This window comes from Carettochelys insculpta, chromosome 1 (assembly GCF_033958435.1).
Source record: "Carettochelys insculpta isolate YL-2023 chromosome 1, ASM3395843v1, whole genome shotgun sequence".
NCBI classification, from domain to species: Eukaryota; Metazoa; Chordata; order Testudines; family Carettochelyidae; genus Carettochelys; species Carettochelys insculpta.
The window spans coordinates 5,211,566-5,272,413 of NC_134137.1; the positions used below are offsets into that span (position 1 = coordinate 5,211,566).

At 49.8% G+C, this 60,848-nt stretch overlaps 3 protein-coding genes across 3 annotated transcripts; 2 read left to right on the forward strand and 1 right to left on the reverse strand.

Moving 5' to 3' along the window:
• Nucleotides 1-2,014: 2,014 nt before the first annotated feature.
• Nucleotides 2,015-3,004, reverse strand: LOC142007598 (olfactory receptor 52Z1P-like). Its single transcript, XM_074984286.1, has one exon. The coding sequence runs from the start codon at nt 3,002-3,004 to the stop codon at nt 2,015-2,017; it is 990 nt and encodes a 329-aa protein (XP_074840387.1).
• Nucleotides 3,005-23,165: 20,161 nt separating this feature from the next.
• Nucleotides 23,166-24,155, forward strand: LOC142007599 (olfactory receptor 52B2-like). Its single transcript, XM_074984287.1, has one exon. The coding sequence runs from the start codon at nt 23,166-23,168 to the stop codon at nt 24,153-24,155; it is 990 nt and encodes a 329-aa protein (XP_074840388.1).
• Nucleotides 24,156-55,947: 31,792 nt separating this feature from the next.
• On the forward strand, nt 55,948-56,916 carry LOC142002441 (olfactory receptor 52B2-like). Its single transcript, XM_074978568.1, has one exon. The coding sequence runs from the start codon at nt 55,948-55,950 to the stop codon at nt 56,914-56,916; it is 969 nt and encodes a 322-aa protein (XP_074834669.1).
• The last annotated feature ends 3,932 nt before the right edge of the window (nt 56,917-60,848 follow it).

Consider the following 60,848-nt stretch of genomic DNA (forward strand, 5'->3'; position numbering starts at 1 on the left):
ATGGCATTCACCCAAGGGTTCTGAAAGAACTCAAATGTGAAATTGCGGAGTTATTAACAGTGGTTTGTAACCTATCCTTTAAATCCACTTTGGTACCAAATGACTGGAAGACGGCCAATATAACACCAATATTTAAAAAAGGCTCTAGAGGAGATCCTGGCAATTATAGACCGATAAGTTTAACATCAGTACCAGGTAAATTAGTAGAAACACTAGTAAAGAGTAAAATTGCAAGGCACATAGAAGAGCACGAATTGTTGGGCAAAAGTCAGCATGGTTTCTGCAGAGGGAAGTCGTGTCTGTCTAATCTATTAGAATTCTTTGAAGGGGTTAATAAACATGCGGACAAGGGGCACCCAGTGGACATAATATACCTAGATTTCCAGAAAGCCTTTGACACGGTCCCACACCAAAGGCTTTTATGTAAATTAGGTGGTCATGGGATAGGAGGAAAGGTCCTTTCATGGATCGGGAATTGGTTAAAAGACAGAAAACAAAGGGTTGGAATAAATGGTAAATTTTCACAATGGAGGGGGGTAACTAGTGGTGTTCCCCAGGGCTCAGTCCTGGGACCGATCCTGTTCAACTTGTTCATCAATGATCTAGAAAATGAGGTAAGCAGTGAGGTGGCAAAGTTTGCAGATGACACCAAGTTGTTCAGGACAGTCAAAAGCAAAAGGGATTGTGAAGAACTACAAAAAGATCTCAGCAAACTGAGTGATTGGGCAGCAAAATGGCAAATGAAATTTAATGTGGGTAAGTGTAAGGTAATGCATGTTGGAACAAATAACCCAAATTACACGTACTACATGATGGGGTCAAATTTAGCTACGACAGATCAGGAAAGGGATCTTGGAGTTATAGTGGATAGTTCTCTGAAGACATCCACACAGTGTGCAGCGGCAGTTAGTAAGGCAAATAGGATGTTAGGAATTATTAAAAAAGGGATCGATAATAAGACAAAAGATATCATACTTCCCCTATATAAAACTATGGTACGCCCACATCTCGAGTACTGCGTGCAGATGTGGTCTCCTCACCTCAAAAAAGATATATTGGCATTAGAAAAGGTTCAGAAAAGGGCGACTAAGATGATTAGGGGCTTGGAAAGGGTCCCATATGGGGAGAGGCTAGAGAGACTGGGACTTTTCAGTTTGGAAAAGAGGCGATTGAGGGGCGATATGATAGAGGTATATAAAATCATGAATGGTGTGGAGAAAGTGAATATAGAAAAATTATTTACCTTTTCCCATAATACAAGAACTAGGGGACACCAAATGAAATTGATGGGTAGTAGGTTCAAAACTAATAAAAGGAAATTTTTCTTCACACAGCGCACAGTCAACCTGTGGAACTCCTTGCCCGAGGAGGCTGTGAAGGCCAGGACTCTATTAGGGTTTAAAAAAGAGCTTGATAAATTTTTGCAGGTCAGGTCCATAAATGGCTATTAGCCAGGGATAAAGTATGGTGCCCTAGCCTTCATAACAAGGGCAGGAGATGGATGGCAGGAGATAAATCACTTGTCTTCTGTTCTCCTCTCTGGGGCACCTGGCATTGGCAGATGGGATGCTGGGCTTGATGGACCTTTGGTCTGACCCAGTATGGCCATTCTTATGTTCTTATGTTCTTATGCTGAAGCACACATAAAAAAGCACAGCATGGGTGTCAACGCTCAGGAGAACCTTTCCCAGCACCATTCCCAGTGGAGATCAGTAATCCATGAGGGGCTGGCACAATTTGGGAGGCGCTGCCACAGTGCAGAAGAGGAGAAGAAAAGAAGAATAAAAGATTGGCAAAAACTGCCCTGCTCCCCTCCAACAGCTACCAACACCTTCCTCCTCTGTGATAATATCTGCAGTGCCAGGATAGGGCTAGCCAGCCATCAACGGACTCACAAATAGGAGTGTGATATGAGGACGTCCTACTCCTTATTGAGTGATTGCCGAGAGAGTGAACATCCAGAATAAAAGCACCCCTAGACTACAAAGGAAAACCTGGCTTTAATTTGCAAGACTCAAGACATTTTCTGCATCATTCTTTCACTCAGAACAAAGCGTCTGCTGCAGCAAAGATAAAATACGTTGATCACCCGTTTCAGGATCTCATTTGTTGTCACCCCATAAATGATGGGGTTGAACATGGGTGGGATGAGCACATAGAAATTGGCCAATAAGTTGAGAATATAACTAGGCACGATATGCCCATATTGATATGCAAAAGAGGAGAAAAAGGCTGGTGTGTAGAACATCAGTATGACACAGATGTGGGAGCTGCAAGTGCTCAGAGCCTTGAGCCGGGCGTTGTTAGAAGAGAGTTGGAAGACAGCCCTGAGGATGAGCAGGTAAGACACAGCAATGAGCACAGCATCCAAGCCAATTGCTAAAATAGCCATCATTAAACCATACAACAAGTTTGCTCCAATATTGTCACAGGCCAGCCGGGCAATGGCCATGTAGTCACAGTAGGTGTGTGGTAGAAGATTGGTTCTACAGAATTTCAGCCGCATTACGAGAAAAATAGAAGGGAAATTTAAACAAAAACTTCTTGTGACAACCGCCAGCCCTATCTTCCTAATCACAGGATTGGTTAGCACAGTGCTGTATCTGAGGGGGTGGCAGATGGCAACGTACCGATCAAACGCCATGGCCAGCAGGATGGCTGACTCTGCGAGAAAACTGGCATCATTGAAAAACATCTGGGTGAGGCAGGCAGCAAAAGAAATTTCCCCTGCTCTGAACCAGAAGAGAGCCAGCATCTTGGGCACTGTGGTGGTTGATAGCAGGAGATCAGCAGCTGCCAGCATGGAGAGGAAAAGGTACATGGGCTCATGGAGGCTTCGTTCTGTCACTATGATGAATAGGAGGAGAGAGTTCCCAAGAAGCGCCGCCATGTACATCAGGCAGAAGGGGATGGAGATCCAGACTTGAGACCCCTCTGTGCCCTGGATGCCAGTCAGGATGAAGTTTACAGGGACAAAAAAGGTCTGATTGTCGGCTGCCATCATCTACTGACCCTTGGAGCATCTATTCCGTTTCAAAGATCTAACAGCAAAAGAGAAGGTCAGTGAGAACAGGAGTGTCAGCCAGGACTGGAATGGATTTGGTGAGAGGACCAGAGATACCAGCAAAACCTTCCTCTTGTGACAGCTGCCTGCTGGGTGGGACCATCAGCCCAGACACACTCTCCTGTTACAGAATCTCCCCCTTCCCACAGAAGGAAGGTGGCTGTGAGGGCTCTTGTGAGGGTTAACTAGGGCACTGTCCCCGTATTGGTGTCCACGGTGAAATTGCCAGCATGTGCTTACACTCAATGCACACATCTGCCACCAGCCTGTGGGGCGGTGCTCAGACATGCATCGTTCATTCCATGAACGTGGACAACCCCCACTCTGTCGTTGGGCTGCTGGCTGCATTCTCTCTGTCCTCAGGGAGTTCCTCCCTTTCCTGGTGTGTAGTTGTTACCACTGGGTTGCGGTTTAAAGGAATTTAAAGACAATTAAGTGTATCTCGTCTCCCCACCACACTCCAACTGTCCACCCAAAACTCCCCTCAGCCACTAGCACAGGGGTCAAGTGTCGGCTCTGAAAGTCAGGGAAAGCAGCCACAGAACTTGTTCTACTCACTCTCAGTACACGGCAGGGTCTGAGCCAGGTGATGATGGTGTGAGAGCAGAACCTCTCCTTCACACTCCTTCTCCTGGCTCCTTCAGGTTCTGCAGCCATAGCCCGATACACAGAGCATCCCACAAGTGAAGACAGTCACAAAACGCCACCACCACCGATATGAGAATACTTGGGTGGATGTATACATTTGTAGTCCCCTACTTCCTTCTGTGTAGCATAAAGGAAAATAATATATTAACTAAACCAAAACAACGGCCGGGTGTTACATTGGTAGGAAATGTTGTTGTCTTTGGGAGCAAAGTTGGCACTGAGATCTTTAATAAATTTCACTGTCATCTCAACTGCTGTCTCTCTGAAGGGTTAATACTATTCATTTACTGGGTCAATTGAGAGTGAAATTCTCTGTATTTGTTTATTGTTTTTTTGTTTTTCCCTGAGTTCAGTAACTTTATCTCCAGAAGGTTTCTTTAAAAAGCATAATTTGCAACTTTCAAAGCACAATGAGAGCGAGAGTGAGAGCGAGCAGGGAGAGGTGGGTTAAAAACAACCTTTGAAGGTAGCAAATCCTGAGCCAAGAGCGATTAGCTCTTTAATGTTATTTTAAGGCCCAGGCAGAGGCACTGAGTTTAGCAAAGGAAGAAAGGCCGTGAAGGACATCGGAGCCGGACTGTAGAACCACTGGAGAAAGCCGTTATTCACTTAGTTGTGAGCATAGGGTGGATTTGCTGGTCAGGAGCAGTTGAGAACCTGCTCCCAGGCTGCTGCTCTGGCTCTGAGAGGAGAGCAAGGGCTTGGTACCTGCTCTTGCAAAACCTCAATTTGTCACCCTAATCTGTTGCGTTAGCATGCACCCTGAATGGATTGCAGCAACACCAGTCTTTGTTCCATTCACCTTCTATCGGTCAGTTGAATGAATGAATGCTGGGGGGTAACCTCCTTAATGCAGGTCTTTCACTTTGACATACTTTTGTATTCTCGCCCCTGTGACTGACTCACTGATTCTGTCTCCTACTTGCTCCAGGGAGTGTTCCATTTCTTCCTTCCTCTGATGTACCAAGGCTGCTTCTTCCTTCTCTGATTGTCCCGTCCTGACAGGCACCAACCTTGGTCCCAGTTTAGGTTTAACTGAAACCTGGTTTTTATCCTGTGGCAGCAGTTACAATGCAGGGGACCTTTCTCATCCTTTAATTACCCGACAGCTACATTTTCCCATTTCTTCAGGCACAGGATATTCCCCTGAGCCTGCTGTTAACACAGATACTAACAACAAGGGATGGAACATCTATTCTTGTAAGTTCTGACGGCCACCACCTACGTTCTGCCCTGTTCCTGTGCTCGCTGTGTCTGTTAGTGGAGCAGGATTGCTCCAGGGCCCTGTTGTGTCTTCGGTTTCTTTCAACTGTTTCTTTATTTCTGTCACTTGCCCTGCCAATATTGTGACAGGCTGTGTGAAGCATTTCACAGCCGTGCGTATTGTCTGCAGTAATCTACAATACAAGGCTGCAGTCGCTGCCCCAATCTTGCAAATCCCATGACTAACGTCTTCCAACTTTATTTTTTAATATAATATGCAACCTCTGTTGCTTGCGAAAGGTCGTGTCCCTTCTCTACTAAGGCCTGAGAGGATTCTTAGAGGAGGGCTCTGGCGGATCCTAGATACTTAATTTTCTGCCATAGTAGATTGAGATTTGTACATTAAACTGAAGTCCTTAGTCAAACCCCAGGACCTGACATTCCCCAGCCCACCAAACAACAGAATCACAGAATCACAGAATGATAGGGCTGGAAGGGACCTCAGGAGGTCATCTAGTCCAGCCACCTGCTTCAAGCAGGATCAACCTCCACTAAGTCATCCCAGCCAGGACCTTGTCCAGCCAGGACTTAAAAACCTCAAGGGATGGAGAATCCACCACCTCTCTAGACAACGCATTCCAATGCTCCACCACCCACCTGGTGAAGTAGTTTTTCCTAATATCTAACCTACACCTTTCCCTCTTCAACTTCTGACCTTTACTCCTTGTTCTGCCATCTGACACCACTGAGAGCAGTTTCTCACCATCCTTTTTAGAGATCCGCTTCAGGAAGTTGAAGCTGCTATTAAATCACCTCTAAGTCTTCTCTTCTGTGAACTAAACAAGCCCAAATCCCTCAGCCTCTCCTCATAGGTCTTGTGCTCCAGACCCTTAATCATTTTTATTGCCCTTCGCTGAACCTGTTCCAGCAAATCCACATCCTTTTTATACTGGGGGACCCAAAACTGGACACACTATTCCAGATATGGCCTCACCAGTGCCAAATAAAGAGGAAGAACTGCTTCTCTAGATCTGCTTGAAATGCTCCTCCTAATGCACCCCGATATGCCGTTAGCCTTCTTGGCTACGAGGGCACATGTCACACAACGGGAAAATAAAATGCGCCCATCTGTTCTATAAGGAAATGAGCAGACTGAGATACAGATGGGGCATGGACGGAGTCACAACAAGTCGTGTGACCACATAACAGTGTTTCACCCAATGGGCCATCCGTAGCCCTTGAGTTCTTTCTGCCCTGAGGTGATAGGACAATAGCCCCAACCACGAAAGGACAAAAAATGGGTGAAGTTCATTTAGTCACCACTTTGGTGAAGCTCTGCTCATGTAGCATGAGAAGCCCAGCTGTGCCTGTAGCCTTGCTGCAGAGAACTACAGCTACAGGAGGGGGAACATCAGGCACACAACAGCCCTAAGAATCAGCTGCTCCTGGGCTCCTCAGTTTGCACAGTCACAGCTCTGCTCCTGGGCACAGCCAATTTCTGCGACCGCACTGGACCCAGCCCTGAGCCCCTTGTGGATCTGAGGGAAGTTTCCCTGAGTGCAGCCTGGGGATTTGGGGTGAGGATGTGACAGGACTGGGGGAGATTTCAAAGGAGGTTTCATCTGAACTGCCCCTCTAACCAACAACGGCCCAGCCCAGAGCCACTGAGTTCAACAGCCAGAGCCCCAGTGCGTGCGTGGGTGAGGGTCAGTGTAACCCGGCGCTCTCGTCCTGACACGGCCCCTCAGCGCAGGGCCGGGGGCATTGGCTCAGTGCCAGGGGCTGCCGTCCTGCCCCTGCAGTCAGAGTGAGGCAGCCCCAGTCTAGCTCACCCCCTTCCAACACTGCCTCGGTGTCAGGTGTGTGCGGCCGCCCCGGACAGATTCATTCCCTGCCAAGGACTCACCAGGCTCCTGCCCCAGCCGGGGATGAGCAGTCGCTGCCTGGGACTCGGTCGGGAGCTGCAGGTGGTGGAGAATCTGCACTGAGCGGGGCTGAGGTTCAGGGATGTTTATACAGCTGCCCTGGGAATCCCAGGGGGCTCAGAGCCAGCAGGGAGCCCCAGGGACCTGGCCTGTGGGACTGGCGCAGGTGGGGAAGAGCAGCAGTAAATTAACCCTTTCCTCTCCCTTGTCATAGCTGACCTTTTCTACTTTTGTACATTATTCAGACAGGCCGTTGTGACACTGAAACTCCTGACAACATTTTTCCTGCTCTTTGTGAACAACTCTCCACTGAGATCTGAAAAATACTGTACAACGCACACAGGTATTGTGGAATATTTTCCTGCAAAGTGCCTCTTGTAAACTGAGTGCACACAACTCATCACTCATTAATATCCCTAATAACTGCAAAATACATGGCCAGGCAGCTGTTAATGAGATGGTTCACGAGGAATTTTATGCCACACTCACCCGTCCAACCTTCCCCCATCCCAAAGAGATGAATGGAAAAGCCCTACAGGCACTTGCAACCAAAAAATACAAATTGCAGGTAACTGCAGGAACTTGACTGCACACAGCATGGCCTTGCCTGCAACACAGATAAAAGGCTGTGTCAGAGCATCAGAGAGAGAGGAGGGTGACCTCTCCCTTCTTCTCAAACCAACCCATGTGTGTTTCATTCTTAGGGCTCCCCAGTGCTGTGTGCAATGCAGGAGAGGGGACTGAAGTCACGACGGGACAAGCTGTGCGTTTTGAGGTGGGGAACAAGTAGCCAGTGCCAGGGACTGGATACCACAGGTCACCAGTTCAAGGGACAGAAAGACTGTGGTGCATCCACAGTGAATGCACAAGTGGAAGACAAAGCTGGCCAACTTCTGATTAATCATCTCTTTAGCCTTCTATTTGCCTATGAGACTCTAGCTACATCTACACATGTATGCTATATCGAAATAGCTTATTTTGATGTAGCGAAATCGAAATACGCTATTTCGATGAATAGCGTCTACACGTCCTCCAGGGCTTTTGCCGTCGACGTTCAACATCGACGTTGGGCAGCACCACATCGAAGTAGGCGCTGCAGGGGAGCGTCTACACGCCAAAGTGGCCCACATCGAAGTAAGGGTGCCAGGAACAGCTGCAGACAGGGTCACAGGGAGGACTAGCACTTCCAGGGCAACAGCTAGCCGCTCCCTTAAAGGGCCCCTCCCAGACACACTCAGCCTGCACAACACGCAGTTTGCAGAGCCATAGGCACGCACACCCGTCGAAGCAGTATGGACCCCCAGGAGCAGCAGCCAGAGGTCCACACAGCCGCCCCTGCAGGAGCAGTTCTCGCCCTGCTCCCTGCTATGCAGGAGGCAGTTGACCACCTTTTATTCACAGAAGAGAAGCTGCCCCCAGGGGAGGAGGAAGCAGCCCCAGACCTTGGTGCCCTCCCACCCCCCCCCCGCCGCACACGCCACTGGCTGTGGAGCTACCCCACGAGCACGGACTGGTGGGAGCGGCTGGTGCTCAGAGAGTGGGACAACGACCGCTGGCTCCAGAACTTCCGCATGAGCCGGCAGACTTTCCTGGAGCTCTGTCAGTGGCTCACCCCCGCACTGAGGCACCAGGACACCGCCATGCGACGTGCACTCACGGTGGAGAAATGGTTTGGCATCGCTGTCTGGAAGCTGGCGACTCCAGACAGCTACTGATCCGTAGGGCAGCAATTTGGCGTGGGCAAGGCAACCGTTGGGGCTGTCCTTATGGAGGTAAGGGGACCCGGGGGCAGGCAGCCCTGGGGGTGGAGGGAGCCCTGGTGGGGGAGGGCCAGACACACCCTGCACACCCCTCACTGGTGCTCTCTCATGTCCTTCCCCTGCAGGTCGTCCGCACCATCAATGCCCTGCTCCCCCACAGGCTCGTGCGGCTTGGGGACCCGGATGCCGCCATCACGGGGTTTGCCAGCCTGGGCTTCCCAAATTGCTTTGGGGCTCTGGATGGGACCCATATCCCCATCCGTGCTCCAGAGCACAGCGGAGGACGCTTCCTCAATAGGAAGGGATACCATTCCGTGGTCCTCCAGGCCTTGGTGGACAGCCGGGGCCGCTTCCTGGACATTTATGTTGGCTGGCCTGGCAGCACCCATGACACCCGGGTGTTCAGGAATTCAGGCCTGTGCCACCGGCTGGAGTCAGGGACCTACATCCCCCAGCGGGAGATCCCTGTGGGGGACACCACCATGCCCCTCTGTGTCATCGCAGACCCGGCGTACCCCCTCCGGCCCTGGCTCGCGTACCCCCTCCGGCCCTGGCTCATGCACCCTTACACCGTCCCTCTCTCAGCCAGCCAGGAGCGCTTCAACATGCACTTGAACCATGAGCGTCAGGTGGTGGAGCGCACTTTTGACTGCCTCAAAGGGCACTGGAGGTGTCTCCTCACCCGCCTTGATGTAGACCCCACCAACATCCCCCAGGTTGTGGGTGCGTGCAGCGCACTCCACAACCTAGTTGAGAGCAAGGGAGAGGCCTTCTTCCAGGGCTGGGTTGTGGAGGCTGGCAGGGCTGATGTGCAGCAGCCCACTGCCCCCAGTTGCCAGGTGGACCCCGAGGGGATCTGGGTCCGGGAGGCCCTGTGGGCCCATTTCGACCAGGCCATGGAGTGAACGCTGGCAGGCCCCCCACTGCACCCCCCCATCCTCCACAACACTCCCTGCCCCCAAATCCCACACCACAGAGCTCCCAAGAGCACCCCCCCACTTTTCTTGCAAATAAAAATGGACCTGTTGTTTTTGAAACCAAAAATAGTGAATTCTCTTATATTATAATGCTAATAAAATATATATAGAGAGAGCAGAACAAAAGGGGGGAACTATTTACATGGGGGGCAGGTACCATAAAAGAACAGGTGTAACACAAACTATATACAAATATACATGGGGGGATATGTACACGGGGGGTGGGGGGCCAAGTCCTGGGCTCCGCACCCCTCTACTGTCCGGCACCCGGGGTTGGCGGGTGCGACCCTCACCTTGGCCTGAGCCCTGGCCGAGGCTGGCTGGGGGCCGGGCGAACCGGCAGGTATGGTCGGCGGGTGTCAGCAGGCCCCAGGTCCCCCTCGGTGGAAGGCCCCAGGGTGGCGGACGGCGGTCGAAGCGGCAGTCGGAGCAATGGGTGGAGCAGCGGTCAGGGCGGGCAGAGCGGCAGGCGGTGCAGCATGGGGGGCCAGGTATTCCTCTATGCACTCGAAAGTGCGCATGAAGGCCCCCCATGCCTCCTGGCGCCAGGCCAGCACCTGCTCTTGTAGTTCCAGCCACCACTTGTCCACCCACAGGCACCGCTCCGACACCTCCAGCTGACGCCGGAGGCTCTCGAGCAGCTGGGGGTCCATGGCCGTCCTCTGGTGGTGGTGGCTCTGCCGTCGGCCCCGTCCTGGGGCTGGTTGGTGCTCCGCTGAGGGGCTGGCCTGCTGGGATGGCCCCTGTGGGCTCTCCGGGACCACGGACACCTCGCCGGTGCTCTCCGGGCCCTCCAATGGTGCTGCTGCGGAACACAGGGGGAAGAAGAGTGGAGACAGCCGTTAGTGTGGGCCCTGAGCCGTGGCCCTTGTCCCCCCACCCCTCTGCTGCTGGTTCCCCATCCCCGTCCCCCAGAGATGCTGCAGCTGTAGATGGGTGTCCCACCCCCTCCCGCCCGGGGGACCCTAGGTTCCGCTCCCCCCATCCCCTGGGATGGGGCATGGCGCTGTCCTGCTGAGGGCAGGGGCTGATGCACTCTTCTGAGGGACATGCCACTGCTGTCCTTCGGGCCATGGTCATCTGGGCATGTGGAGGGCCCTGGTCATGTCTCTTGTCCCTGCCCTTCACCCCCGGGGGTGTGCACCGGGGGGGGTACATACTTGACGGTCCGCTCCCGCGGTCGGGGGACACCCTCTGGGCAGACGCCCTGCTGGAGCTGCAGGACGGCAGGACGATCTGCAGCCCCCCATCGCTGGAGGAGGATTCCCCCTCCTCCTCCTCTGGTGTCCAGGGGTGGGCTCCTGGGGGGGGGCCCTGGGGTGGGGGGCTTGCCTCCAGGGCGGACTCCGCCTACCAGGCCTCCTGGGGCTTGACAGCCGAGGTGTCAAGCGTGGCCGGTGGGCAGGAGGTGTGCGCGGGGCCCAGGATGGCCCTGAGCTCCCTGTAAAAGGGGCAAGTGGCGGGGGTGGCCTCAGATCGGCTGGCCGCATCCCGGGCCTGGGCGTAACCCTGCCGCAGCTCTTTGACCTTACTCCTGACATGGTCAGGAGTGTGGGCAGGGTGACCCCAGGGGGCCAGGCCCTCGAGCGAACGCATTTGTGTTTCACCTCTTGCTCTCCATTACCTGGAGAACCTCCTCGCTCCAGAGCCCCAGCAGGTCCCGCAGCTCAGCCTCCGTCCAGGAGGGGCCCCGCTGCCTTTTCCCAGGCTGGCTGAATGCCTGGGAGCCCTGACTCCCCTTGGGGGGGTGCCCTGCGGGCGCTTGGGGTGCTGGCAGACAGCCATCGCAGCGGGGGGGTGGCTTGGGGCAGCAGAGGTGTGTGCAGGCTAGCCAAGTGGCAATGCTGCTGCCTGCATGCACTCTCAGCTTCCTGCACAGGAACGCAGGGGGCAGGGAGCTTTAAGGGGCTGCTGCACATGGTGACCATAGATCTCAGGGGTTGGAGAGAGCGTCTCTCAATCCCTCAGCTGATGGCCACCATGGCGGACTGTGCTATTTCGATGTTGCGAGATGCGGATCGGCTACACTTGCCCTACTTCGATGTTCAACATCGAAGTAGGGTGCTATTCTCATCTCCTGATGGGGATAGCGACTTCAACGTCTCGCTGCCTAACCTCGATTTCAACTTCGAAATAGCGCTCGCCCCGTGTAGACGTGGTGGGCACTATTTCGAAGTTGGAGTGGCTGCTTCAAAGTAGCCGGCACGTGTAGATGTGGCTTCTAAGTGGCAAATGAAATTTAATGTGGGTAAGTGTAAGGTAATGCACATTGGGAAAGATAACCCCAATTATACATCCAATATGATGGGGGCAAATTTAGCTACAACAGAGCAGGAAAGGGATCTTGGAATTATACTGGATAGTTCTCTGAAAACATCCCCACAGTGTGCAGTGGCAGCCAGTAAAGCAAATAGGATGTTAGGAATAATTAAAAAAGGGATAGAAAATAAGACAAAGAATATCTTACTTCCCCTATATAAAACTATGGTACGTCCACATCTTGAGTACTGCGTGCAGATGTGGTCTCCTCACCTCAAAAAAGATATATTGGCGTTAGAAAAGGTTTAGAAAAGGGCAAATAAAATGATTAGGGGTTTGGAACGGGTCCCATATGAGGAGACGCTAGAGAGACTGGGACTTTTCAGTCTGGAAGAGAGGAGACTGAGGGGCGATATGATAGAGGTGTATAAAATCATGAATGGTGTGAAGAAAGTGAATGCAGAAAAGTTATTTACTTGTTCCCATAATATAAGAACTAGAGGACACCAACTGAAATTAATGGGTAGCAGGTTCAAAACTAATAAAAGGAAGTTTTTCTTCACACAGCGCACAGTCAATCTGTAGAACTCCTTACCAGAGGATGCTGTGAAGGCCAGGACTTTAACAGAGTTTAAAAAAGAGCTAGATAAATGTTTGGAGGTTCGGTCCATAGATGGCTATTAGCAAGGGGTAAGGAATGGTGCCTAGCCTTTTGTCGAAGGCGGGAGATGGATGGTAGGAGACAAATTGCTTGATCATTGTCTTCAGTTCACCTCCTCTGGGGCACCAGGCATTGGCTACTGTCGGCAAATAGGATACTGGGCTAGATGGACCTTTGGTCTGACCCAGTATGGCCGTTCTTATGTTCTTATGAGTGCCTCTTGCAGACTGGAGGAAGTGTCTGTGGAGCTGCAAAGCTCATCTGTCTCACTAACATAACAGACCTGAAGCTGGTCCAATAAAAATATCTCCTCCCCTGTTTCTCGGCATGTGTATGTGTAAGACAGGGGGTGCAGAATCAGAGCTATTCTTCCTCTCCTAACACAAAGGCTGCGTCCACACTAGTAGCCAGCACAACATTGAAATAGCGCGCGTTGAAATCGACGTTAGGCAGCGAGATGTCAAAATCGCTGTTGCTAGCAGAAGATGGGAATAGTGCACTATGTCGATGTTAAACATTGAAGTAGGGTGTGTGTAGGTGATCCACAACCCGCTACTTCGAAATAGCGGGGTCCTCCATGGCGGCAATAAGCTGAGGGGTTGAGACGCTCTGCCCAGGCCCGTCGCAGCTCTATGATCGTCGTGCACAGCAGCCCTGAAAGCACCATGGACCTGTAATTCCTGAGGCAGGAAGCTGAGAGTCTGCAGGCAGCAGCACACGCATGTGCCAGCCCTGCACGACCTCCAGATGCCCCAAACGTCCCAACCAGCACCATGACATCCATCCAGGCCCCTGAGTGCCCCCAGGGCTCCTCCCCAAGGGGACCCAGGGCCCCAGCAGCAGCCAAACAGGGGGCCAAAAAGCAGCAGGGCCCCTCCTGGATGGAGGCTGAGCTGCGAGGCCTGCTGGGGTTTTGGGGTGAGGAGGAGGTGCTCCAGGTAATGGGGAGCAAGCAGCGGAATGCAGAAGTATTTGCACAACTGGCCAAGGGCCTGGCAGCCTGGGGTCACACTGCCCACACTCCAGCTCATGTCTGGAGCAAGGTGAAAGAGCTGCGGCAGGGTTACACCTGGGCCCAGGACTCTGCCAGCCAGTCTGGGGCCACCCTCACCACTTGCCCCTATTGCAGAAAGCTCAGGGCCATCCTGGGACCCCGGGAGACCTCCTCCCCCCGGCCACATTGGACACCGCAGCTGAGGAGTCCCAGCAGGCCTCAGATCCAGCGTCCGGCCCGGATGCCAGCCCTGCACCCTGGGGCCCACCCGAGGAGCCAGCCCTCCGGACGGTGGAGGAGGGGTCCAGCAGCGAGGAAAGTGGGCTCCTCATTGACCTCCCCTCCCAGACCACCAGCTGGGCATCCGCCCCCTGGGGTTCCCCCAACCACAGAAGTGGACAGTGAAGTATGTACCTCACAGGTCACACACCCCTGGGCCATGGGGCCGGGGCACCAGTCATGACCAGGGGCCCCACACACGCCCAGTGGACCCCGGCCTGCAACTGCCCATCCACAGCATGGTCCCAGGATGGCAGCATGGTCATCAGCACCTGTCAGAACCCGCACCCATGGACAGCGCCTTGCCCTAACCTCAGGGGCGGGCCACGCAATGGGGCCACCGACAGGGACACCACACCCACAGCTGGGAGATGGAGACCCAGCACCCAAGGGGGAAAGGGAGAATGGGCCACGGGCCAGGGCACGGTACTAACAGCCTTCCCCTCCCTCTCTCCCTCTCTGCAGCTGCACCATCCAACGCCCCCGGCAGCCAGGCACCCTCCCTTGTCCACGAGAGCCTGCCGGAGGTCAGGCACCGCCATAGCCTGAGGACACCGTTGAGGCCAGGATGGGTGCGCCACCACCGGACACAGGGGAAGGCCCCCTTGGACGCCCAGCTCCTGGCGCCTCTCCAGCGGCAGGCAGACGTGGTCGAGGAGAGGCTGCGCTTTCAAAGGGAGGAGTCCACCTGGTGCAGGGAAGTGTGGCAGGAGTTCACGGGGGTCTTCCGGGACATAGTTGCGTCATTCCGGGAGGCCGTGGCCTGGTTCCTGTCTCCCACTGACCCCCGCTGCCGCCCTGCCTGCTGCTCCACCCGATGCCCCACCTGCCTCGACTGCCGCCCCACCTGCTGCCCCACCTGTCCTGCCTGCCACCCCGCTTGCCAGACCCCCAGGACTGGAGCCCACTGGGGCTGAAGACCTGCCAGTGGAGGCATCCTGGCCCTACCTGCTGGTCCTCCTGGCTCCCAGCCTGCCATGCTGGGGACTGCAGACAAGGGGGGGGGCACAATCCAAACCCACTGGTGTGTGCAGGGGCTGGGGGTGAAGAGGGGGAACAGAACTGGAAGCAATGCTCCAGGTGTTTCCTCACCAATCAACCCAATATACCATTAGCCTTCTTCACTACCAGGGCACACTGATGGCTGCTATCCAGCTTCTCATCCACTGTAATCCCCAAGTCCTTTTCTGCAGAAAAGCTCCTTAACCAGTTGGTCTCCAGCCTGTAGCAGTGCTTGGGACTCCTCCATCCCGGGCACAGAGGAATTGTCTGACTTGGGTCCTGGCTGACAGAAGCAATCAGGGCCCTGCCTCACTCAGGACTTTGATGGGACAGTCCCGGGGAGAATCCTAGATGGGTTGAACCGAAGGGACTTTTTCCCAATAAATTACGTTATCCATGTGCCTGATAGTTCTGTTGTCTTTTTCAGTTTCAGATAATTTTCCTGGTACTGAAGTTAGACTTAGTTAAGTTAAACCCGTGAACCCCAAGTGGGGCATAGGTCATCCACAAGGCTCCTCCACCTGGTTCTATCTTGGGCAAGGGCTTCAATCTGGCCCCATGAATATCCCAGTTCTTGTGCTTCCATGACTGTAGATCTCCTCCATGTTATTCGGGGTCTTCCTTGGCTGCGTTTCCCCTGAGGATTCCATTTTAGGGCATGTCGAACAATGCTGGATGGGGATTTCCTCAAAGTATGTCCCAGCCATCCCCATTTTCTCCTTTTTATTTGGATCCCTTCTGGCTCTTGGCCTGTTCGTGTCCACAGATGTTCATTCGTGACTTTGTCTTGCCATCTTATTTGTAATATGTACCTCAGGCATTTATTCAAAAACATCTGCAGTTTGTGTGTTGAGGACTTTGTGGTGAGCCATGATTCACAGGCATACAGCAGGATGGACTTTACATTTGAATTGAAGTTTCTCAGCTTTGTTTCAACAGAGATGTTGTATTATCTCCATACTCAAGTTACACTTACTGTTCTGTAATTGCCAGGATCATCTCCAGAGCCATTTAAGTTTGGCATCGCGTTACCTCTTTTCCAGTCATTTCATACAAAAGATGATTTAAAGGATAGGTTAAGAACCACAATTAGTAGCTCTGCAATTTCACATTTGAGTTCTTTCAGAACTTTGGGTGAATGCTGTTTGGTACTGGTGACTTATTACTGTTCAGTTTTTCAATTTGTTTCAAAAACTTCTCCAATGTTTCTTCAGATTGGTCATCTAAAAAGAATGGCTCAGGTTTGTGAATCTACTAACACGCTCATCCATGAAGACCGATGGAAAGAATTCATTTAGTTGCTCCACAATGACCTTATTGTCCTTGAGTTGTCCCTTAGCGTCACAATCATCCATTGGCCCCATTTTTAGTAGGTTTCTGTTTCTCATGTACTTAAAAAAAATTGCCATTGGTCTTTGAGGTTTTGGCTGACTGTTCTTCAGAGTCCTTTGTGGGCTTCCAAATGCTAATTAGCTTATAACTCAATTAGCTTATAATCAACTGTGTGCAAGTGAATGGAGCCATAAGTTCTTAGCACCTGTGCAAATCATGGCTGAGGCATTTCCCAGGATGGGTTTATAGAGAAAAGGCATCATAAATTTAGCAAGGGACTGTTGAAAAGGGCCAGGTCTGTTATGGTTAATCGTCAGAGCTTACAGGGTGTAGGAGCTGGGCAGTCAGAGGCTTCAGAAGAACCTGTGAGAATCTCTCATTGGTGGGATTTGTAATCTTCCTCATACACACTGAGACCATCTTAAACGGTGAGTCATGCGACTCATTTACCCTTCCAAAAGGTTTGTTGTGATTAACTCCAGGTCTGATAACAAAAATCTTCAGCCACTATTCAGGCTGTTTATGTGTTGGGTGGGAGAGTTTTTCTTGGCACATTTTATGCTCCTTGTCTGACCTTTCTTGTGTTTGGAGAGGAAGAGCAGAGCCTGGTGTACTTTCTCCATGCCACCTCCTGCCTCACATGCACGCATCTAGAGAGGCAGGGTGGGAGAGGGAACACTTTTTATTGGACCAACTTCTCTCAGTGAGGCAGACTAACTTTGGAGCCACACAGGGGCACTTCTTCTGGTCTGCACAGGGCACTCGTTGTGCCCCAGCAAAATCCCAGGCTCACGAGATAGGTCAGCAGAAGTAGGCCAGTCCTGTCTTCCCCTGGAAGTTAATAGGTGCACCACTGTCTCAGCCCCTGAATCGGTGCCCTGTGGTATCCAGCCCCTCACCCTGGAGTAGCTGCTGACAGAGCTCCAGGTTCTTGCCCCTAAGTGAGCAGGGTGTCCCTCTTTACCAGGGCTGCGTCCGGTCCCCTCTCCTGCACCGCACCCCCGGCAGCGGGGAGCCCTGAGAGAACTGCAGATGTTGGCTGGCTTGAGAAGAATGGAGACTCCATCTCCACTCTCTGTGTCACAGCCTTGGTGCTTGTTGGCAGGCAGGGCTGTTCAGCGGCACAGCTGGGGGCAAGCGGGACATACCGTGTATGCAGCCCCCAGCCACAGGGGCCCAATGGGCGCTCAGCCGCTGCTGCTTCCAGGCGTGTTCCCAGGGCTACCTTGCTCAGAAGCAATATCTCTCCAGCTTGGCCCTGGATGAGCCTGTGCTCTGTGGCTCCAGGCTGGGAGCAGCAGAGGCCTCTGGGGGGCCCGGTGCCAGCTAGCAGTGGGTCCCCAAGAGGGCTGTGGGAGACTGTGTGGAGAGGGTGGGTGCCAGGGCTGTAAGGGCAGAGGTTGGAGGGGCCCATGGGTGGGGCATGGCGGAGGAGGGCCTGGATGTTCAGCTGGCTCCCTGCACACAGCGGCGGTTGCCAGCCCAGTCGGTGGCAGCAATGCCTCTGGCGGAGGCAGGGCTGTGTAGCTTGCTGCTGCCTTGGCCCCGCTGCCTGCTGTTCAGGGACTCCCCCACCCAGGCACCTGGGCTGGTTGCCTCCCCCACCAGTCGTGCTGCAGCATATGAGGGGCTGGCCAGAGCTTGGGGTGCCAGGCCTGGTTCTGTGCAGGATCCCATGGCACTGACAAGCCCCAAGGGAGCTGGTGTCCCCCATGCCAGGTACTGCCCTGTGATCTTCAGGGCACACATGTCACTCACATCCTACCTGTCTCGGCACACGCATAGGCCCAGTAGAGCCGGTGCCCTGTGTCCTGTAACCCCACACCCAGGCTGCACCTGGCGTCTGTGTCCGTCCCCCCCGCCACACACCTCAGCATCTGCCCTTATTCCTGAGCACCGCACACCTCAAACCCCCTGCCCTGACCCCATCCCAAAACCTCTGCTCTTGTTCCCAAATCCCCCAAACCCCCTGTCCTGACCCCATAACCAGCCCTCTGCCTTTATTCCTGAATTCCCCAAACCACCCCCGGCCTTGGTTCCTGCACCCCTACATCCCTTTGCCCTGAGCCTCCCCAGCCCCAGCCCCAGCCCCAACCCCCTTTCCTCATTCCTGAGCTACCCCACCCATGTACCCTGAGCCCCCCACACTTAAATTTCTTAGTGGTACTGGCGCATCACATGCACCAACCCCCACCCTGAGTTCCCCCAGGGGATGCGAGACGAGGGTACCTGTAAGAAACTTGTTACCTTAACCCCTGCAAATTCAGCACTGTTACAACGAAGGAAGAGTATTTATTCCCTCTTTGGTGCACGGAGAGGAGGGAGGAAAAGAATTCATGCCAGCGGAGCAGGAATGTTCAAGAGGTGAGCAGGGGACGTGGGGCACAGAGACCAGTCCCCCCCCACCGCCAGTCTCTCTAGTCATTTGTCGTGTTCCTGCAGTTAGCTCCCAGTGCTGTTGACTGGTTGCAACCCTCCAAGGGTTCTCCATCCATCCATCGTATTGGGGTGCAGCGAGGTTGGGAAATTGACTGGCATTATCCCCATGCCTAACCATGTCCTGAGCTACTGCCTGGACATGCACGGCCAATTATGTGACTCTTAACAAGACACGAACTGTCGGCGCACACACGATATGAGATGTATTATGAGAAAATACTGTGTACGATGTGTTGTGTGTGATGTAGAGAGTTTGTCAGGTCTCAGTTAAGAGCTGTTTGCAAGGTACAGGAATCGCTTTATTGGAAGTTTCAGTGTCACAATGGCCTGCCTGAATAACGAAAAAAAGGAGCAAGGATCAGATACGACAAGGGAGATGAAAGGGTTAATTCTCTGCTGCTCTTCCTCACCTGCGCCAGTCCCACAGGCCAGGTCCCTGGGGCTCCCTGCTGGCTCTGAGCCCCCCTGGGATTCCCAGGGCAGCTGTATAAACATCCCTGAACCTCAGCCCCGCTCAGTGCGGATTTTCCACCACCAGCAGCTCCCGGCTGAGTCCCAGGCAGCGACTGCTCATCCCCGGCTGGGGCAGGAGCCTGGTGAGTCCTTGGCAGGGAATGAATCTGTCTGAGGCGGCCGCACACACCTGACACCGAGGCAGTGTTGGAAGGGGGTGAGCTAGACTGGGGCTGCCTCACTCTGACTGCAGGGGCAGGACGGGAGCGTGTTCCTGCTCTCCTGCGGCAGGTGCTGCTATGGGGATGCTCTGGCACTGCCCTGCAGGAAGGTGTATGTGTGAGTGCTCTGTGCCGAGCGCCTCTCAGCAACGTGTGTGTCTGCGATAGCCGCCCTCCTCCTGCCCGGTTCAGGGAGCAGGGCTGGTCTCTTGGGCACTGCCTGATTTCCCTTTGTATGAGCCACGCTGGGATGGCTGCGTTAGCCAGACCTCAGGCCTCCTGCCAGGCCTGACACCAGCAGTGATGGGCCAGCCCCTCTTCCCACTCCATCCCCCACTTTTTGGCCTTTCTCGGGTAGGGATATTGACATATCATCTCAGGAAAGTGGAACTGAAGAGGGCAATTGAGTGAAACACTGTCTATCCCTCGGTCTGCACATTTCCTCATAGTACTGATGGGCAGCGTTTATTTCCAAGAGATCATTTTCCTAGTATTGCAGCACAACTGTATAATTGACATACTGCTTCGTTATTGCTGTGCATATTTAGAACATGCCTAAGACGGCGAAAGTGTTTAACCAGCATGTGGGTAGAAACCACTACATGAAAGGCAGCAAAACACTTGAAGACAAGTTAAAAGCAGAGTGGATAAAATACATATTCATAGTAATTGCAAATGTGGGTGAGTTCTCTGTTAGTACAGTCACTACTTGGGGAGTGGCAGTGCATCCTCGCAGGGACACAAGTTTATTGAAACAGTCTTGGGTTGGGGTCTGGGATCCAATAGTCCATCCTGGCCCACTCATGTTTGGGAAAGCAGATTCCAATTCTGATTCCATGGGGAGGCAGTAGTTGGAGGGTGAAGGACAAAGGAGCTGTGGGCCTGGTGGGCCAGTAAGGGATAAACAGGGATTCCTTCATGTGGATTCTGCGTCTGGGACTCACAAAACAACTCTCAGAAAGCAGTTTGGTTTGCAAATTTCCAGACTGGCTGGAAGGGGGCCGTCTCCCTGAGATCATCAATGGCCCAGCTCTTGTTAGGAGGGAGGGCACAGCCAGAGAGATCAGATTTCTACCCCGGGGGCAAGAGAGACGATTAGAACTTGATGGTGCTAAGAAAGGCCTCAGCCACTTAGCCCCAAAATACCAGATTCTCAAGGAGGTTACACAAAAGTTGTGGTCTACCAAAGAGCAACGTAAATGTACAGTTGCAATGGGTTTGTTCTGTTACTCACGCTGACTGCTGTAACCAAGGGGTGCTGCTACCAAAAGCTGTAGAATTGTACCATGCACTGAATGTTTGGAAAGAGCCATGTGACATGATGACATTGATGTAGAAGCATGAATTGTATGTTGAAGGAGTCTGTAACTCTGAAATGTCACCATTGTTCCCTGTAACTAGTCTTGCAACCTCTGACATGAGAAGGAACATTCCAATCCTATTGTGTGGCATGGAAGGGGAAACTGAGGCACACAGCCATTGTGGTGGTCTGGCTAAATGCCAAGGATGGAAGCATTTGTACCTTCCGTTACCGGACTGTAACTGAATTCCAGACATTGGCTGGAGCAGCTGTATGGATTGGTGGTCAGATGGGGCAGGACCCAGACCACAAAAGACCTGTTTGATCTGTTGGTGCTGCAGCATCTGTATGGGCTCTGCCTGCCCGACTTGAGAACGTGGCTGACGGACCGGGGCCGAAGCAGGGAGACCGACCAACCCAAGGGAACTAAAGGGACTTGCCCGGCTGCATCACATGAAAAGGGCCAAGACCAAGCTCCTGACTTGGAGCCTCCCCCAGCAGGACTATGACGTGGAGGTGGTGCACATCGAGGGGAGAACAGAGGGTACAGCCGATGCCCTGTCACAAGGGGAGAGCCCCGAACTTCCCCAGGTCACCAGTTGAGTGACCCCGCTCAGTTCGGTCTGGAAGGGGGGAGAGGTGTGATGGAGTGGGGGATACCTGTGTGTGTGTGTGTGGCTCACAGAGGGTGTGGGGCTCCTGCTGAGGGTAACCCTGACGACCAGATAACACCTTTGTACTGCAGAGAAAGGAGGAGGTGGAGCCTGAGGGGTTTGAATTGGAACTGGGAGTTGGAAGCAGTTAGTCTGGGCTGAGGGAGAGAGAGACAAAGGAGGGGGCCAGGCCCCGGCTCTGGGGGCCCCTCGGGGCCTCCTCTCCCCAACATGGATTGGACTGGCTGTCTCTGCCTGCTGCACTGACTCCTCTGTACGATGCTGTGTCCTGTCGGCTAATAAACCCGCTGTTCTCCTGCTAAGTGAGAGACTCTCCTGCCTGCGGACGGAGTGCAGAGCTTGGGGGACCCCAGAACCCCATCACAGGAGGAGCTTGTTGCTACCTGCAGCACCCAAGTAAACGACTCAGAAACCGTTGTTACATCTGGGTGTAAAACTAGAGTGCAGACCTGTGCTCACCTGAGATGGACCCTCCCGTTTAGGGGTTCGCTGTGACTGTGTTGACTCGTGCTGAAGGCCTGCACAGGGCAAACCCCCAGAGCACGAAGGAGCCAGGAGGAGGAGCGTGAATGAAAGTGGCTTTGCACTCAGCCATTATAACCTGGGGGTGCAATGCAGGCAGTGTAAGACAGGGGTATGGGCAGCAGGAGCCGTCTCGTAGCTGCTTTACTCACATTCTGATTCACTACTTGAGCACTGAGCTAACGACCAGGAGTGGCTCAGAGGGGAGATTTGGGAGGGGAGTTGGGTGAGGGGGAAGGGCGATTAAGAGGGAATAAATCTCATTAAGGCTGCGTCTACACGTGCACGCTACTTCGAAGTAGCGGCAGTAACTTCGAAATAGCGCCCGTCACGTCTACACGTGTTGGGTGCTATTTCGAAGTTGAAATCGACGTTAGGCGGCGAGACGTCGAAGTCGCTAACCCCATGAGCAGATGGGAATAGCGCCCTACTTCGACGTTCAACATCGAAGTAGGGACGTGTAGACGATCCGCGTCCCGCAACATCGAAATAGCGGGGTCCTCCATGGCGGCCATCAGCTGGGGGGTTGAGAGATACTCTCTCTCCAGCCCTTGCGGGGCTCTGTGGTCACCGTGGGCAGCAGCCCTTAGCCCAGGGCTTCTGGCTGCTGCTGCTGCAGCTGGGGGTCCGTGCTGCATATACAGGGTCTGCAACTAGTTGTTGGCTCTGTGTATCTTGCACTGTTTAATGAAAGTGTGTCTGGGAGGGGCCCTTTAAGGGAGCGACTTGCTGTTGAGTCCGCCCCGTGACCCTGTCTGCAGCTGTGCCTGGCTCCCTTATTTCGATGTGTGCTACTTTGCCGTGTAGACGTTCCCTCGCTGTGCCTATTTCGATGTTGGGCTGAGCAACGTCGAAGTTGAACATCGACGTTGCCAGCCCTGGAGGACGTGTAGACGTTATTCATCGAAATAGCCTATTTCGATGTCGCAACATCGAAATAAGCTATTTCGAAGTTGGGTGCACGTGTAGACGTAGCCTAAGTGTCATTAAACTTCACACCAACACCACCCTGTGATAACAACTACACACCAGCGAAGGAAGCAGCTCCCTGAGAGCAGAGAGGATGCAGCCGGCAGCCCAGCAATGGGAGCTGTCCAGGTGATTGCACCAACACAGCCTGTCTGAGTACCTGCCCTACAGGCTGGTGGCAGGTGTGTGCATTGGGTGCAGGGAGCACCTGGCGACTGAGCTGTGGATGGTTCCCTGCTTAACCCCGACAAGAGCCATCACAGCCACCGTCCCTCTGTGGGAACGTAGATGTTCCATAGCAGAAGAGTGTGTCTGGGTTCACAGTCCCACCCCACAACCAGCTGTGCATCAAGGAAATATTTTCCAGTATCTCTGATTATCTCACCAAATACATTCCAGTCCTGGCTGGCACTCGAGTTCTCATTTATTTTCTCTTTTCCTATTAGTTTCCAGAAACTAAGTAGAAGCTCCAAGGGATGGTACATGATTCCAGCCAACAATCATACGGGTTTTCTTCCTATAACCTTCGTCCTGACTGGCATTCCTGGCACGGAGGAGTCTCAAGTCTGGATCTCCATCCCCTTCTGTCTGATGTACATTGTGGGTCTTTTTGGGAACTCTCTCCTCCTGCTCATCATAATAACAGAACGAAGCCTCCATGAGCCCATGTACCTTTTCCTCTCCATGCTGGCCACAGCTGATCTACTGTTATCGACCACAGCCGTGCCCAAGATGCTGGATCTATTCTGGTTCAAAGCAGGGGAAATTTCTTTTTCTGCTTGCCTCACCCAGATGCTCTTCATCCATGTCAGTCTTACCTCTGAGTCAGCCATCCTGCTGGCCATGGCGTTTGATCGCTACATGGCCATCTGTGACCCTCTGAGATACAGCACAGTGCTAACCAACCCTGTGATCAAGAAAATAGGGCTGGCAGTTGTCACAAGAAGTTTCAGTGTCTTTTTTCCTTATATTGTTCTCCTGAAACGGCTGAAGTTCTGCAGAACCAACCTCCTGCCTCACACTTATTGTCAGGAATGGGCCATCACCCAGCTGGCCTGTGGCAACATCACCATCAATTTCTGGTACGGTGTTGCTGTGTCTATTTTAGCAAGTGGTTTGGATGCTGTGCTCATTGTTGTGTCTTACGTACTGATCCTGAGGGCTGTCTTTCGTCTCCCCATCAAGGACGCTCGGTTCAAGGCTCTGCGCACCTGTGGGTCACACATTTGTGTCATACTAATATTCTACACTTCATTTTTTTTCTCCTATTTTGCACAACAATATGGGCACATCATCCCCAGTTATATTCTCAACCTACTGGCGAACAACCACGTGCTCATTCCCCCTACATTAAATGCCATCATTTATGGGGTGACAACAAAAGAGATCCTGAAGTGGGTGATGAAATTGTTTTATCAATGCTGCAGCAGAAGCTTCCTCCAGAACTCATGGTGCAGCCAAAAGTGTCTTTGAGCAGAGAAAGAAAAGGCAGGTTTTTATTTGAATTGCAGTATTGTGGTAACCGTGGACTTCCACTGTGTTGGTTTGAAAGCTTCTCTTACTCACCAACAGAAGATGGTTCTATAAAAGAGATTTCTTCTCCATCCTGTCTTTTTCTTCATCTTTGCAGATATTGTTTTTGATCTCCATATGGGATGAAGAGTCTTGAATGCAGCCATTGCTTTTCCTATCCTGGCTTAGATATATTTGTCAGTTCCTCCATCTCTGCCTATAATAATCCCCAAGTAGGTGAATTGCTCCACATCTTCCCGGTCATCCCCTCCCAGTGTGATGGTATTGTTGCTGATCCTCATTGTTTTGGTCTTTTCCTTGTTAATGATCAGTCCGGTCATTGAGGCAAATGTGAAAAGTGTGCCCTTGTATGGATGCGAGATGTGGCATATTAAAAAGTTTGCAAATGACAAGCCACAGACATTCGTAAACAGATGTTTGAGGTAAATCCTTCAAAGCAAATGTCAAGACTTGGTCACAAATGAAGAGCTTTGGAACAGAGCAGGACAAGAACCACTTGACATTCAAATGATGTGATGGGGTTGTGGGGTCCCCCAAGCTCTGCACCCTGTCCGCAGGCAGGAGAGTCTCTCACTCAGCAGGAAAACAGCAGGTTTATTAGCCGACAGGACACAGCATCGTACAGAGGAGTCAGTACAGCAGGCAGAGACAGCCAGTCCAATCCATGTTGGGGAGAGGAGGCCCCGAGGGGCCCCCAGAGCTGGGGCCTAGCCCCCTCCTTTGTCTCTCTCTCCCAGCCCAGACTAACTGCTTCCCAAATCCCAGTTCCAATTCAAACCCCTCAGGCTCCACCTCCTCCTTTGTCTGCAGTACAAAGGTGTTACCTGGTCATCAAGATTACCCTCAGCAGGAGCCCCACACCCTCTGTGAGCCACTCACATACACACAGGTATCCCCCACTCCATCACATCTCTCCCCCCTTCCATACCGAACTGAGCGGGGTCACTCAACTGGTGACCTGGGGAAGTTCGGGGCTCTCCCCTTGTGACAGGGCATCGGCTGTACCCTCTGTTCTTCCCTCGATGTGCACCACCTCCACGTCATAGTCCTGCTGGGGGAGGCTCCAAGTCAGGAGCTTGGTCTTGGCCCTTTTCATGTGATGCAGCCGGGCAAGTCCCTTTAGTTCCCTTGGGTTGGTCGGTCTCGCTGCTTCGACCCCAGTCCGTCAGCCACGTTCTCAAGTCGGGCAGGCAGAGCCCATACAGATGCTGCAGCACCAACAGATCAAACAGGTCTTTTGTGGTCTGGGTCCTGCCCCATCTGACCACCAGTCCATACAGCTGCTCCAGCCAATGTCTGGAATTCAGTAACAGTCCAGTAACGGAAGGTACAAATGCTTCCATCCTTGGCATTTAGCCAGACCACCACAATGGCTGTGTGCCTCAGTTTCCCCTTCCATGCCACACAATAGGTTTGGAATGTTCCTTCTCATGTCAGAGGTTGCAAGACTAGTTACAGGGAACAATGGTGACATTTCAGAGTTACAGACTCCTTCAACATACAATTTATGCTTCTACATCAATGTCATCATGTCACATGGCTCTTTTCAAACATTCAGTGCATGGTACAATTCTACAGCTTTTGGTAGCAGCACCCCTTGGTTACAGCAGTGAGCGTGAGTAACAGAACAAACCCATTGCAACTGCACATTTACGTTGCTCTTTGGTAGACCACAACTTTTCTGTAACCTCCTTGAGAATCTGGTATTTTGGGGATAAATGGCTGAGGCCTTTCTTAGCACCATCAAGTTCTAATCTTCTCTCTTGCCCCCTGGGGTGGAAATCTGATCTCTCTGGCTGTGCCCTCCCTTCTAACAAGAGCTGGGCCATTGATGATCTCAGGGAGACGGCCCCTTTCCTGCCAGTCTGGAAATTTGCAAACCAAACTGCTTTCTGAGAGTTGTTTTGTGAGTCCCAGACGCAGAATCCACATGAAGGAATCCCTGTTTATCCCTTACTGGCCCACCAGGACCACAGCTTCTTTGTCCTTCCACCTCCAACTACTGCCTCCCCATGGAATCAGAAGTCGAATCCAGTATGAGAATATAAGTGTTTCCACCATCTGGAGATGGGGAATTGCTGGCGCTCTCCTGCATCCTACAGAGATTGGCTGTGCCGCTGTTTTACTTGGTTCTCACAGGGCTGCTCACATTCCCTGATAGTTTTTACTTTACTTGCACCAGCTTCCAATGCCTGAGAAACTTTTACCCTGCCTGCTTTGGACCCTTGCAGAGCACAGCCAGTGGTTTCACACTCAGGCAGGTCCTGGCCATCAGGAGCTGAAACAAACTTCTCCCCTGGCAAAGGGCTGCTCTGGTGCTTACAGACAAGCACCTTTCCTGTTCACTCTCCTTCACCTCACTCCCATTTTCTGCAGTCCCCACAGATGGGTCAGGAAAAGTTTCAGGGAAATTCTCTTCCTCAAGAGCTCCCCCAAACAGCAACTCACCCCTGTCTGGCTCCACAGGGGCACTGCTCCCTTGAGGCACAACCAGCTCCTGGGTTTCACCTACACCCAGGATCACTTCTGGCCCATCAGACAGATTCCCACGTAATCCCCCTCCAGGCAGACAGCCAGTACCACCGGACAGAAGGTTAGGATCCCATTCCTCCCTTCTGCTACCAGCTTCTTCATCTTCATCAGTCAGCGTAACTCCATTGCCCGTCTGTTCTTGTGTCCTGGCAAGAGGATGACTCTGGTAGGACAGAGTCCTCTCACCCCCTCCCAGTAACACCTCAGCATCAGGCAAAGAACAAGTACCAGAATCGTCTGGTCTCTGGGATTCCCTGATGATACTAACTGGATTAGACCGAGTTAAAGCATCATCCCCCCTGAGAGACACAGAGGTAGGCCCACTTCCCATCTGGGCTTCAGCTGCCCTCAGATCCAGCTCTGGGATCTTGGCTCCATCTCGAGCCCCCACAGGCTCAGGCAAAGGATTCACTTCCCCAGAAGCAGAAGCACTTTTCTTGCACCAAGGACCAGTGTCCTGAGCAGTGACACCACTGCCCATCCCAGAGCCATTCCCTCTGCTCCAGCCCCCATGGCTGGATTCAGAGTCACACCTGGAATGCTCTTTCCTGGTGGTTCCTTCTCCAGCCACCCCAGGCTGGTGAATCTTCCTCAGACAATGGGCTAGTTTCCTCATTGGCACCTTTTCCAAATGCAGGCTCTGCTCTCTCCCCAGGCTGCTGCTGCTGCTGTTCAACACAGACAGACAATGGGAGACACTCTCTCCTTTGTCCCAGCCCCCCAGCTGGTCTCCACACACACACAGAAGGTGAAGCAGCTTCTCTCACAGACAACTTGCCATTCCCAGTGGACAAGCTGCTTTCCTGCACAGACACACAGGCACCTTCCTCGGCCCAGGCCTGGAAAACTCTTCGTAGGTCTGTCTTGGCCACTAGTAGATGATGGGCTGGAATCGCTCCTTCCCTCCTTGAGCTGTGGCAGGCCACTCGGTTCAGAGCTCCATGCAGTCCAGGGTTCCCTGCCCCGATCCGGGCTCACCTCTGCAGGATTTTCCTTAACCCTCAGCTCTGCCACTGCACATCCACGCTGCCTTGTCCAGCTTCTTTAATCTCGATTTGGTTTCCAGGTGCTGCCACTTCACAGCGGAGTTGCTCAGCGTGGTTGCAGGCTCTCAGGCTGATGCCCTCTGCACCCCACGCTTCCTGGAAGAATCCCTTCAGTGTGCCAGGCTCCTTGCGGGTCACAAGCTCCCCGGGGTTAGGCCGTAGGCCCCTCTGCCCTCTGGGACCGACTCCAACAGACTCTCAGAGGAACCCCCTCTTCAGTGTGACACCCGCTTTCGAGAACCACGACCACAGTTGCTTGGGTTCGGCTGCAGGCCCCTCCGCCTTGGGGAGCTGCACCTCACTGCCCTTCAGCACACCTGGGTCTCGCAGGCCCTACTTCTTCCGGGGCCCCGGTCACTTACTGCTGGATGCTCCATCCTCAGGGTGCAGAACATCCCACTTCTGACACCAGTGTGATGGGGTTGTGGGGTCCCCCAAGCTCTGCACCCTGTCCGCAGGCAGGAGAGTCTCTCACTCAGCAGGAAAACAGCAGGTTTATTAGCCGACAGGACACAGCATCGTACAGAGGAGTCAGTACAGCAGGCAGAGACAGCCAGTCCAATCCATGTTGGGGAGAGGAGGCCCCGAGGGGCCCCCAGAGCTGGGGCCTAGCCCCCTCCTTTGTCTCTCTCTCCCAGCCCAGACTAACTGCTTCCCAAATCCCAGTTCCAATTCAAACCCCTCAGGGTCCACCTCTTCCTTTGTCTGCAGTACAAAGGTGTTACCTGGTCATCAAGGTTACCCTCAGCAGGAGCCCCACACCCTCTGTGAGCCCCTCACATACACACAGGTATCCCCCACTCCATCACATTGGTCACAAATGAAGAGCTTTGGAACAGAGCAGGACAAGAACCACTTGACATTCAAATGAAAAGAAGAAAGTGGGGATGGTTAAGCCACCCTCTCAGAAATCATCATCCAGCATAGCCCATCAAGCTGTCAAATGGAACCTCCAAGAAAAACACGAAAGAGGGAGACCTCGGAAATGTGGAGGAGATCTACTGAGACTGAAGGACAACAACTGGGGTGCTTCTGGGGTCATCCGGAAGCTTTTTCCAAACACAGAGTGAAGTGGAGACTTGTTGATGACCTATGATCCACTCAGAGCACAAGTGTTTAAGTCAAGTCAAGTAAGTCATCCTGTCTCTCCTATGTACCAGGTCTGACGTAGCTACAACATGGCACATGCAACAAAATGGAGCTAGACTGAATGAGTCTTATTCAAAGTGGAGCGGGAAAAAGTAAAGGAAGAAAGGTCAGAGGCGAAGTCAGTATGAGAGAGCACAGTGCGTGCATGCCGTCTGTGAGAAGCTGTACTGGAGCTGGAACTAAATGGCAGCAAAACTCAGCAATCAAGGGGGCAGTGCCTTGGGCCTGTGGGGTGTGCACTGGAATGCAAGCTGGGGAAGAAGAGCTCTCGTCTTTTCTCAGCCACTGACTTGTTGCGTCTCTTTCCGTGAGTTTGTGCACTCCTTAGTTTCCTGAATGGCAAAGTGAGCATAGTGTGGAGCCAGCATGGAGGGCCTGAGTAAATCTCCTCAGGGGACAACACAAGGACTACATGGTCCTTCTCCCCCACCCCAGCATGAGAACTGGGGGTGCCTTTGACTGTGCCATTAGAGGCCTCTTTCTCCTGGAGTCTCCTGGAGACCCAACACAAGGGGACATTAGACTTTCCCAGGGACACGGCCCTTCACTTTAGCCCCTCTCAGCCCCCATTCTATAGCCATGAACTGTGTCCCACAGACCTTCCCGTGGCTGCCTTACACGCATGTTACATAGATGTGTCTGGCTTACCCAGGGTGTTCTCACTCTCTACCCTACACGGGTGGCTTCACGGGAGTGACAGGCCAAGGGCACTGTGCCCTGGTGCAGCAGGTGAGGGGCTCATTTGCACATGCTCCCCACTCTCCCCAACCATGGGAGAGGGAGAACAGCAACGTCTCTGTGGAATGTCTCTTTTTTATTCTGCGTTAGAAAATATTTTGCCACTGGGGATAAGAAGCTGATTTCTCTGGGGGCTTGCAGGCTCTTCAACCTTCTGCTAATGTCACAAAAATACTGCAGGAATCAGTGCTTTTTTTTTTTTAATCTTTTTATCCCCAGCTTCCACTCCTGCAGCTGTGGAGAAGAAATGCATCAGGATGCTGAAACGGTGTGCCCACTATTTTGGAAAAAATATTTCAAAACAATGGGTGTGTTTGAAAGACACGGAGTAGTTATTGCAGGATATTGAGGTATCCTGAAAAAGCTCTGCCACGTAGAAATAGCCTAGGAGCATGGGGCTGCATTCCCGATCCTCTTGGGTAACCGTCGTTGATTGAACTCTGTTCCATCAAGTTACTGAATTATTTTTTTGATCCAAGTTATCTGTTTATCTAGTTCTTCTGTGAACTTGCTGGTACTTGTGGCCATCACAGTATCCCCTGGCATTGAGTTCCCCAGATTAACTTGTGCTGAATGGCACCTTATAGCTTAACAGATATTTTGGAGCATAAGCTTTCGTGGGCAAAGACCTGCTTCATCAGATGCGTGAGATCTCATGCATCCGATGAAGTGGGTCTTTGCCCACGAAAGCTTATGCTCCAAAATATCTGTTAAGCTATTAGGTGACACAAGACTTCTTCTTGTTGTCGAAGCTACAGACTAACATGGCTGCCTCTCTGATACTTGTGCTGAATGAGAAACAAAATCCTCTTGTTTTCTTATTGTATCCTCTGCCTACTGATTACACCATCTAACACCTGGGTTTGTGCTGTGTCAGGAAGGAAACAGCATTCCTCTATCCATTTTCTCCACACCATTGAGAACTGAATAAACCTCTCTCATTTCCCACCTTAGCTGTCTCTCTCCTTAGCTGAGCCATGCGAATCTGTTAAGTTTCTCCCTATATGGAAGCCATTCCATACCTTTAGTCATGATAGTTGGCCTTCTCTGAAACATTATACCATACGATTTTAGGGGTGAGGCAACCAGAACTGGACATGGTAGTCCCAGTGGTGGAGCACCACAGATTTCTGTAGTGCCCATATGATATTTTCTATCCCTTTTCTAACAGAGCTTAAGAATTAGCCTTTTGGACCACAGCTGTTCATAGAGCAGAATTCACAGAGAAATATCCACCAGGACTCCAACATATCTGTACTGGATGATTCTGAGACAGCAGCCCACATTCCTTACAATGATACTGAAATTACTAAGAAATAGTTAAGAAATTACTAGCAAATGTACTGGTTGTTCCTTGGGGCCTTAATTATGGATCATTTTCTTTTTGGAAAACAAAAGAAAAATGTACATACTTTATGTAAATTAGTGTATTTTTCAAAAATACAGTATTATTTTAATAAAGTAAGGTTTTTTTAATTTCTGATGTCTTAATAAAAGGGGGTGTTATTCTTTCCATTTAATGCTTTAGTAAATATTGTTAAAATGGGACTTCTGTCAAGTGTGTCTTTTCTTCATCCCAATAAACTCTTATCATTTACTATGATGCAACACAAGAGAGCCAATTTGATTTCCAATAAAATTTTCTTCTACATTTCAAACTTTAAACATTGATGCAGTCATTCAAAAACCAGAGCACTGCTCCAAATACCTCTATTTTATCTCTTTTCTGTAAGGTTTATTTTGAAGTAATCCTGTTCCAGCTTTATCCTGTTTTTCTGGTTCAATCTTGATTCAGTCCAGGGGTTTCTTACATGTGTTATCTTATGGACTCAGGGCAGGAGATTGGAGACAGGGTTGTGATACAACAGGACTTACAAGAAATATAGCTTTGGAGCGGACTGCAAGGGGCTTACATCAGGAAAGTGGAGAGTGTTGGGGTTGGGAGCTGAGAGATTCCGGGCACATCTGAGAGAACCAATCCTGGGCAAATTACTTAAAATTGAGCTACTTACAGCTCAAGCTGGAGCTTCCTTCTCAGTAAGGTAAACCAAGTCAGCCACACACGTATCTCTGCCAACCCCATCGGCCAGCCAGAAGCTACCCAAGGAAACCCACAGAGTTTCCAGCTGCTCCTAATGCCCAGACCAGCAACCCTCCTACTCAGGTGAGAAGTTATGAAAATCTATTTCACCAAATCCACACAGATGCTTCCAGGCCCCAAAGGGCCCAGCCACATTCCCACATTAACATATACTTAGCTCTTAACCAAACCAGCACGCTGGGCCAATCCTTTAGAATAGAAAATCTAAGGGTTATTATCAAAGAAAGAAAGAACAAAGTGAGAGAGAAAAAGATTGTTAAAACGGGACATCATATACCTCACTTACAGTTATTGTTGCAGGATACAGTGATGTTATGTACTCTTGAGAGTCTCTGAAAATACATCCCATGTGAGATGGGGGTTCCCAGTTCACATAGGCTTAGTTCATGAGGATTGAAGTCCCACTACCAGAGTTATCATTATAGACTTCTCTGTGGGAGCAGGGGAACCCCTTTCTTCTTTACGTAGGCAATGGAAGACCACCTGATCAGGTGCCTGGCATGACATTCTGCTATTGGCAGCTGGGTTAGAAAGCATGTATCAGACAATTCCCATATGATGTGGAATCAACATCTAAGCACCTGGTCCTTTGTTTAGTCCACCATCCTGGTTGGGAGGAGACAATGCCCCCCCCTTGTGAATGCTTAGCTCTAAAACATTTCTAATACAGATATAGAGCCAGTGTCTATAACTTTACAGACAAAGATGGTACAGATGTACAAGTAGCATAAACAGATTCAGGGCATTGCCAGTTTTTGTTAGACACCTCACTTGGCCCACCTGGCACAAGATCAAAACAAAACGCAGTCAAGTATCACTTTAAAGACTAGCAAAATAGTTTATTAGGTGAGCTTTCGTGGGACAGACCCACTTCTTCAGACCACAGCCAGACCAGAACAGACTCAATATTTAAGGCACAGAGAACCAAAAACAGTAAGCAAGGAGGACAAAGCAGAAAAAGATAATCAAGGTGAGCAAATCAGAGAGTGGAGGGGTGGGGGGGAAGGTCAAGAATTAGATTGAGCCAGGTATGCAGACGAGCCCCTATAGTGACTCAGAAAGTTCCCATCACGATTTAAACCATGTGTTAATGTGCCGAATTTGAATATAAAAGCCAGCTCAGAAAGGGAAGCAGCCTTCTTCAGTGTAACCCTCCCTTGTGCTTGTTCTTTCATTAGAGTTTAAGAAAAGGATTTTTTTTCTCCATCTCCTTTCAGCAAACTTTTATGTGCTTGATACTGTTATAATGTCCCTTCTCAGTCTTCCTTCTTCCAAACTAAGCAAACCCACTGTTTTCAAACTTCACTCATAGGCCCATTTTTCCTAGACATTTAATCATTTTGTTTCTCTTCACTAGACTTTACATTTTTTCACATCTTTTCTGAAACAGGGCACCCAGAGCTGGACACAATACTCCAGCCGAGGCCTAATCTGCCCAGAGTAGAGCAGAAGAATTATTTGCTAAATTTCTGACCTCAACAAAATCCTGCAGCAGAGTTCCACAGTTTGGTTATGTGTTGAGTGGAATGTATTTCACAGAATTATGGAATACTAAGGCTGGAAGAAGGCTTAGGAGGTCATCAAGTCCAGCCCTCTACCTGAAGCAGAAACAACCCTAACTAAATCATCCCCGCCAGGGCTTTGTCAAGTCGGGATTCAAAAACCTCTAGGGATGAAGATTTCACCACCTGTCTGGTAGTGCATTCCAGTGCTTCACCACCCTCCTGGTGAAATAGTTTTTCCTAATATCCAACCTTCACCTCTCCTTGTGTAATTTCAGACCATTGCTCCTTGTTCTGCCTCTCTCCATCTTCTTTGGAGCCATTCTTCAGGATGTTGAAGGCTGCTATCATATTGCCCCTCGCCCTTCTCTTCTGCAAACCAAATTAAGTCCAAGTCCCTCAGCTTCTCCTCACAGGTCATGTTCTTCATCCCCCTAACAATTTCCATTGCTCTCCGCTGGATGTGCTCCAACACAGCCACATCCATTCTATACTGGGGTCCAGAACGGGACACAATACATCTCACCAGTGCTGAATAGAAGAGAAAAATAACTTCTCTAGATCTGCCGGAAATGCTTCTCCTAATGCACCCCCAATATGAGATTAGCCTTCTTGGCTATGAGGGCACACTATTGATTCATCTCCCAGCCTTTTATCTGCAAGAATCCCCAGGTCCTTTTCTGTTGCACTGCTACTTAGCCAGTTGGTCCGCAGCCTGTAACAATGCTTGGGATTCTTCCGTCACTAGTGCAGGACTCTGCATTTGTCATTGTTGAACGTTATCAGATTTCTTTTGGCCCAATCCTCCAATTTATCTAGATTACTCTGGACCCTATCCCTACCCTCCAACGTATTTACCTGCCCCCCTACCTTGGTGTCATCTGCAAATTTGCTGAAGGTACAATCCATCCCCTCACCCAGGTCATTAATAAAGATATTGAACAATACTGGCCCTAGAACTAATCCTTGGGGCACTCCACTTGAAACCGACCACGAATCAGACATTGAGCCATTGATCGTCACCTGTTGGGGCTCACCATCTAGCCAAATTTCTATCCATATTACAGTCCATGTATCCAATCCAAACTTCCTTCATCTTCCTTATTTTTATACCTTTTACTTTTCTTCCCTATCCCTTCTGCATGAGTGGAAAGAGGAAGAGCAGCTCTGATTCACCTTCTCTGCACCACCTCCTGCATTTCACATACAGATGCAGAGAGACAAGGTATAGGAGTGAATATTTTTTAATCAACCAAATTCTGTTGGCAAGTCAGACATACTTTGGAGCTACACAGGTACTTTCTTGGGTCTGCAAAAGACACTCAGTGCCACAGATACATATAAATCTTAACAGAGGATTAATCAGAAGGAGCTGAGCTCTGTGTTCCCCTTGCAAGCTCACCATAGTGGCACCACAGTTGCTCTGTCCATTGAATCACTGCCTGGTGTTAGTCATCCCTACACAGCGGCTGCTCACAGAGCTCCTAGTTCCCTGCCCCAGGATGTGCATTGTGTCCTATCGCGTCTTCACTCCCCTCTCCTGCATGGTGCAAAGCACTGGGGAGGCCCTGAGAATGGAACAGAGGTGGATTCATTTGAGAAGAATGGAGAAGTCACCCTCTACTCTCTCTGATGCTCTGACCCAGCTTTTGTCCGTGTTGTAGGCAGGGCCATGCAGTGTGTGGCCAAGTTCCTTCAGTTACCTGGTTGCAGGTGCCTCTCCTGATTTTCTAATGGTCACTTTATGATGGGTCAGGTCTGGATAACTGAGACTGGCATAACATCCTGGTTAGCCATCTCATTAACTACTGCCTGGGTGTGTAGTTGTATTTCGCAATTATTGTAGATATTAATGAGTTACAAGCTGTCTGCACACACCTTAACCAGGGCACTTTATGGAAAAATATTCTGTAAGGAGTGTCTGTGGTGTACGGTATTTTTCTGGTCTCAGTGGAGAGTTGTTTGCAAAGAATGTGAGGGGGGGGAAACAAACAAAAAACCCCTTTGTCTGGAGTTTCAGTGTCACAAAGATCTCAGTGAATAATGTACAAAAGGAGAAAGGATCAGATGCAACAAGGGAGAGGAAAAGATTAATTCTTTGCTGCTCTTCCCCACCTGAGCCAGTCCCACAGGCCAGGTCCTTGGGGCTCCCTGCTGGCTCTGAGCCCCACTGGGATACCCAGGGCAGCTGTATAAAAATCCCTGAACCTCAGCCCCGCTCAGTGCAGATTCCCCACCACCTGCAGCTCCTGACAGAGTCCCAAGCAGAGATTGCCCATCCCTGGCTGGTGCAGGAGCCTGGTGAGTCCTTTGAATCATAGAATCCTAGCGCTGGAAGGAAACTCAGAAGTTCATTGAGTCCAGCCCCCTGCTTAAAGCAGGATCAGCCCCAACTAAATCATCCCAGCCAGGACTTTGTCAAGCAGGGACTTAAAAACCTCTACGATGGAGATTCCACCACCTCTCTAGGAATGAATCGGTCCAGGGCAGATGGACACACCTGACACCGAGGCAGTGTTGGAAGGGGGTGAGCTAGACTGGGGCTGCCTCACTCTGACTGCAGGGGCAGGACGGCAGCCCCTGGCACTGAGCCAATGCCCCCGGCCCTGCCCTGAGGGGCCTTGTCAGGACGAGGGCGCCGGGTTACGCTGACCCTCACCCGCGCACGTCACTGGGGCTCTGGCTGTTGAACTCAGCGGCTCTGGGCTGGGCTGTTGTTGGTTAAAGGGACAATTCAGAGGAAACCTCCTTTGAAATCTCCCCCAGTCCTGTCAGATTCTCACCCCAAATCCCCAGGCTGCACTTAGGGAAACTTCCCTCAGATCCACAAGGGGCTCAGGGCTGGGTCCAGCGCGGTCGCAGAAATTGGCTGGTGCCCAGGAGCAGAGCTGTGACTGGGCGAACTGTGGAGCCCGGGAACAACCGAAAACCAGGGCTCGTGTGAGCTTGCAGCCCCTCCTGCTGCAGCTGTAATTCTGTGTTCCAGGCAACGGGCACAGCTGGGCTTCGTGCGCTACCTTGGCACTCTGCACTGCTGTGGTGAGTGAAGGAACAGGTCAGAGAGCTTTCCGGACAGTGCACTTAATCCTCCTGTCCCAGAGGCTGTGGCTGTGTAATCAGGCTGCTGTGGAAAGTGGAATTTACATACCCCTGAGCCACGTCGCTATCCCAGCGCAGCTCTGTCGTGTGTGTGGTGAATGTTGATGGATGTTCAGCTCTGTGTGCTGCCCAGCCTAGCACAGATACCTTGAGCAAGGGCTGTTAAGGTACAAAGGTGCTTGGCCAAGATAACTGGTGATGAAGCAGGGCACTACCTACACAATGTCCCTCTGACCGAGCACTGGACACCCATTGCCTGAGCAAAACATCTCCATGTAGCATGGTCTCCCTCTGACCCTTCCTGGGGGCAGGCTCAGCGTGTCCCTGCTCTCCTGGGGCAGGCGCTGCTATGGAGATGCTCTGAGACCACCCTGCAGGAAGGTGTATGTGTGAGTGCTCTGTGCCGAGCGCCTCTCAGCAATGTGTGTGTCTGCGATAGCCGCCCTCCTCCTGCCCGGTTCGGGGAGCAAGGCAAGTCTCTTGGGCACTGCCTGATTTCCCTTTGTATTAAGCACTTTGGAATGAATGGCTGCGTTAGCCTGGTCTTAGGCCTCCTGCCAGGCCTCTGACACAAGGGTTTATGTTCCATCCCCTCTTCCTACTCCATTTCCTGCTTTTTGTCCTTTCCTGGGTGGACATATTGACCTATCATCCCAGGCAAGCAGAATTCAAAGACTGCAGATGGCCCAATGGGCGAAACACCATTATGTGGTCACATCATTGTGCTGTGAATCCATCCATACCCTGGCAGTACCCTGGCCTAATCATTCCCTTGGGGAACTGGTGGACAGACTTTATTTTCCAGTTATGTTTCATCCCTCATGGTGGGCTGGGGAATGTCAGGCCCTGGACTTGGATTCAGGAATGCATTTAAGTACAGGAATCTTGATCTAACTGGGCAGAAAATGAAGTTTTTGGGAACCCCCTGAGCTCGTCTCTAAAAATCACCTCAGAGCTTAACATAGAAGTGGACTGACTTGTTTCTAGCCAACGTGGTTGAAGATGACATTGAAAATAAAGTCACAAGGAACTTTTCCTGGGATTTGCAAGGCTGAGGCAGTGACTGTAGCCTTGTACTATAGATTAAAGCAGATGATAACCACAGCTGTGAAATGGTCCACACCGCCTGGAAAAATATTGGCACAACAAGTGACAGAAATAAAGAAACAGTTGAAAGACACAGCAGGGCCCCAGAACACTCCTGCTCCACTAACAGACAGCGAGCACAGGAACACAACAGAAGGTAGGGTAGCAGCTGTCAGAACTCCTGGGACGAGATGGTCCATCCCTTCTTATTAGTATTTATGGTTAACAGCAGGTTCAAGGTCTACCCCGCTTCTGAAGAAGTGGTAAAGTGTGGCTGTAGAGAAATTGAAAGCTGAAGCTGAGTCCTCTGCACGTCAGCTGCCACAATAGGCTAAAAACCAGGTTTCAGTTAAACCTAAAGTGGGACCTAGATTGGTGCTCATCAGAGAAGGAAAAAGAGAGGACAACTTGGTATGTCAGAAGAAGGAATGAATGGAACATTGACTGGATCTTTGTAGGAGACAGGACCAGTGACTCAGTCAGAGAAGAATGAATAAAAAAAATATGTGAAAGCGAAAAAACCCTGGGAAAAGTTATTTAGTATTTTGCAAGGGTGGGGATAACAAGGTTAGCTCAGTCAGCAAGGGTGAGGCTTACTACCAGCAGTTGATCTGGAGGTGTGAACACCAAGGGAGGGGAAGCTGCTTTCGCAAAATACTAAATACAAAATACTAAATAACTTTTCCCAGGGTCACCTGGGAAAACTCGGGAAATGGTTACAGGGTTTGGGAAAGGAGCCACCCACACCCTCGGGAACTGAAGGCTCCCCTAGAAGAGACAGACCCACAGCTTTCCCACGAGGACTAATAGGACCTAGAGCAGAAGTCAATGTGAAAATAGAAGGGGTGGAATGTACAGCCGTACTTGATACAGGGTCTCAAGTGACGATCGTATTCCAGTCATTCTATCAACAAAGGCTTGGGCACCTGACTATCCAGCCATTGACAGGTCTCGGCCTGTGTGGACTCAGCCTGAATGAATACCCCTATGCGGGGTATATCATCGTGCACCTAGAGTTCCCAGAAGAAGTGGCAGGGGTAAGAGAGGAGGTGGACACAGTTGCCTTAATATGCCCTGACCCCAAGGGGATCTCTGACATGTCGGTGCTAATAGGGACCAACTCCAGTCTCTTTAAAGTACTGGCAGAATACTGCATATGACAGGCTGGGGACCAATACCTGACCACCCTGATGATTCATGCACTTTGTGCTGAAGCCTACAAGAAAATTGAGGATGCTAAACAGGAGTCACCTGAACTACCAATGGGTGCCCTGAAGTACGCGGGCACAACTCCCGTAGTAGTACCTGCAAGGACAGAGCAAGAGGTGCTCACCAGGAGTACCTGGCTAAGGAGCAGTGGAGGCACTCTAGCTATGGTAGAGCAACCAGCTGACGGAGGCCTTCCTGACAGGATGCTGGTTCCCAGTGGAGTTCTAGCCTTACCCACTGAAGCCCAGGAAGAGGTGACTATACTAATCGCTAATGAGACGAGTCGTGATATTGTTGTAAAGCGAGGGCAAAAGATAGCGGACCTTTTTGAGCCCGAAGCAGTGGTAGGGCCCCAAGGTGGCACTCCGGCCCCAATGATAGATCCAGAAAAATAGGACTTTGGAGATTCACCACTGTCTGAGGAATGGAAAACGCAGTTAAGGGAAAAGCTTTGCAAGAGAACAAAGGTATTCTCACTGCATGAGTGGGATGTGGGATGTGCAAAAGTGGTTGAGGATAACATCAGACTGCATGATTCTCGACCCTTCCGGGAGAGATTTAGGAAGATTGACCTTTCTGAGATGGAAGATGTGAGACAGCATCTTCAAGAGCTGGCAGAGAATGGCATCATTACAGAGTCCCGCAGCCCATATGCTTCACCCATTGCTGTGGTCTGTAAAAAGAAAGGAAAAATCCAGATGTGTATTGACTAACCGCACCCTAAACAGCCGTACGGCGACTGACCAGTACTCTATGCCTTGGATCCAAGATGCCTTAGACTGCCTGCTAGGAAGCCAGTGGTTCTCAGTTTTAGACGTTCAAAGTGGATATTATGAGATTCCTCTGGGAGCAGAAGGTAAAGAGAAGACAACCTTCACCTGCCCATTAGGGTTCTAGCAGCTTCCCCTCCCTTGGTGTTCACACCTCCAGATCAACTGCTGGTAGTAAGCCTCACCCTTGTTGACTGAGCGAACCTTGTTATCCCCACCCTTGCTCTGGCTTATTTATACCTGGCCCTGCAGATTTCCAAGACCAGCATCTGATGAAGTGAGTCTGTGCTCACGAAAGCTCATGCTCAAAACTTTTCTGTTAGTCTATAAGGTGCCACAGGACCCTTCGTTGCTATTTGAAGAAAAAGTTACTGAAACACAGATAAATCAAGGTAAAAATTTCACTGTCAATCAATCCAGTAAATGAATAATGTTATCCCTTCAGATATATAGCAGTTGGGATGACTGCTAAATTTATTAAACATCTCAGTGTCAAGCAAGAAAAATGCAGAGTTTTCTCACAAAGAAAACAAATTTCATACAAATGTAACACCCTGCAATTGTTTTGGATTAATTATTATATCATTATCTTTTGTGTTACACAGAGGGAAGTAGTGGACTTCATATATACTCATCATCTCAAGAATGTTCATGAGCCTGTTGGTGGTATTTTGTGACTGCATTTACTCGTGTGCTGGACTGCTCATCAGACCAAGGTCACAGACCCTGAAGGAGTGTGAAGGAGAGGTTCTGCTCTCACACCCTTATCACCTGGGACAGACCCTGCAGGAGTACAAGGTAGGAGGAACCAGCCTGCAGCTGCTTTCGCTGAAGTTCAGACTCACTGCTTGAGAACTGAGCTGGCAACCAGGAGTGGTTGATGGGAGCTTTGGGAGCAGAGTTAGATTGTGGTGGGGAGATGAGACCCACTTAACTGTCTTTACACTCCTTTACACCACCACCATCTGGTACCCACTAAACATCAGCGAAGGAAGGAGCTTCCTGAGGGCAGAGAGAATGCAGCCAGCAGACTAAAAACAGAGCAGAGGCTGTCCAGGTCATTTCACCAGTGACACATGTCTCAGTAGCTGCCCCACAAGTCGGTGGCAGATGAATGCATTGGGTGCAAGGAGCACCTGGAGATTGTTTGTGGACAATAACTCAAGGAGGATGCCCTGCTTAACCCCCTTTCCAAAAGCCATCACAGCCACCTTCTCTCTGTGGGAATGCAGCTGTCCCATAGCAGAAGAGTGTGTCTGGATTTATAGTCCCATCTGATAGGTAGCTGTCACACAAGAAAGTGTTTGCTGATATCTCTTGTTCCCTCACCAAATATGTTCCAGTCCTGGCTGAAACTCCAGTTCTTGCTTTTTTTTCTTTTCCTGTTAGCTCCAGGAGACTGAATAGAAGCCCCAAGGGATGGTACATGATGCCAGCTGACAATCAGACCTTCTATGTCCCTCAAACCTTCATCCTGACTGGCATCGCTGGCACAGAGGAGTCCCAGTCTGGATCTCCATCCCTTTCTGTCTGATGTACGTTGCATCACTTTTTGGGAACTCTCTCCTCCTGTTCATCATAGTAAAAGAACGAAGCTTCCATGAGCCCATGTACCTTTTCCTTTCCATGCTGGCCACCGCGGATCTAGTGTTATCAACCACAACAGTGCCCAAGATGTTGGCTATATTCTGGTTCAGAGCAGGGGAAATTTCTTTTTCTGCCTGTCTGACCCAGATGTTCTTCACCGATGCCAGTTTTCTTGCTGAATCAGCTATCCTCGTGGCCATGGCATTTGATCGGTACGTTGCCCTCTGCAACCCGCTTAGATACAGCACTGTGCTAACTAATCATGTGATTGGGAAGATAGGGCTGGTGGTTGTCACAAGAAGCTTTTGTTTCAATTTCCCATCCGTTGTTCTCATAATGCGGCTGAAATTCTGCAGTGGTAACCTCCTCCAACACACTTACTGTGACTACATGGCCATTGCCCGGTTGGCCTGTGACAATATCAGAGCGAACCTCTGTTATGGCATAGCCATGGCTATTTTAGCAATTGGCTTGGACGCTGTGCTCATTACTGTGTCTTACGTTCTCATCCTCAGGGCTGTTTTCCGGCTCCACTCAAATGATGCACAGCTTAAGTCTCTGAGAACCTGCGGCTCCCACATCTGTGTCATACTGATGTTCTATTCACCGGCCTTTTTCGCCTCTTTCTCATACCAATATGCACACATCACCCCTGGCTATATTCTCAATTTACTTGCCAACCTGTCCCTCCTCATCCCACCAATGTTCAACCCCATCATTTATGAGGTGACAACAAAAGAGATCTTGAAACAGGTGATCAACATTTTTTTTCATTGCTGCAGCAGACGGCTTGTGTTGAGCTAAAGACTAATGCAGAAAATGTCTTGGGGCTTGGAAATGAAAGCCAGGTTTTCATTTGTAGTCTATGAGTGTTTTTATTCTGGAATTTCACTACTGCTTGAACTTGTATGCTCCCACAAACGGAAGCCCAACCAAGCGCATCTTCTTCTAAGGCGAATGGAAGTGAACAAGGAAGAGAGAACAAACGAAAATGACCATGAGAGAGAGAGAGCACATGATGAACATCTCTTCTGTGACAAGTTGCATCTGAGGTGTTTTCCTAATGGCAACGAAGGAAAAATTAAAAAGTACATAGAACTGGAAGAGACCTCAGGAGGTCATCAAGTCCAGGCCCCTGCTCTCTTGGCAGGCCCAATCAACATCCATTAAAAAAAAATGTTTGTCCCAAATCCATAAATGGCTTCCTAAAGAATTGAACTCACATGCTATAATTTAGACAGCTACTGAACTATCCCTTCCCCCAAATCTGTTTCTTTACTTGTGGGGTAGAAAGGGACCTCAGGAGGTCATCTAGTCCAGCCCCCTGCTTCAAGCAGGATCAACCCCAACTAAGTCATCCCAGCCAGGACTTTGTCAAACCGGGACTTAAAAACTTCAAGGGATGGAGAATCCACCACCTCTCTAGGCAATGCATTCCTGTGCTTCACCACCCTCCTGGTGAAGTAATTTTTCCTAATATCCAACCTACTCCTCTCCCTCTGTAACTTCAGACCATTACTCCTTGGTTCTGCCACCTGACACCACTGAGAACAGTTTCTCCCCCTCTCTTTAGAGCTCCCCTTCAGGAAGTTGAAGACTTCTATTAAATCACCCCTCTCTCTTCCCTTCTGTAACTTAAACAAGCCCAAATCCCTCAGCCTATCCTCATAGGTCCTGTGATCCAGCCCCTTAACCATTTTTGTTGCCCTCCCCTGAACCTGCTCCAGCACATCCACATCCTTTTTATACTGGGGGGCCCAAAACTGGACACAATATTACAGATGTGGCCTCACCAGTCCTGAATACAGGGGAACAACCACTTCTCTAAATCTGCTCAAAATGTTCCTTCTAATGTACGCCAGTATGCCATTAGCCTTCTTGGGCTACAAGCGCACACTGTTTACTCATATCCAGCCTTTCATCCACCATAACCCCGAGGTCCCTTTCCGCTGTACTGCTGCTGAGCCAGTCGGTCCCCATCCTATAACAATACTTGGGATTCTTCCACCCCAGGTGCAGGACTCTACACGTCTCCTTGTTGAACTGCATCTGAGTTCTTTTGGCCCAATCCTCCAATTTATCCAGGTCACTCTATATTCTCTCTACATCTTCCAGCGTATCTACCTCTTCTCCTAGTTTGGTGTCATCCGCAAACTTGCTGAGGGTGCAATCCAGTCCCTCATCCAGGTCATTAATAAAGATGTTGAACAACACCGGCCCCAGAACTGAGCCTTGGGGCACTCCGCTTGAAACCGATCACCATCCAGATATTGAGCCATTGACCACTACCCGTTGGGCCCATTCATCAAGCCAGCTTTCTATCCATCCTATAGTCCAAGGATCCAATCCATATTTCCTTAACTTATGGACAAGAATGTTGTGGGAGACTACAACAAAAGTTTTGCTGAAGTCAAGGTATATTAGATCCACTGACTGCTCCATGTCCACAGAGCCTGTTACCTTGTTACAGAAACTGATCAGATTGGTGAGGCAGGACTTGACCCTGGTGAATCCATGTTGGCTATTTTTGATCACTTTCCCCTCTTCCAAGTGCTCCAAAATGGATTCCTTGGGGATCCCCTCCATTATTTTCCCAGGGAATGAGGTAAGGCTGACTGGTCTCTAGTTCCCTGGATTGTCCTTCTTTCCTTTTATAAAGATGGGCGCTATGTTTGCCTTTTTCCAGTCATCCGGGATCTCTCCCAATCTCCAAGAGTCTTCAAAGGTAATAGCCAAAGGTTCGGCAATGACCTCTGCCAATTTCCTCAGTACTCTTGGGTGCATTAAATCTAGACCCATGGATCTGTGTACATCTAGTTTTTCTAGATAGCTCAGAACTCATTCTTTCCCCACAGATGGCGTCTCTCCACCTTCTCATACTGCATTGTCTAGGACCATAGTGTGGGAGTTGACTTTGTCTGTGAAGAGACAAAAAAAGCATTGAGTACTTCAGCTTTTCTTACATCATCTGTCACTAGGTTACCTCTCTCGTCCAGTAACAGTCCCACACCTTCTCTGATAACCCACTTGTTGTTAACATGCCTGTAGAAACCCTTCTTGTTACCCTTCACATTCCTTGCCAGCTGCAGTTCCAATTGTGCTTTCACTTTCCTGATTACCCTCTGGGATTCTCCAGCCATATGTTTATACTCCTCCTTAGTCAACTGTCCACATTTCCATTTTTTGTATGCATCCTTTTTGAGTTTAAGCTGACTAAGGATTTCCATGTTAAGCCAAGCTGGTTGCCTACGCTGTTTGCATTTCTTACTATGTAGAGGGATGGTTTTGTTCCTGTGCCTTCAATTAGAATTTTTTAAAATATTGTCAGTTCTCTTGAATGCTTTTCCCTTTCACCTTTGTTTCCAAAGGGATCCTGCTCACCAGTTCTTTCAGGGAGTCAAAGTCTGCTCTTTTGAAATCAAGAGTCTGTATCAAAACAAAAAAGCAGTAAAGTAGCACTTTAAAGACTAAAAAAATAATTTATTAGGTGAGCTTTCGTGGGACAGACCCAGTTCTTCAGACCATAGTGCTCACCCTTCTTTCTTTTGCCTGGATGCTGAAATCTACGATCTCGTGGTTGCTGCAGCCCAGGTTTCCACCCACTTCTATTTCTCCTACTAGTTCTTCCCTGTGTATGAGCTTCAGATCAATTTGTGCATGGGCCCTGGTCAGTTCCTTCAGCACATGTACCAAGAAGTTATCCCCAACATTTTCCAAAAACTTCCTGGATTGTCTGTGTGCTGCTGTACTGGTCTCCCAACAAATGCCTGGATGATTAAAATCTCCCATGAGAACCAGGGCCTGTGATTTGGAAGCTTCACTTAGCTGCCTGAAGAAAGCTTCATATATCTGCTCTCCCTGATCTGGGCGTCTATAACAGACACCAACTACAACATCACCTCTGTTACTTCCACCTCTAAGCTCAACCCAAAGACTCTCAACTGGATTTTCTCCCTCCTTATACTGGAGCTCTGAGCAAGCATACTGCTCCCTCACATAAGCTGCGTCTACACGTGCACGCTACTTCGAAGTAGCGGCACCAACTTCGAAATAGCGCCCGTCACGTCTACACGTGTTGGGCGCTATTTCGAAGTTGAAATCGACGTTAGGCGGCGAGACGTCGAAGTCGCTAACCCCATGAGCGGATGGGAATAGCGCCCTACTTCGACGTTCAACATCGAAGTAGGGACGTGTAGACGATCCGCGTCCCGCAACATCGAAATAGCGGGGTCCTCCATGGCGGCCATCAGCTCGGGGGTTGAGAGATACTCTCTCTCCAGCCCTTGCGGGGCTCTGTGGTCACCGTGGGCAGCAGCCCTTAGCCCAGGGCTTCTGGCTGCTGCTGCTGCAGCTGGGGGTCCGTGCTGCATATACAGGGTCTGCAACTAGTTGTTGGCTCTGTGTATCTTGCACTGTTTAATGAAAGTGTGTCTGGGAGGGGCCCTTTAAGGGAGCGACTTGCTGTTGAGTCCGCCCCGTGACCCTGTCTGCAGCTGTGCCTGGCTCCCTTATTTCGATGTGTGCTACTTTGGCGTGTAGACGTTCCCTCTCTGTGCCTATTTCGATGTTGGGCTGAGCAACGTCGAAGTTGAACATCGACGTTGCCAGCCCTGGAGGACGTGTAGACGTTATTCATCGAAATAGCCTATTTCGATGTCGCAACATCGAAATAAGCTATTTCGAAGTTGGGTGCACGTGTAGACGTAGCCATAGAGTGCAACCCCTCCTCCTTTTCTTCCCTGCCTGTCCTTCCTAAACAGTTTATACCCTTCCACGACCACGCTCCAGTTATGCAAATTGTCTCACAAAGTCTCCGTTATTCCCACCACCTCATACTCCTTTGACTGTGTCAGGGCCTCTAATTCTCCCTGTTTGTTCCCCAGGCTTCTGGCATTCGTGCACAAGCATCTTAGAGGTGTAGCTGATTGGCCCGCTTTTTCCTCCTTCACCCAGGAAACCCACTTGATTGTTCCCTCCTCCTTCTCCACTTACCTCAGGGCTTGTGTCACCATTCCCCGACGAACCTAGTTTAAAGCTCTCCTCACTAGGTTTGCAAGTCTGCCTGCAAAGATGCTCTTTCCTGTCTTAGTTAGGTGGATCTCATCTCTTCCCAGCAATCCCTATTCACGAAAGAGAATCCCAGGGTCAAAGAAATCAAATCCTTCTCTTCTACACCACCTACGCAACCACGCGTTTACCTCTGTGATTTGACGATCCCTACCCAGACTCCCTCCTTCCACAGGGAGGATATTTGCTCCTTATTCCTAAATAGTACCCTCAAGAATTAAACTCACAAAACTGGGTTTAGCAGGCCAGTGCTCAAATCCCTGAGTTATGCCTCCAGGACAGCCAAAGGGGCTATGTGATTGGTCAGTGGGCCAGGCACTGTACTGAAGGCTGGGAGGGAGGTGTTCTGGCCTGCATTCTGCCACGGACTTGCTCAGTTACAGGGGCTCAGGTTCTTTTCTCGGATATATCCTTAATAGAAAATCAGCACTATGGAAGCCAGCATGGGGGGGCCTGAGTACATCTCCTCAAAGGTATAGTGCAGGGAGTGCCTGGCCCTTCTCCCCACACCCCAGCAAAAGAATAGGGGGTGCATCTGACTGTGTCATTACAGGCCTCCTTGTCCCGGAGGACATAGCTGGGTCGGAACAGCCCCCCGCCACCCAAGAGCAAACCCTGAGATTCACAGACTATACATTAAAACGGGATCACACTTTGAGCTGCTGCATAACACAGGCCCCAGAATTCCACCCCTCACCCCTGTCTTGAGCCCGTTAAATTAGGTTTGTCTAAAGCACCTTCCACAAAAATATAGAAACTCCTTAATCCGCCCCGAGGTCATGACTTACCAGGTTACGGCACCATGTTTCCGCCCCACATTCTATAGCCCTGGTCTGTGTCCTGTGGACTTTCCCTGTGGCTGTCTCACACACATATTGCATTGGTGGTTCTGGCTTCCCCAGGCTGTTTTCATTCTCTACCCTACTACACAGTTAGCTTCATCGGGGTGAGTGGGGTGGCAACAAGTCGGGGTGGTGTGGTGCAGTGTCTGAGGGGCTCATTTGCAGGTGGTCTCCGCTATCCCCTACCGTGGGAGAGGGAGAGCAGCTACACCTCTGTGCATTATCTATGTTTCTTCTGCACTGAAAGAATGTTTTGCCACTGGGGATAACAAGCAGATTCCTCCTGGGGGGCGGGGGGAGGGGCGTTTGAAGGCTTTCAAGGAAGGCTAATGTCACAAAACGCAGAAATGTAACAAAGAAAACGAAAGGTTACGTGAAAATGTAATGAAGTCTAAGGTCAAGGTTAATGTCACAAACATACCGCAGAAGTTGGTGATTTTCCCTCCTTTTATTCCCATGTTCCATTCCTGTAGCTGTGGAGAACAAATGTCTCAGGAAACCACAGAACATCCTGTACTGGGTCACACCATTGGTCCAACTCGTCCAGTATCCTGTATCCAGCAGTGGCCTGTACCACAGCTTCAGGGGACTTCTACTACTGGGGGTTTCTCCAAGCACAGCTGAGAGGGCCAACCAGTATTATTTACTGCTGCAGACTGGGGGTTGTCTCCTACAAGGCAGCAAACCTGTCAAAAAAAGCACTTCTGTTGCCACACTGACCCTCATGAAGCCACACAAGAAATTCCCTCAGACACTCCAGCATCCCTTGTGCCACAACCTAGACTCTCCTTGCACTGATGAGAGGTTATGAAAACCAATCTCACCAAATCCAAACACGTTCTTCCAGTCCAAAAGGTCCAGCCCCATTCCCAGGTCAATGCATACCTCAGATCTTACCCAGAAGAGCACGCTGTTCCTATCTACAGGTTTATAGATGAAAAGAAAGAAATCAGTTGAATTACACACATCAGTCACAAAGTGCTTGATGCAGGCTTGCAGCAGTGGTGGAATAGGCTGCTATCACAAAAATTTCTGGAGTACATGTTCTGCTAGGAAATGTCAACAATTCTTCTGCGCACAGCTCCTTCTGAAGTGCTGAGCTGGCTGAAGACAAAGACAGAGGAACCTCAGGACTCTCTTTATACCCTTGCCCAGGCAGAGAGAATTCCATTGTTCCTCCCTGTGTGGAAGCACGTCTGAGATGGAGCCCGTCAAATGAGCAGGTCACTTGTCCAAGCCCTTTTTAGGAAATCAGCCATTGCCTGTTTGCTGAAGCATATGTTCACAGCCAGATCCATCAGATGTTGATCAGAATCTGATAATGCCCTTTCTCTGTCATATACGGCTTCACCTGACAAGGAACCTTTCACAGTAAATTACAAAGCCTCCTATTGTGGTTTCCCCCAACCTAGTATTTCAAGTACAAGCACAAAGCTAAAAAATAATACCAGCATGAGAACCGTATAAACAGATTCAAAAATCACCAGCTTTCAACAGGCACCTCAGTTGGCACAAGATTTGGTGCAATCCTAGGACAGGTGTTGCAACAGCTTGGTCCCCACTCATCTGAAAACCCAATAACATCACAGGGGTGAAGAGAACAGGGAAGGTATGAAGTGATCCATCCTTGTCCTTCCAGCCTTGTTTCCTGTATTCAGGGGATTATGGGTCAGGCGAGTAGCCATTGGTGGGCCTCTCTTCTATCAAGTTACCTCATTCTTTTTTTATCCTAGTTATACTTGTTTCTAGAGTGAACCTACTGGTGCTTGTGGCCATCACAATATACCCTGTCAATCTTTTTTCTAACAGATCTTAAGAATTAGCCTTTTGGACCGCAGCTGTGCATGGAGTGGAGGTTCACAGACAAATATCCACCTGGATTCTAAGACTTCTGTATTGGGTGGCTGTGAAGACATTACTCACAATGATATTATTATTACATTACTAATAGATGTACCTGGCCTTCCTTGAGTCTTGAATTATGGGTCATTTTCTTTTTGGAACCAAAAAAAAAAAAAGGGAAAGAAGAAAATGTACATACTTTATGTAAATTATTGTGTATTTTCAAAAATGCTACATTATTTTATGAAGTAAGTATTTTTTATTTCAGGTGTCAATAACAGGGATTGCTATTTTTTCATTTTTCAGAAAATGTTATTGCAAACAGGAAATCTATCAAGAACATTTATTTCTTCATCCGTATATCTTTCACTATGGTTTAACACGAAACGGACTACAATTAATGTGGTTCTCAATAACAATTTCTCCTATTTGTATGACCAGTTCAGGTGAAAGTTTGTTTTTAATAGCTGATCTATGCTGAACATTAACTCAGTGTGAGTGGTTTGTTTACTTGTTAATTTATCAGCTGTAACATATTTGCTGTTCTTATAATTACTTAAAATCTATCTTTGTCTTTGTAGGTAATAAACTTTTTTTTCTTTTATCCAAATTCTGTGTGTGGCACTCATAATGGGACAGAAAGCTGTAGCATACATTTCTACAGGGGTGGATACCATGAGACTACGTTTCTCATACAATGCTATAGGATATAAGTTTGGGTTTATGCTCAGAAGCTGAGGGAACCTGTCCTGTAGCCTTCCCATGTAGGGGCTGGGCAGGGAGCCTGCAGAAAGTGGCCCAAGTGAGATGTCAATAGAAGCACATGAGCATGCATCGTTTTTGTATTTGAAGTCCAATTTGGCAGGGGTGGGGGGAGAAGGGTTCTTTCGAAGATGGGGCTTACTTAAAAAAGAACTGTGTCCACACCGCTTTTCTCCTTTCAGAAGAAGCTCTTTTGAAAGAAGAATATGTAAATGAAGCACCATATGTGTAAATCTGCACCTCATTTGCATTTTCAGTGTCCTTATTTGCATGCCTCTTTCAAAAGCGTACTGCTAGTGTAGACACAGCCTGAGAGAGGCAGGATTTCTCTTCACAGAAGCTAGGTTAATTGTTCCCCAACATCTTAGTGTTTATCTCTTTAGGCCACTGGAGATATTTGCTGCTATTAGATGGAAATGACTCTGTGTGCAATTAGAATAAACCGCTACCAGGGAACATGTGTAACAGGCCCATCTCATCGCCCTTTGTAGTGTCCCTCTGATTCTGTGCCTCACTCCATAAAACAAATGCTGCCCCCAGACCTTCCGTTCTTGAGAGCAGCATCCGCACCCTCGTCTTGGGGCTCTGTCTCAGTCACAGCACAGTCCTACAGTTTCCAATAAACTCCCCACATGGAGCTGTTCAGAAAGCAGCTGCTGCTGTCTAAGCCAGCCAGCTAACCTGCCCCTCTCGAGCTCTCCAGACGAACTGTCTGATGCTCTGCTCCTTCAGCTTCTTTTACAGATCTTCTAGGCCCCTGACTGCTTCCTTCGCTGCATGGAGCAGTTCTGTATTGTGTCTGTGGGACAGAGTGTGGCAGGGACCACAAAGCCCCCCGCAGAGGGCCTCAGAGCCTGGTCCACCCTGTCTCAGGCCCCGATCCCATTGTAAACAGTCCCCTCACGCCATCACTGATGTCAACTATGATGCTTACTTTGCCAACAAGGAAATGTCTTTGGGGACAGTGAAGTCCACATGGCAGATAGCTCTGGGCCAGGGATGTCACACAGTAGGGCCGCCCACTGAGTAAGTTTGGAGCCATGCTAGGGAGCACAGGCGGGGGGAGGGGGATAGGATAGTATATCCAATAACTTGAATTCACGACCTGTTAAATGTTCACACTGTTTGCTGTGGATTCTGGCTGGGGAGAGGGGTTCATTTGTCTGGCTGGGGAGAGGGGTTCCTTCGTCTCTGGGAGGGAGGAGGCAGGCAGAGATTTAGTTACACATCCCCTTATGAAGCCGCTTTAGCTTAGCTGCTGGCTGCTCCTGCTGTACATCTCCAAAGGACAAGAGAAAACTGATGCTCCCTTTCTCCTGGACCACACCTGTAACCCCTCAGCAAAGGGTCCCGTGGCAGGGAGATGCAGACTGTGGATGAAAAGCAAAGAAAACTGATTCCTGTCCACAAACTCTGCACTGCCCTGCGGGAGAACACTGGGAAACTCAAGTTACCACCCCGTGCCTCAGTTTCCCAAACTGTGAAATGAAAGAATCAGAGGTCTTGAAGGCATCTCGAGAGGTCATCTAATCGAATCTCCTTCATTCATGGCAGGACTAAGTACCACCTACATCATTCCTGACAACTGCTTGTCTACATGCTCTAAAGACTCCACAGTGACAGAGATGCCAGCACAATCCTGGCAATTTATTCTCTCGGTTCACCCTCCTCACAGTTAGGAAGTGGTTCCTCATGTTCAGTGTAAACCTCCCCTGTTGCTTGTTCTATCATCAGAGTTTAAGAAAAAAGACTTTTTCTCCATCTCCTTTTAGCAAACGTGTTCACTTGAAAACTGCTATTATGTCCCATCTCAGTCTTCCCTCTTCCAAACGAAAGAAACACAGATTTGTTTGTTTATTTGTTTCCATTCTTCATACATAGGGGATTTTTACAGACATTTAGTCATTTTTTGTTTCTCTTCACAGGACTTCTTTCCAGTTTCTCCACATCTTTCCTGAAACAGGGCACCTAGAGCTGTGCACAGTACTCCATCTGAAGCCTAATCCAGCTGGAATGGAGCAGAAGAATTATTTGCTACGATCTTGACCTCAGCAAAATCCTGCAGCAGAGAGTTCCACAGTTTCGTTATGTGTTATCTGGAAATAATTTCTTTCATCTTTATGGGTTTTAGATACCTTTTGCTTCCCTTGCCTATCCTTTCCTCCTGAGTTTGGAGAGGAAGAGTAGCTCTGATTCGCCTTCTTCAGAACCACCTCCTGTCTTACACATACACATGTACAGAAACAGGTAAGGGAGTGAATATTTTTGTTGAACCAAATTCTGTTGGTGAGTTAAACAAGCTTTGGAGCTACACAGACACTTACTTGGGTCTGCAAATGGTACTTAGCATGCCACAGCTAAATACAAGGCTTAACAGATGGTTAATCAGAAGGATGGGAGTTCTGTCTTCACCTTGCAGGCTCACCAGAGGGGCACCACAGTCTCTCCATCTCCTGAACTGGTGTCCTGTAGGATCCAGTCCCTGACACCAGCTGCTAACAGAACTTCAGATTCCCAACCCCTAGATGTGCGGCATGTCCCATCGTGCCTTCAGTCCCCTCTTCTGCATTGCACAAGACACTAGGGAGCCCTGAGAATGAAACACACGTGCTGGTTTGACAAGCATGGAGAGTTCACCCTCCACTTTCTAAACAAAAAGCAGTCAAGTAGCACTTTAAAGACTAGCAAAATAGTTTATTAGGTGAGCTTTCGTGGGACAGACCCACTTCTTCAGACCATAGTCAGACCAGAACAGACTCAATATTTAAGGCACAGAGTCTGTTCTGGTCTGGCTATGGTCTGAAGAAGTGGGTCTGTCCCACAAAAGCTCACCTAATAAATTATTTTGCTGGTCTTTAAAGTGCTACTTGACTGCTTTTTGTTTTGATAGTGTATAGACTAGCACAGATCCCTCTCTGTTACTCCTCCACTTTCTGTTACTCTGACACAGCCTGTTGTGTGTGTTGCAGGCAGGGCCATGCTATTTGCCGTCAAGTTCCTGCAGTTACCTGCAATTGGTGCTGACTGGTTGCAAGTGCCCCTGGGGCTTTTCCATTGGTCACTTTGAAATGAGGGGCAAGACTGGACAGTTGAACTTGGCTTAAAATCCCCAGCAAACCATCTCATTAACGACTGCCTGGCCATGTATTTTGCAGTTATTACGGGTCTGAACAAGTTACGAGCTTTCTGAACACACCTTACCTGAGGCATTTTATGGGAAAATATTCCATTAGGCGCGTGTGTCTTGCAAAGTACTTTTCTGATCTCAGTGGAGAGTTGTTGGAAAGAATAGGAAAACCTTTGTCAGGAGTTTCAGTGTCACAACGGCCTGTCTGAATAATGAACACAAAGGAGAAAGGATCAGATGCACAAGGGAGAGGAAAGCGTTAATTCTCGGCTGCTCTTCCCCACCTGCACCAGTCCCACAGGCCAGGTCCCTGGGGCTCCCTGCTGGCTCTGAGCCCCCTGGGATTCCCAGGGCAGCTGTATAAACATCCCTGCACCTCAGCCCCTCTCAGTGCAGATTGTCCACCACCTGCAGCTCCCGGCTGAGACCCAGGCGGCGACTGCTCATCCCCGGCTGGGGCAGAAGCCTGGTGAGTCCTTGGCAGGGAATGAATCTGTCCGGGGCGGCTGCACACACCTGACACCGAGGCAGTGTTGGAAGGGGGTGAGCTAGACTGGGGCTGCCTCACTCTGACTGCAGGGGCAGGACGGCAGCCCCTGGCACTGAGCCAATGCCCCCGGCCCTGCGCTGAGGGGCCGTATCAGGACGAGGGCGCCGGGTTACACTGACCCTCACCTGCGCACGTCACTGGGGCTCTGGCTGTTGAACTCAGCGGCTCTGGGCTGGGCTGTTATTGGTTAGAGGGACAATTCAGAGGAAACCTCCTTTGAAATCTCACTCAGTCCTGTCACATCCTCACCCCAAATCCCCAGGCTGCACTCAGGGAAACTTCCCTCAGATCCACAAGGGGCTCAGGGCTGGGTCCAGCGCTTGATGTCCCCCCTCCTGCAGCTGTAGGTCTCTGTAGCAGGGTGACAGACCCGGCTGGGCTTCACACCCTTCCTTGCCAGAGCCACACCGCTGCGGTGTCTGAACCAACCTGCTGGTTGCTCAGGAGCGAGAGCTCTCCGAGCGGTGCCATTTGTTGTGGGTGGTTTGGAAATGGAGATGCTCTGTTATATGATGGTTTGTGTAAGACTCCATTTTGTGAGGATAAACTCCATTTGGTGAGGAACCTGCAAACGCCAACATAGGCAGAGCTAGGCCCATCTGGTTCCAGCTGGACTTTCCCTCTGTGAGCTCACAAACTCTCGTTTACCTCAGAAGCTGCTCTCTGCAGAACTGTCCGTCATACGGACTTCCCTTCCGGGCTCCAATTCACTCTCTAACGTTACCTTAAGGTCCAGGCAGCAGCAGTAAGTTTAGCAAAGGGAGAAAGGCTGTGAAGGACATCAGAGCCGGTCTGTGGAACCATTGCAGAAAGCAGGTCGCCCATTAGCTGTGAGCAGAGGGTTGGTTCCCTGGTCGGGAGCAGTTGGAGCCTGCACCCCGGGTTTCTATCCTGGCTCTGAGAAGTTACACAGTAACACCTGCTAAAAGTAGCATTGCCACAGTCCGTTCAGTGCACACCCAGACATTGGGTGTCAAATCCAGGATCTGCAAGAGCAGGTAACAGCCCCCTGCTCTCCTCTCAGAGCCAGCGCACAAAGCCGGGTGCAGGTTCCCTTTGCTGAACGCACTGCTGCTGCCTGGACCTTAAGCTAACGTTAGAGAGTTAATCAGTCTCGGCCCAGGACTTGCTACCTTCCTATGTTGCTTTTCTCCCACCTGTCCTTACTGTGGTTCTCTCTCGCTCACTCGCTCACGCTCTCCCTGTGTTGTAAAAGTTACAGGGTATGCTTTGTACAGAAACCTCTGGAAGACCAAGTAACAGAAATCAGAACAAAGCAACAGACAAACACAATGGTAAACATGTCACGAGGTCCGGTGAATGGATCATGGTGACCCATCAGGAGCGCAGCTGGTGGGATGACAGCTAAATTTATTAAACCTCTCAGTGCCAAGCAAGAAATACGCAGACTTGCTCCCAAAGACAACAGAGTTTCACACCAATGTAGCACTCTGCAATTGCTTTGGTTCAATTAATATACAATTTTCTTGCATGTTACACAGAGGGAGGTAGTGGACACTTAACCAATAGGCTACAAACAAGAGGCCCCCTTGCAGCATTGCTTGCAAGCAGAAATTGGGCTTTAAGAAAATTCTAGACTGCAACCTGGCTGGTGGGGAGGGTCCGTTGGGGTCTGGGCCCAGCTCCGTGCTGAGTTGGGGAGAGTCTGGCATGGGCAGGGAGGCTCTGTTGGGGGTCTGAGCCAGGTCCAGGTCGGCTGGGGGAGGGGTTGAGGCTGGCACGGTGCCGGGGGGGAGCTCTTGGAGGTGGGGGTCTGGGCCACGTTCTGCGCTGCAGGGGAGTGAGGCTGACACAGTTCGGGGGGGCGGGTCTGTTGGAGGTCTGGGCTGGGCCCCATGCTGGCCAGGGGAGGGGCTGGGGCTGGCATAGCGTGGGCGGGGATGGACATAGGAGAGCCTTGCCCAGGCAGGCAGACAGATGGACACAGCAAAATATATACACATCAGCCCAAGTATTCCCATGTAGTCAGTGGTGCTGCTTTGTGACTGGCTTTACCTGTGTGCTGGACTGTGCCTCCGGCCAAGGCCGCAGACCCTGAAGGAGCCAGGAGGAGGAGTGTGAAGGAGAGGTTCTGCTCTCACACCCTTACCACCTGGTCAGACCCCGCAGTGGCGTAAGGGGAGGAAAAGCCAGTTCTGTGGCAGATTTCAGCGAGGTTCAGAGCTGCCGCTTGAGCGCTGAGCTAGCGATCTGGAGTGGCTGACGGAGCTTTGGGAGGAGAGTTAGTGTGTGGGAGGAGAAGAGATGCACTTCACTGTCTTTGCGCTCCTTTAAACCTCCACCTTCTGGTAACAACTAAACACCAATGAAGGAAGGAGCTCCCCGAGGGCAGAGAGAATGCAGCTGGCAGCCTGCAACAGGTCAGGGGCTGTCCAGGGTATTGCACCAGTGCAGCATGCCTGAGTATCTGCCTTACCGGCTGGTGGCGGTTGTGTGTGTTGGGTGCGAGGAGGTCCTGGAGATTGTGCTAAAGACACCAATAGAAGGACAGTGCTGTGGGAATGGGGATGTTCGGTAGCAGGAGAGTGTGTCCGGGTTCATAGTCCCACCCAGCAGGCAGCTGTCACACAAGGAAGTTTTTGCTGGTTTCTCTGGTTCTCTTACCAAATACATGTCTGTCCTGGCTGACACCCTAGTTCTCACTGATCTGCTCTTTTTCTGTTAGATCCTGGAGACTGAGTACAAGCTGCAAGGGATGGTACATGATGGCAGACGACAATCAGACGTTTTTTGTCCCTATAAGCTTCATCTTGACAGGCTTCCCTGGCACAGAGGAGTCTCAGGTCTGGATCTCCATCCCCTTCTGTCTGATGTACATTGTAGCTCTTTTGGGGAACTCTCTCCTCCTATTCATCATAGTAACAGAACGAAGCCTCCATGAGCCCATGTACCTTTTCCTCTCCATGCTGGCCATGGCTGATCTAGTGTTATCGACCACCACAGTACCCAAGATGCTGGCTGTCTTCTGGTTCGGAGATGGGGAAATTTCTTTCGCTGCCTGCCTCACCCAGATGTTCTTCAACGATATCAGTTTTATTGCCGAGTCAGCCATCCTGCTGGCCATGGCATTTGATCGGTATGTTGCCATCTGTAACCCCCTGAGATACAGAGTCATTCTAACCAAGCCTGTGATTGGGAAGATAGGTCTGGTGGTTGTTACAAGAAGTTTCTGTTTCAATTTTCCTCCTGTTTTTCTTGTAATGCAGCTGAAATTCTGCAGAACCAACCTCCTGCCTCACGTATACTGTGATCACATGGCCATTGCCCGGTTGGCCTGTGACAACAAAATCAGAGTGAACTTCTGGTATGGCATAGCCATGGCTATTTTAGCAATTGGTTTGGATGCTGTGCTCATTGCTGTGTCTTATATTCTCATCCTCAGGGCTGTTTTCCAGCTTTCTTCTAATGATGCCCGGCTCAAGGCTCTGCGCACCTGCAGCTCCCACATCTGTGTCATACTGATGTTCTACACGCCGGCCTTTTTCTCCTATTTTGCACATCAGTATGCACACATTATCCCTGGTTATATTCTCAACATATTGTCCAACCTCTACCTGTTCATCCCACCCATGTTCAACCCCATCATTTATGGGATGACAACAAAAGAGATCCTGAAACGGGTGATCAACTTGTTTTATCCCTGCTGCAGCAGATGTCTTGTGCTGAGCTAAAGGAGGATGCATAAAATGCCTCATGGTTCAGAATTTAAAGCCAGGTGTTCCTTTATACTGTAGTGGTGCTTTAATTCTGTACTTTCCTAACTGAACTTGAGAACTTGTCTCATTCACAAGTGGAAGCTGGTTCAATAAAACATATTCCCTCACCCATCTTGTCTCACGTATATCCTAGGATGGACATGGTACAAGAACACAGTGCAGTCCCAAAAAGGGCAGCTTGACCCAGTGAGAGTTTTTCTAATTTGAATGGAAACAACCAAGGAAGAAAGAACATAGCTAAAATCACCATGGAGTGAGCCTGGTGTGTGCATCTCCTCTGTGACAAGTTGCATTGGAGATGGACTCCTAATGGCAACAAGAGAACGACCAGATGGGCCATGCCAATGGTCAGTGGGTTAGGCACTCCTAAATCTTTCTCAGAATTTCTATCTCAGATGTGTTACCATGCAGGAAGGAGCAATGGACTTCCCTCCACATGAGCAAGTGTATACAAAGGGCCATAAGATTCCTCCATCTTGGTGTTCAGTCCAGCTCATCAATTCAGGAACATCTCTGCTATGAATGGAGCCTGGAAGGACTGATGACCCATCTTAACGGAGGATGTTCTCCAGAGACTTTCAAGATAGCATGCTACTCCACCTCTGCTGCAAGCCTGCATCAAGAACTTTGTGACTGATGTATGCTATTTAATTGTTTTTACAGTTTTACTTTCACCCTATTCTTTTTTCTTTCTATAAATAATCCTTTACATTTTAGATTCTAAAGCATTAAGAACATAAGAACATAAGAACATAAGAACATAAGAATGGCCATACTGGGTCAGACCAAAGGTCCATCAAGCCCAGCATCCCATCTGCCGACGGTGGCCAATGCCAGGCGCCCCAGAGAAGGAGAACAGAAGACAAGTGATTTATCTCCTGCCATCCATCTCCTGCCCTTGTTATGAAGGCTAGGGCACCATACTTTATCCCTGGCTAATAGCCATTTATGGACCTGACCTGCAAAAATTTATCAAGCTCTTTTTTAAACCCTAATAGAGTCCTGGCCTTCACAGCCGCCTCGGGCAAGGAGTTCCACAGGTTGACTGTGCGCTGTGTGAAGAAAAATTTCCTTTTATTAGTTTTGAACCCACTACCCATCAATTTCATTTGGTGTCCCCTAGTTCTTGTATTATGGGAAAAGGTAAATAATTTTTCTATATTCACTTTCTCCACACCATTCATGATTTTATATACCTCTATCATATCGCCCCTCAATCGCCTCTTTTCCAAACTGAAAAGTCCCAGTCTCTCTAGCCTCTCCCCATATGGGACCCTTTCCAAGCCCCTAATCATCTTAGTCGCCCTTTTCTGAACCTTTTCTAATGCCAATATATCTTTTTTGAGGTGAGGAGACCACATCTGCACGCAGTACTCGAGATGTGGGCGTACCATAGTTTTATATAGGGGAAGTATGATATCTTTTGTCTTATTATCGATCCCTCTTTTAATAATTCCTAACATCCTATTTGCCTTACTAACTGCCGCTGCACACTGCGTGGATGTCTTCAGAGAACTATCCACTATAACTCCAAGATCCCTTTCCTGATCTGTCGTAGCTAAATTTGACCCCATCATGTAGTACGTGTAATTTGGGTTATTTTTTCCAACATGCATTACCTTACACTTACCCACATTAAATTTCATTTGCCATTTTGCTGCCCAATCACTCAGTTTGCTGAGATCTTTTTGTAGTTCTTCACAATCCCTTTTGGTTTTGACTGTCCTGAACAACTTGGTGTCATCTGCAAACTTTGCCACCTCACTGCTTACCTCATTTTCCAGATCATTGATGAACAAGTTGAACAGGATCGGTCCCAGGACTGAGCCCTGGGGAACACCACTAGTTACCCCCCTCCATTGTGAAAATTTACCATTTATTCCCACCCTTTGTTTTCTGTCTTTTAACCAATTCCCGATCCATGAAAGGACCTTTCCTCCTATCCCATGACCACCTAATTTACATAAAAGCCTTTGGTGTGGGACCGTGTCAAAGGCTTTCTGGAAATCTAGGTATATTATGTCCACTGGGTGCCCCTTGTCCGCATGTTTATTAACCCCTTCAAAGAATTCTAATAGATTAGACAGACACGACTTCCCTCTGCAGAAACCATGCTGACTTTTGCCCAACAATTCGTGCTCTTCTATGTGCCTTGCAATTTTACTCTTTACTAGTGTTTCTACTAATTTGCCTGGTACTGATGTTAAACTTATCGGTCTATAATTGCCAGGATCTCCTCTAGAGCCTTTTTTAAATATTGGTGTTATATTGGCCGTCTTCCAGTCATTTGGTACCAAAGTGGATTTAAAGGATAGGTTACAAACCACTGTTAATAACTCCGCAATTTCACATTTGAGTTCTTTCAGAACCCTTGGGTGAATGCCATCTGGTCCTGGAGACTTGTTACTATTCAGCTTATCAATTAATTCCAAAACCTGGTACAACGTGCTCTTTTGGGTAAGACCTGAAATATACATCAACTTGGGAATGTGGCTGGTCCTTTGGGATCACCAGTACCCATTTGGATTCAGTGCAATTGGTTTTCATAACCCCTCATCTATGTAATGATAACATCGTTCGAAGGCGGGTGTAAGCAATCAGTCTTTTTTGGTCCAAGAGCCACAGCAAGGTAGAGATATTGTATGGTGGGAAATGAACGTAGGCTTGGGACAGGAGGTCTGGGTGAATGAGAGGTGAAGGGGTTCAAGAAAGGGGGCTCAGGGCAGGAAGCTGAGGTACCTCAGGTATTTCAGGATAAAGGTGCGTATGGGAGGGCTTCACAGGTTCTGGTCAGGCATCATGTACCTCAGACAGCTCTGAGTCAGCAGTACAATGTGGGTCAGGAAGGCTGTCCCCATGTCTGGGCCCCTGCCTCTCCCAGAAGCGAATGGCACATCCCAGAGATCCCCAGGAACAGGACTGGATGCAGCCTTCAGCCTAATTTGCCCACTTCTGTTTTTAGGTAGCGTTCTGGATCTTCACCTGAACGTGGCTTCACCATCAACAGACTCACAAATAGGAGGGTGACATGAAGACATCCTACTCATTATCGAGTGACCACAAGACAGACAGGAATAGTGGGAGGGAGAACAAGAAAATAAAGATAATGGATTTCAAGAAGGCAAACTTTAGCAAAGTCACAGTGTTGGTAGGCAAGTCCCCACACAACACATGATTAAGAGGAAAACTTCCTGAAGACAGCTGGCATTTTTTTTTCTAAAATACATTTTTTAAGAGCAAATATTCCTACTGTGTAGGAAACATAGGAAGTAAGACAAGATCCCACCCTGATTTACTCAGGAGACATTCAAAGATCTAAGAAATATAAAAAGAGTACTCCAAAAATGGAAAGTAAGTCAAAGTAAAAGGATGACTATTAAGAGAAAAAAAAACATACTTATGTAGAGAAAAAAAATTGAAAGGCCAAGACATAACATGAGATCAGACTAGCAGGACACATAATGGCTAACAAGCAAACTGTCTAGAAATACATGTGAAGCAAGGGGAAGACAAAGGACATATAAGTCCAAACAGCAAATGTGAAAATAGCAGAGGTGCTTATTGTATTTGTTTCAGTTTTCACTAAGAAGGTTGGGGATGACTGGATATCTAGCAGACTGAATGCCAGTAAGCCTGAGGTAGGATCAGAAGTTAAAACAGGGACAGGGCAAGTTGCAAATTAATTAGACATTTTACGTGTCTTCAAGTCACCTGTCCCTGATGAAATGCATCCCAAAATACTCAAGGAGCTAATTGAGGGGGGGGTGGTATCTGAGCCATTAGCCATCATCTTTGAAAAGTCACAGAATATGGGAAAGATTCCAGAAGACTAGAATAGGGCAAATGTAGTTCCTATCAATCAAAAGTGAAATAAGGATACCCCAGAG

Coding starts and splice junctions, on each gene's coding strand:
- LOC142007598 (XM_074984286.1), bottom strand. CDS start 3,004: ATGATGGCAGCCGACAATCAGACCTTTTTTGTCCCTGTAAACTTCATC.
- LOC142002441 (XM_074978568.1), top strand. CDS start 55,948: ATGATGGCAGACGACAATCAGACGTTTTTTGTCCCTATAAGCTTCATC.
- LOC142007599 (XM_074984287.1), top strand. CDS start 23,166: ATGATTCCAGCCAACAATCATACGGGTTTTCTTCCTATAACCTTCGTC.